The 54,239-nt window shown below is 38.7% G+C and overlaps 2 protein-coding genes and 1 pseudogene across 5 annotated transcripts in view; 2 read left to right on the forward strand and 1 right to left on the reverse strand.

The window, feature by feature from the left end:
• Positions 1-10,910: 10,910 nt before the first annotated feature.
• Positions 10,911-12,331, forward strand: LOC105987586 (annotated as a pseudogene).
• An 11,220-nt stretch (positions 12,332-23,551) lies between these two features.
• Poli (polymerase (DNA directed) iota) lies at positions 23,552-41,341 on the forward strand. 4 transcript variants are annotated; one of them, XM_013018947.1, is made up of 11 exons: positions 23,552-23,663; positions 25,402-25,527; positions 26,291-26,455; positions 27,661-27,813; positions 30,192-30,428; positions 32,139-32,317; positions 33,191-33,282; positions 35,912-36,042; positions 37,142-37,347; positions 39,450-39,551; positions 40,293-41,341. In XM_013018947.1, the coding sequence occupies exons 1-11, from the start codon at positions 23,570-23,572 to the stop codon at positions 41,097-41,099; spliced, it is 2,292 nt and encodes a 763-aa protein (XP_012874401.1). In that variant the 5' UTR covers positions 23,552-23,569; the 3' UTR covers positions 41,100-41,341. The 4 variants fall into 4 exon arrangements, with proteins under 4 accessions (XP_012874401.1, XP_012874402.1, XP_012874403.1 ...); XM_013018949.1 differs by having other exon boundaries at positions 23,574-23,675; XM_013018948.1 differs by lacking the exon at positions 39,450-39,551.
• An 8,317-nt stretch (positions 41,342-49,658) lies between these two features.
• Positions 49,659-54,239, reverse strand: part of Stard6 (StAR-related lipid transfer (START) domain containing 6) — a 32,930-nt gene continuing 28,349 nt past the window's right edge. Inside the window, 4 exon segments of the mRNA XM_013018958.1 lie at positions 49,659-50,028; positions 50,440-50,533; positions 52,553-52,670; positions 53,611-53,630. Of these exon segments, the coding sequence (XP_012874412.1) occupies positions 49,809-50,028; positions 50,440-50,533; positions 52,553-52,670; positions 53,611-53,630 (452 nt within the window). The 3' untranslated portion in view covers positions 49,659-49,808.

Raw genomic sequence — 54,239 nt, forward strand, 5'->3', positions numbered from 1 at the left:
GGTGGGGCTTGAACTTTGGGCCTGGGCATTGTCCCTGAGCTCTTCAGCTCAAGGCTATAGCTCTACCACTTGAGCCACAGAACCACTTCCATGTTTCTAAGCATTTGTACTCAAGGCTAGCACTCCACCAGTTGATGCATAGCTCTACTTCATGCTTTTTGGGTGATTAATTGGAAATAAGAGTTTCACATACTTTCCTTCCTGAGCTGGTTTTGAACCATGATCCTCAGATCTGTTTCCTGAGTAGCTAGAACTACAGGTGTGAGCTACCAGCACCTGGCTTGAATTCTTTTTTGGCTGTAATAAATAATCCTGAGGTGGATATAACATGAACATACACACACACACTCATATAAATGTCTTATTCCATTAATGTATTCATATCTCTTGAATATATTAGCATTTTTGGAGTGGTTCTGGGAACCAAACTCAGGCCTTCATACATGCAAAGCATACATTTTACCATTGAGCTCTGCTTCCATATCCTAAAGTATAATGACCTACTAGGTACATGCTCAAGAGTATATGAGACTTCTAATTGATTTCCATGTTTCATTTGACTTGACAAAGTTGTTTTTTTTTTAAGTTTAACCTTTCTTATATATGCAGTGCTTTGTTTTGTTTTGTTTTGTCGGTTGTGGGGCCTGAACTCTGGGCCTGGGTGCTGTCCCTCAGCTCTTCAGCACAAGGCTAGCACTATACCACTTGAGCTACAGCGCCACTTCCGGCTTTTTTTCTTTTTGCTTATGTGGTGCTGAGGAATCTAACCCAGGGCCTCATGCATACTAGGCAAGCACTCTACCCCTGAGCAGCCTTCCCAGCCCCATGAAGTGCTTTCATATGTGGTTTTAGGTTACAAATCTCTGATGACCAATGATGTAAAACATATTTTGAATGTGCTCAAGAGACCTCTGCATATCTTTCATGAAATATCTCTTCAGGTTTTTCCCATTTTCTTGCTAAGTTACCTGAATGTGTCTGGGGAAAGACTTGGTCTTCAAAAATAAACCTACTTCCTCATATTAGAAGTTTTGACCAAGTGGAGGTGTGACTCAAGTGGTAGAGTGACAGTCCTGAATAAAAAAGCCAAATGAGATCTCAAGGCTCTGAGTTCAAGCCCCAGTACTGGCAACCAAAAAAAAAAAAGTTTTGGCTAAGGAAACAGCCAGTCACTCTGATCTTTACCAAATCAAGATTAGATAAGAATTCCATCTATTCTACTTGATCTCATCACCTATTATCTTAAAGATCCTTGTGCTAAGTCTACTTCCTGTTACAGTGCCAAAATGCCTGAATTAAACAACTTAAAGGAAATACGTTTTTGGCTTTGATTTCCTAGGTTGCAGTCCACATTTGCTAGCCCCTGTTTCTTTGGGCCAGTGATACCACCATATGTCATGGTGGTGGCAGCATATGACAGAATAGCTGCTTACCTAATGGTATGTGAAAGAGAGAGAGAAAGAGCAAGCGAGTGAGCAAGAGAGTGAGAGAGACACAGAGAGAGAGAGAGAGAGAGAGAGAATCCCATACACCCTGAGGTTATGCCTTCAATGACCCAGGTTCCACCTCCTACTATCTCCCAGTCGTGGCACAGATCAGTGACTAAACCTTTAACACTTGAGCCTTTGGGGGACACTTCAGAATCCTGAACCACAGCAGTCTTTTATCTCTATATTTACATCTTCTCTCCCAGGGCATGTACCATTCAGTAATGATTTGGTCTTCTGTTTGGTGTTGTGTATTATTATATTCAATACTTGTGGTTGATACTATTGTTAGAAGCTTGAATGCCTGACTTGGTTTGGGAGCCTCTGAAAAACCATGGCAACCAAAGAATGTAAGTGTTTTGGTGTTTTATTTTGCATTGATGGTTTATCATTGTAGGCCAAGTAGGTCAACTTAAATGGAGTACTTTTCTTTAAATGGATCAACAAATAGGCAAGATATTACTGATAGAAATCTAAGGGAAACCAATTCACCTTCACATGCAACATTATTTATTTAAAATAAGGAGGCTCAAGACAAACATTTTCCTGGTCCATCTTTAGGGTATATTCTTTTTTTTTTTTTAATTGGGTCCAGTCATGGGGCCTGAACTCTGTGCCTGGGTGCTGTCCCTCAGCTCTTCAGCTCAAGGCTAGCGCTCTACCACTTAAGCCACAGTGCCACTTCTGGCTTTTTTCTTTTTGCTTATGTGGTGCTGAGGAATCGAACCCAGGGCCTCATGCATGCAAGGCAAGCGCTCTACCACTGAGCCACCTTCCCAGCCCCCTTTAGGGTATATTCTTTGGCATCAATAAACAGTGATAGCCCTTCACTTTCACTCTTGAAAAGTTGTCCCCAAGATGAGTTGCAAACATAATTTGATATTAAAATCCATAGTGTTTGATAAAAATAAAACAAATAAAAGGTGAGGGCCACATCTGGTTATATTTCTGTTTCCAGCTATTGTAATGGAATGTGTGTGTGTGTGTGTGTGTGTGTGTGTGTGTGTGTGTGTGTAAGGTGGGTTGTACTCTTACCTTCTTTCATGTTAATAGTGAAGAGGAATTCTGCTCCACTCTTCCAGAGACATTACATTTCCGTGTTTTTCTGTCTCTCTGATTCCACTCTGCTCTCCCCCAAGGCAGAACAGATATTTATTTAAATGATGAGAAGAGCAGAGCTTGACAATCAAAAGGCCAGTTGGGCCTAATGGCTCTAGATCTTGGCCTTTAGAATCCTTCCTTCCCTAGGGCATTGTGGGCTCAACCCCTGTTTCCAAGTTCTAGTCAGTTAACTGGCAGGTGTGTTCACATTCACAGGCCCCAACAAGCCTCTGTTCTCTGAGACGCAGCTTCTTACCAGCTATTGAGTGAAAAAGTCAGGGTAGCTATATAGGGTTATTTATATTCAGTTCTGTGCTGGAGACAGAGAAGTGGTCTCAGGAGAAAAATTTCTTTTTCTCTCCTACCTAAACTTCTTGATGGCTAATAAAGTTGAGAATGGAAACATCTACTTCTTGAATCTATTTTGCTGTTCCTAGAAACAGGAAGGTCATTTGAGCCAGAGACTTTGAGATTTAAAAAAAATATATCATAAACCATGATTGGCTTAAGTAAACACAAGCTTCCAATTCTGTTTCCTGCTCGGAAGCATTGTTCAGCTCAGAAGAAACATGAGACACAATCCATGGTCCACCCAGAGTTCTGTTGTTTTGTTCTACCCGCTCTGGATATGCCTTCCAAACGCGGCTCCCTCCTCTCCCCTTCAATACTTACGTTTTAAGATGCCTTGTGAAAAGCACAGGGTATTAGGCAAGCTTTTGTTGAGACCTACAAAAAAAAAAAATGACAGGAACATAATGGAACCGTAAATTCAAGGCAGGAAGGGCTGGTTCAAAAGCATAGCATAGAATTGCAATTTGAGATAAGACATTGCTAACTTGAGAACTGACCACAGCAATGTCTCCTGAATAATTGATAAAGATGACTCAGGACAGGATGATCTGCTGGATCACTCTTTAATCCCAACGGATTGCTTTTTTTTCAAAAGCTGATTACTTTTACTTTTATTTACTGAACGCTTTTATGGTGTGCAAATTTTTTTTCTGTCTCTTAAATCTGGATATCTTCTGGCTTGTGATTTTAACACTCTAGTTTTGCAAGCACAGTACTCCAGGAATCAATGAAAGATGGTCATTTTTATACTTGGAGAAAAGATGACTAATTTTTAAAATAATTTAAATAATAAAACAATAAAGAATTTAAATATTTAGGAGCATTCAAGTTATATTATTTCATAAAACTTGTTTCATCCATATAAAGGACATCTATGATCACCTAAAACTGACTTTATCTCATGTTTAAAATTTCATGATTAGTCAGAGGCACAAAGTAAGGTAATGCTGTCTGGAAATTCAAATTTTAATTTAAAGTTTAATTTAAATTTGCTTCCTGCAAAGTAATCTATAATCTGGCCTTCAAACCTTCATTCAGAACAATGAGATATCTCAGGTTTATTCAATTATGAAGGTTTTAGAAGGGCTAGAAATTTTGGAGGCCTGTTCAGTTGGGCTATTCTAATAATTGCCCTGAACATCATAGATTTCAGGCCTCTTTCACATCCACACCCAGTCATACTTCCTCAGGCAATTCACTCAAGTAAAAATTTTGAATTAATTAAGGTACAGAGGATTGATCTGAGTATCAGAACAGTTAAAACCCCTTTAGAAATTTGTAAGTTTCAATCCATGACAATCTTTTTGCTTCTGATATTCCACCGGTAATTGCTTTGAATGGATAGACTCAACCCAATGTCCCGGATGGCGTTTATCCAACAACCCCCATTAGACACCAATCAGTTCACTGCCTATTTCATCAGGAAGCATCATCTTCAGCAATTGCAAATGTTAACTTTCGTATTAATATTGATTTGGGCTTTAGGTAGGAGTACTTCACGATTCTCCCATTGTACTGCTTTTCCAGCTTATGATTAGCTGAAAATTATTCATCTAATTGTTAGATTTTCAACATTCATTGAAAAATGACAAGATGATTGGCTGGTTTCCTTGGACATTAATTGATGCTGAAAGGGACACTAGAAATTTGAGATAGATCCTGGTTTTCAGTAGCTTTACAAAATCTGCACCTCAGTTGGCAAGAATGAATTTCTGTCATCGTTGGAATAATATGGAAAGCAGAGTAGGAGTTTGGCTAGGCACTGGTGACAAGGGACCCCTCTCATGGGGGTTCTACATTCCTTACCCCGGCCTCAAGCAGTCCCATATGTAGGTTCCTACACTTCATATTACCATGGCCAAGAGCAGTAGCACGTTTGGGCCCCTGGTCATCATATCATGGCCTGAAGACTCACATATGAGCAATAGACTGGACTCCAAAGGTGTGAAACTGGAACAGACTTCCAGTCAGATTGAGCCTGAGGGCTGTTTAATGGTCCTGAGGGTCTTAAAGCTATCTCCTGAACTCACCTTGTTCACCCTGCATTGCCCTTTTTTGGAAGTCCTCCTCTGTCTAGCAGGAGCAATGCTTATCTCTTTCTTCAGTAAATCTTTGCTGTTTTACTTCACCTTCTGTGTCTGTGGGCTCATTCTCCCAGACTGTAGAGACAAAAGATCTGAACCAGGTATTGGAGTTTTTCAGTATTAGTATCAAATGTAATTCTAAGCCAGCACGAATCCATGTGCAGGCTCTTTCAAGTGTATAACTCTTCTTTCTAAACTTGTATATTGGTTTAGACTCTGCACAGTTGGCTCTTGTACTTTTCACAACATAAAAATCATATATGGGGAGGAAAAGTTGAGCAACTGGAGAGGTAGACTCTCTAGGAAGAGGTTGCTGAGGTTGAAAAGGTACATGCCCAAGAATCAGGAAACTTGGCTTTGTAAAACAGAATAGTGGTTATGAACCCATTTAATCTTTCTGGGTTCTAGTTACTGCATCTGTAAAATAACCCAGTAGGACTGGATAATCTCTATCTCTATTATACCTTCCACACAAGGTACAGGGATAGCTACTGTTTCTAAATACTCTGATCTCTTTTTTCTTTTCTTTTCTTTTTTTTGTGGTCAGTCAAGGGTCTTGAACTTGAGGCCTAGGCACTGTCCTTGAGCCTTTTTTTTTTTTTTTTTTTGCTCAAGGCTAGCACTCTACCAGTTTGAGCCACAGAACCATTTCCAGATTTCTGGGGTTAAGTGAAGTTAAGAGTCTCATGGACTTTCCTGCCTAGATGGCTTTGAACCAGAATCCTCACATCTCAGCTTCCTAAGGATTACAGGCATGAGCCATGGTGCCTAGCTCAGAATACTCTTTTTTTTGGGGGGGGGGTCCAGTCGTGGGCCTGAACTCTGGGCCTGGGTGCTGTCCCTCAGCTCTTCAGCTCAAGGCTAGCGCTCTACTACTTGAGCCACAGCACCACTTCCAGCTTTTTGCTTTTTGCTTATGTGGTGCTGAGGAATCGAACCCAGGGCCTCAAGCATGCAAGGCAAGCGCTCTACCACTGAGCCATCTTCCCTGCCCGCTCAGAATATTCTTATAAGAGACATGTTTGTGAGAGGACATTACAAATACCAGATCTCTAATTTTGTCCAGGAGCACTACCAAACACAGGTATGAGAAAGATTTTCTTGCTACAGCTAAAACACACCTTAGAATTGGCCTATTTATTTACGAAAAAGCATAAACTTAAATTTATTTTCCCATTTAATTAAAACATTCCAATTGTAATTGTAACAGCCAACCTTTTTTATTGTTCCCTAAGTGCACCTTCAAAGTTTAAAATATAATCTTCATTTTCATTTGTCATGTACTAACATGTGCAGTGCATCTTGAAGCGTATAATTATTGAAATTATCTTGATGCAGTAAGACAGGCTCTACCTAATTCTCTTCAGATTCCTCAGGTTCAATGATAAATGCTAGGGACAAAAAAAAAAGAAAAGGAAAATTCAAAGCCTTTTTATGAAGCCTCTCCAAAATTTTTGTTCAAGAAATAATCATTTTAATTTTTCACTGTAAGCCTGCCCCTCGCCTCAACAATTCTTAAATGCTATGAAAGCTTTGCAGGCAACGGCCAGTGAAACAAATAAGACATTCCAAAATCATCTCAGGGAGAATTTTTAAAAGTATATTATAGTTCCCTGCCTACAGCAGTGTACAAAAGGATAAAGTAATTTAGGGTGAAATCCTCAGATGTACCTTTTGCAGCAGTCTGACTTCTAGTCTATGTATTTGTTTATTTATGAATGCCAGTGAAGAATTTCAAGTGCACTCAATGGACTTAAATCAACAGTAATTGGGAAGAATAGACAGTAGAGCTCCAGCAGAATCACAATATCGGGGCAAGAATCACAGTGAAAAGGAAAAGAGCTAGCATTTCCTGAACACTTAGTCGGTGATGAGGTCAATGCTTTTCTAACTTCAATGTACTTGTGTATGAATCATCAGGCAACCATTTTAGCAAGCACATTCCAATTGACCAGTTCTGGGAAAAGACCTGAAATTCTGCATTTTTCTGTAACGGATGCTTGCTCATTTCCAGACCACATTTTGTAAAGGCAGAGTCTAGATTCTCCATATCTAATCCTTACAATGAATTTGAAAATTAGGTAATTTTTTACTAGCTTTTGAAACAGGCACTGAATGATGGCTTAAGTAATTTGTCAGTGGGGAAATCTTAACATTGTCTAAAGGTAAAATAGTCATTCCAGTATCCTAATAACACCTCATAGGAGTAACAGATAGTTTATTTATTTACCTTTATTTATTTTAATTAGAGGCAAGAATGTCTCAAATATGGCCATGTGGCATTTATCTGAAATTCAGTCTTAGGCTAGTATAGCACTTGCCTAGCATGTATGAGGCCCTAGGTTGGATTCCTAGTACTGCAAATCTAATTAATTAATTAATTAATTCAGAGTCTCAGTTCCTACCATAATCTATTCCATCATAATTTCTAGTGAAGTATGTAGGCAAAGGTTATTTTTAACTGATACCTAGCTTCTCATGATCAAGAACATTCAAGTAAAAATAATCATAAACAGAATGGTGAGAAAAAAGACAAGGGGGGAACCAATTCAACAGCGATACCCACAAGACAATATGTTGGAAATGATCTGTACAACTGTGGGGGAGGGAAAGTAGGAGAAAAATGAGGGAAGGAGTAACAAGTTTAACAAGAAATGTACTTATTACCTTACTTATGTAACTGTAACCCCTCTGTACCTCATCTTGACTATATATATATATATATCAAGATATGGTGTCGTTTTTGGAAACTCAAATAGGTAATGATGGAGTTTTGTGCTTCTTTTTTTTTTCTCTTGCATTTGAGAGCTTTGGAGGAACCATTGTCAGCCCAGGCAACAAGATGTTCAAACTCTGTAATACACTTCAACTTCACAAAGGAAAGTTGTGAGGTATGCAGAATGAAACTTGTTGGTTTCATGATGCAAGGGATAGGTTTAAACCTGTATCTCGTAACAGGCTGCTGAAGTGCAGTATCTAATTATGCCCATTTTAATTGTAAGGTGAAAGCAACAATAGCCATAACATTTCCTTTCACTCTTATCAGGTCAGTGATCTTCGTCTGTGGAATAAAAACTCAACTCGAAAATATTTCCCATATACAAAGTGCATAATTAAAAACTTTATTAGAAATGCTCAATAAGATCAGAGTAAAGGCAATTACTTAGCTCTGCTGTTAGAACATTTATGGACATACCCATACATTTCAGTGCAGTTCTGAACAGTAAATAAATAAAGAAGTAGATTTTTTAAAAGTAAACATGAAGTTACTTATTTTAGATCATCAATATTTTTTTCTGGATCTGGAAGCCAAATTTAACATACTGGAATAGTAATAATAGAAGACTCTCTAGGGTTCTAATATAGAAACTTTATTGGCTTAATATATGTTGTTATTACCAGAACAATAATGAATTAACAATCAGAGCACCTTGGATTTTCTTATATATGTTTATAATTTGAATAAAGTATAATTACATATGACTTTTCTATGAAAATATCACATTTCATATTAAAACGAATTTTGTTTCAAATACATTAATAGCTTTATTTGCTAAAACTAAGTAGAATTGGTTGCAGGGTAGGGAAAGGACTATAAATAGATATTTAGAGGTAGGCCAATTTGAGTTTGAAACATTTATCTGACCAATTGCTTAACTTTTCTCATTTGCTCATCTGTTAGGATATAAAATATCTCTCTTTGGGGTTACATATTAGACTATAGATAGGGCCTGTGGGACATAATACAGAGTATAATTTCTGAACTATCCAAAGGACTTCCTTTTAATTATTGTCGTTTGCAAATTAATCTCAAAAACAGAATGAATCTCTCATTGCCATACGTGTGTGCGTGTGTGTTTTTCCCATATACTTATTTTCTTCATTGGATAAAATGGTCACATGAAGCTGGGTACCAGTGGCTCAATGAATGTAATCCTAGCTACTTTGGAAGTTGAGCTCTGAGGATTGAGGTTTGCAGACAGCCTTGGACAGGAATGTCTGTAAGATTCTTGTCTCAATTAACCAGCAGAAAGATGGGCATGGGGCTGAGGCTTCAGGGGTAGAGCCCTAGGCTTGAGCAAAAGAGCAAAGGGACAGAGTCCAGGCCTTGAGTTCAAACCCTAGTACACACACACACACACACACACACACACACACACCCCTACACTCACGCATGCAAACATGCACACAAGGTGGTCAGATGATATCCACATTTAACTTATTCAAATTCAACTATATGTACTTGACAAGTAAGGAAAAAGGAGGAGGAAAACAAATCCTCCAATTTAAATAAGCTAGTAATCTGGCACAATATTGCACTTAGTGAGCAAACATGGCCATGCATGTTAATGAGAAACATGAGTCTTCAGTGGGCCTCAAAGTTTGAACCTATTTGTGTGCAGAATGTGAGTTCATGAATTTGAATATGTTCTTTTGTACAAAATACTCATAAAGTACAAGCCAACCACTGTACTTCGTTTGCTGTTCAACTGAAGAAAATAATGTTTGCAAGCTGGAGGGAAAATTGGCTCTATTGGAAGCGTTGAGAAATTCTGCCTTGCTCTGAAGAAACAACTTCCTGAGGAATTTTTTGAGGCAATCAAAAAGATCTTTTCCTTTTGAAATAGTTTCAGACTTTACACCATTAACGAAAACCTCGGACAAGTAATTCAGAATGTTGTTCTCTACTCTTTATTCAATCTCCCCTAAGGTTAAAAATTTAAACAACCATGGTGTAATTATCAAAACCAGGAAATAACATTGGTACGAAATTATTATTAACCTGAATACTTCCTCATTCACTCATTATTCTCCAAATGGACTTTTTTCAGTCTCAGGATCAGATCCAAGATCAAACCTTACATGTATTTACATTTTCTTAAGCTCCTTTAACTTTGGAATATTTCTTTAATCTTTATATTGTGTAAACTTTAACTTATGATTCCACGAAAGTGAAAAAAAAGTAATCCAACTCAAAATATTTTCAATATTAATTTCCAGCTATTTCTCTGTAAATCTAAACCAAAAATATTTTCTACTGTGGATTGTTGGTTAATTTGTATCATACAAGTGAATGGCAGAGGGCATCATCTAATAGAATTTAACTGCCTAGTAACAAAGAGAAAAACTAGCCTTGTTTCTACTTTCTAGAAGGAATCATTTCACATAGTGGTAGAGAAATTTATTGGTACTTATTTATTTATTCTGGCACTTCCATTGGATAAGTGACAGCAATCCTGATTTCAAGTAATTATTAGCATGACTTATTTATTTATTTATATTATTATTATTATTATTTTATTTTTTGGCTAGTCCAGGGACCTGAACTCTGGGCCTGGGCGCTGTCCCTGAGCTCTTCAACAGCAAGGTGAGCACTCTACCACTTGGGCCACAGTGCCACTGCCAGCTTTTTCTGCTTATGTGGTTCTGAGGAATTGTACCCAGGGCCTCATGCGTACAAGGCAAGCACTCTACCACTGAGCCACCTTCCCAGCCCCTACCATGACTTTTTTAAAATAGCCTTTCGGCCTGTATGCACAAGAAAGGAGATTAAGTTTGTAACAAGTGAGAATCGTTTCATGTAGAAAACTCTCTTTCCAACAGGTGATTTCATCAGTAGTAATTGTTCTGTGACACCATGTTCAAAAAAATTCTTCAGCTATAAACTTTGGTGTGCATGAACTGCAGTGGTAAGATTTTGAAGTATGGTAACAGAAGTGAGAACAAATAGCTGACAAGTTAAAATTTTTAACATAACCCCAAAAATGTCAATTCATGTGTATGATGGGTCCTATAAAAAGGCAGAATTTGGTCCTCCGCCCGCACAGTGCTCGCTGGAGTCCTCGAACCCTCCTCCCAGAACCCTCCAGCCCCAAAACCTCCCCGACCCCAGCTTTCTGTTCTTTGAAAACACTGAGAATCATGTCGCTGCACCAGTTCTTACTAGAGCCCATCACCTGTCCTGCCTGGAACAGGGACCGAACCCAGATCGTTCGCCCCAATAATCATGAGGTGCACATCGACAAGAACGGGAGTCAGTGGGTGAAGGCTCAGGAGCTGAAGGAGCATCGTGGATGGGCACATCACAGACATTGATTGACTGGGCTCCAAAGAGCGACCGCATCATCGTTGTCACTTGTGGGGGGGGAGGGGGGGCAGACAGCCATGCCTATGTCTGGAGCCAGAAAGACGGTATGTGGAAGTCCACGCTGGTGATCCCTAGGATTCATCGTGCAGCCACGTTTGTGAAGTGGTCACCCTTCCAGAACCAATGTGCTGTGGGCAGTAGACCCCAAGTCATTACCATTTGTTACTTCGAGTCTGAAAATGACTGGGGAGTGAGCAAGCACTTGAAGAAGCCAACCCGCTCCACCGTCCTAAGCCTGGACTGCCATCCCAACAACATCTTGCTGGCTGCAGGGTCGTGCAACTTCAAATGCAGAGGGTTTTCTGCCTGCATTAAAGAAGCAGAGCATGGGGTTGGGAAGGTGGCTCAGTGGTAGAGTGCTTGCCTGGCATGCATGAGGCCCTGGGTTTGATTCCTCAGCACCATATAAGCAGAAAAGGCCAGCAGTGGCACTATGGCTCAAGTGGTAGAGTGCTAGCCTTGAGCTGAAGAGCTAAGGGACAGTGCCCAGACCCAGAATTCAGGCCCCATGACTGACAAAAAAAAAATTGAAAGATGGTTTATTTAGATTCTGGTTTTGTGATTTTTCCAAATGTAAACTTATTTTGGAATAAATTCATAGTTACAGAAAAGTAAAAAGCCAGAAGCCAATAGCTTATTCCTATTACCCTAGTTACTCAGAAGGCTGAGATCTGAGTATCACTTTTGAGTCTATCTCTATTTAACCAGAAAGAAGCTGGACTGGAGGCATGGCTCATGTGGTAAAGCATCAGATGTGATTGGTAAAGTTAAGAAAGTAAGGCCCTAAATTCAAGCCCCAGTAGTGGTTCAAAAAAAAAAAGGAAAGAAAAAGAAAAAAAGGAGAAAAGTTGAAAATGCCATAGAGTTTTCTTAAAGCCCTTTACCAATTTCCCAATTTTTAACATCTTATATTACCATGGCTCCTCATTTAAAACAATGAAACAAACATTGACACAATATTGATGGTTTTTCTATAAGTGTGATTTTGTTTTAAAGTTGACTGAGTTTTACATTGACATTCTGTTTTCCTCAGAATCCAATCTGCAATGTTATGTTGATTTAATTGTTGCATCTCCTTCCTTTCTTGTCTTTCATGATCTTTTGACTCTTGATGAATATTGGTTGGTTTGTAGGAAGTCTCTCAATTTGGGTTTGCCTAATGTTTCTGGTGACTTCACCAATGTTAGGAATTTTTTGCTACAATGCATGGAAGTGATGCTGTCTCCTTCGGAGTGCTTTCTATCAGAGTTATGTAGTATTCACAAGACCATCAGTGGCTACAGTTTCACCACTGTAAATTTATTATTCCTCCCTCCCTTTACATTGTGTGTTCTTTGGCAGTAAGTTGCTATATCTAGCCCACCAGCAAAAAGGGGCAGATTAAGCCAGACACTGGTGGTTCATACCTGTGATCCTAGCTACTCGTGAGGCTGAGAGCTAAAGATTGCAGCATGAAGCCAGCCCAGGCAGAAAAATGCAAGGGACTCTTATTGCTAGTTAACTAGCAAACTGCTCAAAGTGAAGGTATGGTTCAAGCAGTAGACCATCACCCTTAAAAAAAGCCAAGCAAGAGCATGAGACTCAAGAGTTCAAGCCCCAGTACCTGTACCAAAAAGGGTAGGGGAGGGATTAAGCTTATTTCCTAAATCCATTATTTAGATACACACAGTTTCAAACTCTTCTGTATGGAACATTTGCTTAGAGAGGTCTTTTAAAATCTAACAGATTTCCAGGTGTGCAACAACTTTTTCATTGATGTTGAAATAATATTGTTTCTTTACTGCACACATATTTTTGGTGGCTTCTAGTAAAGTATAAAACCCACAAAGCCCCCACCTTAAAATAATTTATATTTTAACAGGAGAGATTTTTAAATAAGTAAATAAGATAATCACATATTAGAATAAGAGTTGAAAATGAAACTCGGTAATATATGCGAGAATGTGGTTACTCGGAGAGACCAGGATTTTGGTAAGGTTGGCCTGAACTGTTGACCTTTAAAAATTTGTAAAAGGAGAGAGAGAGGGAGAGAGAGAGAAAGAGAGAGAGAGAGAGAGAGAGAGAGAGAAAGAGAGAGGGAGAGAGAGAGAGAAACAACTTCGTGAAACTATTGTATTGTCTGGAGGCAGGAAATGGTCCTCTAATGGTTAATTCACGTGTCAACTGTGTCAGCTTGAGAAGGCCATGGGAACCTAGATTATTTGGTTAAACATTCTGAGCAAGCCTTTGAAGCGGTTTCTCATGAGATTAATATGTGAATCAGCAGACTAAGTAAAGCAGATTGCCTTCTCTGATATGAGTGTGCATGACATCCAATCCATTGAAGACTTGAAGAGAACAAAAAGGGCTAAGGAAGGCCTTATGTTCTCCCTCACTTTGATCTGGGGAAAATTGTCTGGACTTTTTGGATTGGATTAGAACTGAAACCATCCATTCTCCTGGTTCTCATACTTTCTGGTTCAGAATAGACTCTCCTGGCTCTGCAGCTTGGTGACTCTAACAGATGAATACGTAGGCCCAGAACAGAATAGAGCTTAATGTGGAATGGTATGGCTTAAATGGAAATTACTCATGCCCTGAAATTTGTTTCCCCAGGGTAGTGGTGTAGACTTGTGTGTGTATATGGGTGGGGGGAGGGGGGTCCTGGGACTTGAAAACAGGGCCTGGGTACTGTATCTGAGTTTCTTTTGCTCATGGCTAGTGCTCACCACTTGACTTCTAGTTTATTGATTGTTTATTAGAGATAAGAGTCTTGGGGCTGGGAAGGTGGCTCAGTGGTAGAACGCTTGCCTTGCATACATGAGGCCCTGGGTTCAATTCCTCAGCACCACATAAGCAGAAAGAAAAAAAAAGAGTCTCATGGACTTTCTTTCCCTAGGCTGGCTTTGAATTATGGTCCTCAGATCTCAGACTCCTGAACAGCTAGGATTACAGGCATGAACCACAAGCATCAGGCTACTGGTGCGGATTTTTTTTTTGTCAGCTGTGGGGCCAGGACTCTGGGCCTGGGCACTGTCCCTCAGCTGTTCAGCTCAAGGGTAGTGCTCTACCACTTGAGCCACTGTGCCACTTCAGACTTTTTCTGCTTATGTTGTGCGAAGGAATCGAACCCAGGGCCTCATGTGTGCAAGGCAATCACTCTACCACTGAGCCACCTTCCCGGCCCCTGGTGTGGACTTTTAAGATGTGGGGCATAACAGGATGCCCTTGTTCAGTGTGGGCATGCTCTTGGGAGAAGAAGGGAATATTTCTCACATGACCCTGATTAGTTCTCATGAGAAGTTGTTACAAAAGCCTGGCTTCACCAAGACTTTGACTTCCTGTCTGGCAGTGTGCACACTCATATCAGAGAAGGCATTTCATCTTACCACGAACTCTTTGGTTTCTTTTTTTTTGGGGGGGGGGAGTTTAGTCATGGGGCCTGAACTCTGGGCCTGGGCGCTGTTCCTTAGCTCTTCAGCTCAAGGCTAGCACTCTACCACTTGAGCCACAGCGCCACTTCCAGCTTTTTTTCTTTTTGTTTATGTGGTGCTGAGGAATCAAACCCAGAGCCTCATACATGCAAGGCAAGTGCTCTACCACTGAGCCACCTTCCCAGCCCACTCTCTCATTTCTTTCCACATGATCTCACCATGGCCACCTGCCACAGGGTGGTGCAGCTCTGGGAGAGGGGACACACCGAGGCTGGTGCTGTGGTGTTGAGGCTTCCAGCTTCCAAATGTGTGAACTACACAAACTTTTTTTTTTGATTCAAAAGCATTCTGCCCCATGTGTTTTGTGATAGCAATAAAAAAGGGATGAATATGGGAAAGATAAATGCCCATTACAAATAGAAAAGAGGCCAGATGCCTGTGGCTCACACCTGTGGTTCTAGCTACTCAGAAGGTTGGTATCTAAGAATTAAAAGTTCAAAGCCAGCAAGAGCAGAAAATCTGTAACACACACTCTCTCCAATTAACTATCAAAATACCAGATTGGAGGCATGGCTGAAGCAGTAGAGCATCAGCTATAAGCAGAAAAAGCCTAGTGAAAGAGGCCTGGAGTTCAAACCCTAGTGCATACATAAAGAAGACGAAAGAGGAGGAAGAGGAGGAGGAGAAGGAAGAAGAGGAGAAAGAGGAAGAAGAAGAAAGGAGGAGGAAGAGGGCCCTGTGAGGGTTTTGAGAGACATGCAAGAAGATGTTTGAATTTTATTCCGTAGACTATAAAAATCCTCCAAAGGCTCTTAGCAGGAAAGTAAAAATTATATATTACATTATTAAAAGATCATAGCCCGCTCTGGGGTACATAAATTGTGATATATATTAGATGACAGTTTGTATGGTTTGCAAGGGAAGATGTCAACAGAGACATAGTGAAGCAGGACTTGAGAGACTATTTGGAGGCCTCATGCATCACAGTGTTTACATATACTTATTAATGTCAAAATAAAAAGCTAACATTCATATAGAACTTTAGAAGACTAAGTTTTTTCCTAGAAAAGCATGGGATAAAACTTGAAAAATGGACAGAGATATAATATCAAGAATATATGGCAGCATTAGTAGTAATAGAAAAAAATTAGAACTAGAACAACAATACAGCCATCAGAAAGAAGGCTGTTAGGAATAAGGGTGTGGCTCAGTGGCAGAGTACTAGCCTTGCCTGGGTAAAGTACTGTGTTCAGTCTACAGCACTGGGGAAAAAAGCCAGTCAATTATTGTGCTCTGATAAAAGAAATGTTCAATATACAGTAAGTGAAAAAGCCTAGGGCCCAATAATAGGTTGTGGTGCACCTCGTATAAATTAAGAGATGGCTGCATTGTGTTCACCTATACTAGTATAAATAAAAACCAGACAATATTTATCAAATTCAGAGCTAGGGGCTGGGGGCTCATATCTGTAATCCTAGTTACTCAGGAGGCTGAGATCTGAGGATTGTAGTTCAAAGCTAGCCTGGGCAAGATAGTCCATAAGACTCTTATTTCCAATTAACCACCAAAAAACTGGGAGTGAAGGTGTGGCTCAAAGTAGTAGAGTGCTAGCCTTGAGTAAAAAGAGTGCAGGGACAACGCCCAGGCTCTGAGTTCAAGCCCTAGGACTAATAAAAATTTTTTTTAAATCAAATTCTGTCCATTGTGGTCACTTCAAGTATAGAAGAAATTATGCAAGATTTTCACTTTATAATGATACATTTTTCCTTTTTAATTCCTTATAAGATGGGTAGAAGAAAAATCTGTCTTTAAGCAGAGGACAAGCAGAATCTTTAAGATCAGTATGAACTCAAGTGAAAGTTTTGAATCAACTTTAGGAAATAAGTCTGGTAAATATAATTTTTCCTTTATGTAAAGTTTATATTCATCTCAAGCCAATTAAGTTAAAAATTACATAATGGGCCCAATCTCAAAACACACACATATATACACACATGCACACATGTATACACATATACACATATGCATTCACATATGTATATACACACATGTATACACACAATCTATGAATTAAAGCATGAAGTTTGGGGCTGGGAAGGTGGCTCAGTGGTAGAGTGCTTGCCGTGCATGCACGAGGCCCTGGGTTTGATTACTCAGCACCACAAAGCAGAAAAAGCCAGAAGTGGCGCTGTGGCTCAAGTGGTAGAGTGCTAGCTTTGAGCTGAAGAGCTGAGAGACGTGCCTCGGTCTAGAGTTCAGACCCCATGTCTGGCAAAATAAAAATAAAAATAAAACAAAGTTTTGCTTTGTGCAAAAATTTAATGTGTAGTATCTTTTATCATCTTGAGTATGAATTATTATTGTCTACTTTCCCTTTTCTCCTTAGCTCTTTTTTTATATTTGCCAAATTTTCTGTGATAATTACATTACTTCTGCAATCAGGAAAAAGTTATCTTTAAAAGGATGTTTCATTATAGCTGAATGCCTATCAAATTAACACAGCATACCTGCTGCATGTCAATCTCCTTGCACTTTCTATATGACAACAGTTTTCTTTCTCTCAATGACTAATCCTTGCTGATTTTATTTACCAGTCAGGAGCAAAGATTTGTATCCTGGTCATATTGGTTCCTTCTTCTCTTGATCCAAAATGACAAAGCTAGGTTCATAAGGCATATAGCCTGGTAAGCAACATTAAGTCTATCATTACTAATATGACTATGCACTTTTTTTTAACATAGTTTGACAAACCTCAAAGAAATATCCAATCAAGAGAGGCTGACTTAAAAAAAAAAAAACACCTTGACTCATAACGTCTCATGGTGTCAGACCTGTGGTATATAGCAATTATACTCAAGTTTTGTAAAGAAAGCTTGAGGTGGGTGCAGTGTGGCTCATGACTGTAATCCTAGCTACTCAGGATCACAGTTCAAAGCCAGCCAGGGCAGGAGAGTCTGTGAGAATCTTATCTCCAATTAATCACCAAAACGCCAAAGTAGAACTGTGGCACAATGGTAGAGTGCTAGTCTTAAGCAAAAACAACTACAACAAAATAAAAAAAAACCAACCCCCCCCCAAAAAATCTAAGAGATTGAGTCCAAACCCTAAATTCAAGCTGTGGAACCAAGGAAAAAAAAAGCTTAAAACTGTAGCTGTAGTGTACAATGGGATGGAGAAAAGGGCAAGGCAGAGAGAGAGGAAGAAAAACAAAGTTTTCCTTATAACTCCAGTGCTCTATGCAAAGGAGACCCTTGGCTGAAAGTTATTAAGCATAAATACGACATGCACATTGTACAACAACCAGGATAGTGTAATTACAGTTTGCATCCAATCATTCAAAACCTTTTGTGTTGTCTGGTTTGGGCTTCATAGCCTTCTAGATTATTTCTGACTCACTGTCATTCACTTTCACCCTAGGGGCAACCCACAAACTCTTATGAAAAAGCAGACCTTTTTTTTCCTAATTCTTTTCTAGCCCCCAAATCTGTTTGTAAGCCAAAGAATGTAAATTCTCACAGTGAGAAGCAGCTAAATAATACCGTTTCACTTCTTTATATCCTTCTTTTTGGAAAAAAAAAATATCCTACTAAAATACTCAGGAGGTTGAGAGCTGAGGATTGTGGTTTGAAGCCAGCCCAGGCAGGAGAGCCCATCAGGCTCTTATCTCCAATAAACTGCCCACAAAACGCTGGAAGTAGAGCTGTACCTCAAGTGCTAGAGTGCTAGCCTTGAGCAAAATGAAGCTAAGAAACAGCGCCCAAGCCCTGAGTTCAAGACCTAGCCCTCTCCCATCCCCTTCCCTGACACACACAAAAGAAAAATGTCCAGTTCATAATTAAAAGTACACTACTGAAGGCTACTTCTTAATTATCTCTGGAGAGCTTAATCTGCAGAGGGTAGCAAAGAGCAAGATCGTATAGAACTGCAAGGTACCAACTGTGGTCCAACTGGCACTGGGCTGAATAATTTTTTGCTCATACAGTGGGTGGCACACACCTGTAATCCTAGCTAGTCAGGAGGCTGAGGTCTGAGCATCCCAGTTGGAAGTCAATCTAGGCAGACAAATCTGAAAGGCTCTTATCACCAATTAACCAGTAAAAAGCTAGAAGTGGAGGTGTGGCTCAAGTTGTAGAGTACCAGTCTTGAGTGAAAAAGCAGAGTGAGAGCATGAGGTTTTGTACTGAAGCCCAGTACGGGCGTGTGCGTGCACATGCGCACGCACACACACACACATACACACACACACACATTCTTTGTGGGCTCTGCTGTGTGCAGTACAATGTTCAGCAACATCACTAAATATTTACAGCACTGAGCTGATGCATCCAGATGTGAGCATCCAAAACCATCTCTAGACATGCTCAGACACCCCCCCCCAACTCCCCAGGGACAGTCCTCCTTGGGTGAGAATTACTGTATTAGGCTAAAAGCCTCATACAACCAATCCCTTTGTGCCTTTGTCAATTCAATTTAATTATGTTTGAATCTATATTCAATCTCTACCTACTTACCCACCCACCAACATAAACTGCCGACACTCATAAATGCCTCACATTGTTTATGTCAAAGCCTTTGAATACTGTCTAGGGTTGGTTCTTCCTCACAACCATATGTGGCTAATTTGGCTAGGAGGAGAGAAGTAGTCACTAACACCTATGTCCACACCTCACGGAAATGAAGGCTCATGTTAATTATTTCCATGTCTGTAAGTTCATGGTGTCATAACTTCTATTGCTCTGAAATGTCCTCAGCTTTTTTTTTTTTTAAAGAGACATGATCTTGTTATGCTTTCCATACCTGCCTCATATCCCTGGGCTAGAAACCATGTAGCTGGCAATAGGTCTGTGCCGCTACATCCGCATAGCCCATCTTCTTTTTCTAGTAGCCCTGCTTTGCAACTCCTTGTCCCAGTAACTATTGTTTCAATCATAATTTTACTTAATTAGTCTCATTTACCCAGTCTTGCAGTTGTTTTTCACATTTGGCACTTAGATATACAATGATGATCCAAGCTCAAGATATTTATTCCCTGCAATTATCCTAGATTAGAATTTATTAATTAAAACCGGGGCAGGGGGAAGGACTTGTAGAAAAAAAAAAGAGCAGAAAATAACTTTCTCTAAAATACTCCACAGCAGACCAATACATGACAACTATATAACATTTACTTTGATGACTACTAATCTAATTAAGGGTGCTTACTTTCCCTACTGCAAGTCCTTGGATGATTGAAGCATCAAGGAAAATGGCCACAGGGAGTTGATTTTCTTCTATCCAGTAACATTATTAATGAATTCTTCCCTGTAGAAAACTCTGAAAATAAGCAGAGCACTTAGTTTTTTTTTCTAAGCTGTTTCATCTTTGGTAAAATGAGAATGATAATGCCTGTCTGTCTTGAGCTAGTGCACAGAATGTAATGTTCCATTTCAGGCTTTTAGCTCTGTGCCCAACAGATAGGTGTTTTATAAGTGCCATTTTCTACGCAGCAACTCATCTGTGTTCCTGTTACTGATACACATACATAAAAAAACTGTATGGTTCATTGCAGAATGAAAATGTGAACTTTCTTGTTTAAATATTACTAAGAATTTTAAGGTAACAGCCAGAATATTAAATCAAGCATGGGGCTCTTCTTGTTTTTAGAGCTCTATGTGACTGCTGAGGTACATACTCATGAAGCCAGCCCTGCTTGCTCCCATAGCATTTCCAAGGCTCTACTTGTATATCTTTTCTCTAAATTGAAAACCATACTTCAAATTGGACAGGTGAGGGAAATAAATACAATTGATTACAAGGGATTTGATTGTATGGGTTCCTTTTCAATGCAAACTCACATTTACTCAAGCAACATGTTGAGCCTAGGATTCATAATAAACCTGGGGCTTTCATCTGCCAGAGAATTTCAGTGGTTTGCATCATCCTCAACCTAGAAGAAAAAAAAAAACCTAAGCAAACAACGGCAAAAATGCTGTTTGAAAATGATGGGACATTTGAGTTATAATGTGAGAATTCAGTGGCCAAAGGGTAATTTCAGTTCTAGTGCTTTCTACATGCCAAACCACATTCACAGAGTAAACAGCAAGGATCTAAACAAGGGATGCAGATCCTAATAGCAATTTTAGGGACATGTTCCACATGTCTAAGAGTTAAATACAAAAAGAAGAAGATTTGGTCTCTGAGCCACTGAGCCAACCTCTGGTTCTCATTCTTCCTCCTTTATGGATCCATCAGAATGTTCTTCAAAGAGTTTCTCATATCCCAACTGGTAACAAACAGAATCATATAAAGAGCAAAAACCCAAACCAAAACAACAATAAGCCCCCCCCAACTAAACTCCAAACAAAAAATATTCTGTGTGTATATACATGTTAATATAAACATCTATACACACATATAAATAAACTGTTCACTTCAAACAAGAATTCTGCTTGAAGGAAATAGGAAGTTTATTCTGAGCAATGACAAGTAACTGTGACCTGGGAATAGTGCTTCAAGTTACCCTGAATGACATGCTCCAAAGCAAAAGAGGCTACATGGACTTTTATAGCCAAAGAACAAAGGAAGTCATAAATCAATGCATTCAGCAAGTACATTGGTGGGAAGCAAGCTGGGTAAAAAGGGGAAATCTTTCCTACAGGTTTCAGATGTCAGCTGAGAGCTTTTGAGTGTGGAAGCTAGTGGTGTGCTAAATTTAACAACAGATTCAGAGAAGTTTACCTAACAGGAGAATGATAGGTCAAACACTAATGTTAAAAGTAAGTGGGCCCGGGGCTGGGGAAGATGGCTCAGTGGTAGAGTGCTTGCCTTGCATGCCTGAGGCCCTGGGTTCAATTCCTCAGCACCATAAAAGCAAAAAGGAAAAAGCTGGAAGTGGTGCTGTAGTTCAAGTGGTAGAGCACTATCCTTGAGCTGAAGAGCTGAGGGACAGCGCCCAAGCCCAGAGTTCAGGCCCCATGACCGGACCCAAAAAATAAAAAATAAGTGGGCCAATGGGGCCAGTGGCTCAGGCCTGTAATCCCAACAGCTATTGTAATCCTAGCTGCTCAGCAGGCTCAGATCTGAGCCCTCTGGATTTGAAGCCAGCCTGGGGTAGGAAAGTCTGTAAATTTGTTATCCCAATGAGCTCCCTTCCCATAGCTTAACACGTGCCTCCCCCTCTCCACAGCTTAGCATGCTCCCTTCCTAGGCAACACTAGGCCCATGTAGTAAAGGCAGTAAATAATAAGCCTCCAACCTACTTTACCTTGGGATGGCACTTCTCTGGGGGCAGCCACCACCATATAAGGCAACAAGAGCCCCTTAGAGTGACTTTCAGGTCTGGGCAGCTGCAGGACCCCTTATCTACTATTTGGCCAGCAGCCATCAACCCTAGTCTGTCATAATGAAGCCTTTGGCCCACATGTCCACAACAGGGTCTCTGCCTTCTAGTTCCTTCTAGGAACTCCTAGGTTATATAGGTCACCTCAGACAATAGCCGACGCTTCTTCTCACTTCTCCCTTGTGAGAAGGGGTCTTGCTTGCCCCTTTTCTGGCAATAAACCTGTCTTTGTTCTCTGTACCTGGATATCTGTGTGGTTTTCTGTCCAAGTCCAAATAATCTGACACAATTAATCAGCAAAAAGCCAGAAGTGGAACTGTGGCCTAAGTTGAAGAATGCTAGCTTCAAGCAAAAGAGCCAAGCCAACAGTTCAAACCATAAGTACAGGAATAAAAAGAAAAAAAAAGTCTTAAATTAGCTCTGCCCTTCAACTGCAGTGTGACTGGGTTAGTATCTTACCTGACCATTTGCAGTGACTTCCTGGGATTGGCTATATGCTCCCCTGCTGTTGCTCTAGGCTGTTGCTACTTTTACTTTTCCCTAGTGAACTGAAACCTGTATGTTTTTTGTGTTTGGGATGATCTGAGGATTAGTAGTTAGTAATTAAGATTGGGGAAATAAAAGAATTTGTTACACATGGCGTAGGTTATCAAATGATCTCAGTAGTACTTGGCCAATTAATACCATCACAATGGACATGGCTTGCTGGTTTGTTGTTTTTCAATAAATTCTGGCATTGTGAAAGACACAAGCATTCAACTGAAAAAAATTTCTTCTATTGGAATCAATACACAGGCTACCCTCGTGTAAGCACTAAAACTTACTGAGCATCTACTATTCTCTAGGTGCTTTATGTACACACTTACTCTGAAGACAATAAAATACCAATTTACCTATACTTATGCATATCATATATCTAGCTAAAATGTGTACTGTATACATTCCGATACATTTGAATATAGCTACATATCTAATCATATATATTGCACACACATGAAACAGTGCAGCAACTAAGGCTCAGAGCAGTTCTCTGCAAGATGCTGAGTCTTTGAGTGATCTTGAGCAATTTTGAGGCCCAACTTGGTGCAAACTTTTAAAGTAAAACAAGCAAAACTCAAGAAGCCTTAACATGCTTGTGCTATGAATCTACAGGGCCACCTGGCTTTTACTTACTATAATCTGCAACTTTTCTCTATCTCTAGCCCCATCCAGGTCAGGGGTTTAGTTCATTTGGTTAATATTCTCCTGGTTTGGAGAACAAAACAAAGGTTAAAAAAAAAAAGCAAAACTCGTGGCGCGGGCCTTACACCAAAGCCCGCCAGAACCAGCACTAAGCAAAAGCTGTTTGGGATCTCGCGCTCTCCCTCGGTGCTGGAGACAGCCAGCACGCCGACCGACACGCTTTCCAGGCCTGCGCGTCACTCGGGGAAGCAGGACGGTCGGCCAGAAAGTCGCAAACGTGAGGACCTCAGCGGCAGGGGGTGGGTGGGGTGGGGAATTGGTCGGCCTCCCGGTTTCCATGGCGACCGAGCGGAAGCGGCCGGAAGCTGCGCTGCGGTTGGCCACAAGGGCAGACGCCGAGGGCGGAGCCTCTCGGGGGCGGAGCCTCCCGGGGGGTGGAGCCTGAGTAACCAAGCAGCCGCGACGAGGAAGCGGAAGAGGCGGCCATGGAGCTGGCGGACGCGGAGGCGGCGGGCCCCTCGCCGGAGGCTCCCGCGCCGGCCGAGTGTGCGCCGGCGGAACCGGGCGGCCTCCCTGGGTGTAAATGAGAAGGTTGGGGCGGGGTTGGGCGGGCGGACGCCCGGGGGCGGCGGCCGTTGGGGCGCGGTTGTCCCCGCCACCCCCCACCTCCCGCGGTCTTCCCGGCCCCGCCGGCGGTGCGGCCTCGCGGTTCCTCCGCTAGTGCCGGCCGGGGATGGACTCACCCTGTCGGACGGGGTGGGGCGCCCCCGCCCTGCGGAGGAGAGGGCGGCGGAAGGGAGGTGCACCTGTTCCCGCCCTCCCCCGTGGGAGGCCGGACAAGGCCCCACCTTCACCCTGCGGCCTCCGGGGGCCGGGGGCTGGCCTCGACCCCGGGGGTAGGGAAGGGAAGGATGGCCTGGAACCCAGCACTGGGCTGCTGTGTCGCCTCTGCCCTGACTCACTTCCAGTCTCGGATCCCAATCTTGACCGCCCCCTCCAGGATCTATCATTCTCTACTCTTTTTTTTTGGGGGGGGTGGGGGGGTAAATCAGAAAATGAAATTGGTACCTTAATATTTACCTTCTGCCAATTTTGCCACTGATGGTTTTTTTTTTTCAGCTCCAGTCTCCGTGTCGCATTTATTTTACCTTGTTATTTTTTAAATTGTAGTTAAGAGCAAGACTTACCTCTCATCTCTTTCTCCACCCATGACATAAACCAGGATTTGTGTTCTCTGTCGATTGGTGCTTCAGGGTCTGAAGGCATGCCACCTAAGTGCCCCACCAGTGAGCTACACCTCGTGCCCTTAAAATATTGCAACGCTAGTATTTATTGGTAGCACTCTTGTAGACCCTGGGGACTCTTGCTTTCATGTGAGAGCTGAAACAGTTCACTGGAACCCCTAGGTTGTCTTAATAAGTTGTATTTCCAACTATTTATTTAAATGGAGAGACAGAGTACCTTGGAATAATTTTCATGGTGGTTAGAACTCAACATTGTTTTAAGTTTTCCTGCCACTTCTGATTTATTATCAAACTGCTTTAGAGTATTCTGTTCTGGGGTTGGGAAGGTGGCTCAGTGGTAGAGCACTTGCCTTGCATGCATGAGGCCCTGGGTTGGATTCCTCATCACCACATAAGCAAAAAGAAAAAAGCCGGAAGTGGTGCTGTGACTCAAGTGGTAGAGCACTAGCCTTGAGCTGAAGAGCTGAGGGACAGCGCCCAGGCCCAGAGTTCAGGCCCCACGACCGGACATCCCCCCCCCCAAAAAAAAATAGAGTATTCTGTTCTACCTCATCCAATTTTAATTAAGATTTTCCCCATTATTAATGCTGGGAAAAATATAATGCACAAAGCAACACTAATTATGTAAACAAGACTTAAGAATGTATAGCTGTTGGAGTTTGATAATTTTAGATGCTTTGGTGTATTTAAAGATTTGACCCATAATGGTGAAAAATTCTTAAATCCTCTTCCTCCTGTTCTCCCTTCCTTCTTTCCTTCCTGTGGCACCTGTCCTACGGATTTTATGGAGGCTTCTTATTCCTACGCACTATCCCTTTCAAGGCTAGTTAGCACTTTACTACTTGAACCACATCGCCAATTTCCATCTTTTTGGTGGTTAATTGGAGATAAGAGGCTTAGGGACTTTCCTGCCCAGTCTGGTTCCAAAGTGGGATCCTCAAATCTCAGCCTCTGAATAGCTAGGATTATAGGAGTGAACCACTGATGCTCAGCCAGAGAAAATATTTTAAAAAAGGGTTGGTCAAAGATGATAAGCAGCCTGAGTCTCTATGCTTTTGTTTCTTATTGTGCAGTAGTTCACGATCAATTGGTGCCAACACAAAGTTCCTCATCCAGAGTCATAGTACACGTGGATCTTGATTGCTTTTATGCACAAGTAGAAATGATCTCACATCCAGAATTGAAGGGGAAGCCTTTAGGTAATTCTTCACATTCGATAATATTTGTCTGTAGGATTATAGAGTTTGCTCCTCATGATTCTCCCTTCATTCTGATTTCTTAACCATATTAAAGCTGTTCTTAAGGTACTGCAGAAACATGATTACTTCATTGCCAAGTGTGTAAACCCTAAAAATTATTGTAGCTTGGCATTTGGACCATTGCTTATATGCAGACCATTGCTTATATGCAAACCATTGCTTATATGCATTGGCAATTTATGTGGAAAATGAGTTTCTCAAGTGGCAACTGGTATTTAATTGTACCTATTATCAACTGTTTTATTTTTTGGTAAACCATTACTGGAATTATATATGGCAGTATAGATTTGTAGGATTTTTTGTTGTCTGATTTCTCTTTAATCACTAAAAATCCTATGAAATACAATGATTATATTAGTTTTGGTTAAATTTGAGAAATAATAGTTTAATTTTTAGATGAATAATTGAGTCTCTAATTTATTGTTTGTTAGTGTTTTCTTATTAAATAATTTCTGCCCTAAGTAGATAAAACAGCTAAAGACTGAAAATAGGATATGGAAACTAACATGAGAATCTTTTAATTAATAATAGGTTATTATTATCATCTAGTCCAAAACCTGATTTTTGGTAGAATTTTGATAGAGTTCAAATCTTCTGAGACAATTTTTTTCTTTTCATTACAGCTATAACATGGGATTAGTAGATTATATTTTAAATATTCAATTTTGCTTAAATTTCTCATAGAAATATTTATTTCGTGTAGGAGTTCAGCAGAAATACTTGGTGGTTACTTGCAACTATGAAGCTAGGGAGCTTGGAGTTAAGAAACTTATGAATGTCAGAGATGCAAAAGAGAAGTGCCCACAGCTGATATTAGTCAATGGAGAAGACTTGACCCGTTACAGAGAAATGTCTTACAAAGTTACAGGTACAAATTATGAACAATATATTTTTTAACAGTTTTTATGTAAGATGTCTGTTTACTGCATAAATCAGTAAAATGCTTAAATCAAGTTCTATTTTCCTAAAAGGTTTTTATTTTGGATCTAGTCCACTTAAAAACATGATATAAGAAAGTTACTTTCTGGGGGCTGGGAAGGTGGCTCAGTGGTAGAGCGCTTCCCTTGCATGCCTGAGGCCATGGGTTCGATTCCTCAGCACCACATAAGCAAAAAGAAAAAAGCTGGAAGTGGCGCTGTGGCTCAAGTGGTAGAGCGCTAGTCTTGAGCTGAAGAGCTGAGGGACAGTGCCCAGGCCTAGAGTTCAGGCCCACGACTGGACACCCCCCCCCAAAAAAAAAAAAAAAAGAAAAAGTCACTTACTCTTAATGTGATAAGAATGATTCTGTCATGACTATTATTTAGTAACAAAAAAGAAAATGAGTATAAGGAAGACATTAAAGCTTTAAGTTTGTTATGAAGAATATGTTGTTTTCTAATGAACTAATAATAGTTGGGAGAGTTGTCTGTAATGTTAATAATAATTGAAATCTGATTTCTTAAAACGTTATGATGTTATGTGTGCACGGAAAATAACAGTGTAGTTAAATTCTCCCATGCTAGTTCGTGTTTGAACCTTAGTGGCGTAGGGAACAGAAAAAATGGAAATGCTGTGCCCTGGTATACTGCAAATATATAGAGTTTAGAAAAATGTACAAATCAGCTTTCTATTAACTTTTTATTATTTTTACTTGTTTTCAATTTTCATATGAAAAGGTTTAGGTGTATATAATACACAGAAAGCTCTTATAACTTAGGAAAATAAACTAAGCATGCCATGGCTGCTTTCCTAAGAAGGCTATAATTTATTCTTTGGCCTCATCTTCAAGATTATATATAATTAACTATAAGCATTGATATTTATTGTATTCTATATAAGAAATTATAAGCATGGATGATTGAGCTAAAAATATGGCTATGAGTAACTTCCCCAGGAATGTCATTTGGGGGCTTGTTTTCTTGGTATGTAGTCAGTGTGGTACAGAAAAAAGAAAACTTCCCAGTGAATGAGAGCTTTTAAAAATGATTATGAAGTAATGAATATATCTATATCTATTAACAATGTATTTGATGATTGTTAAACATTAAGTTAAATTTGCACTTACATCTATGCTTCTCTATTATTTGAATTTAGAATTGTTGGAAGAATTTAGTCCCATTGTTGAGAGACTTGGATTTGATGAGAATTTTGTGGATCTAACAGAAATGGTTGAGAAGAGACTCCAGCAGCTTCAAAGTAATGAGCTTTCTGCAGTGACAGTGTCTGGTCATGTATACAATAATCAACGTGAGTGCATTCATTCACAGTCCTTCTCCTTAGTAAGTTAGTACACCTAGGTTAATGTTAGGGACTCCTTTATATCATTCTGAAAGATTTCTGACTTGGAGGAGGTCATCTAAGATAACTAAAATGAATGACTTGTTCCCATTCCATGCTAAGCATGAAGGATTTTGATGAATTGTAGCTGTCCAGTTTTCATCTCTCTAATATACTGTTTCTTCTCAATTGTTTTTCTTTTCTGTGTGTGTGTGTGTGTGTGTGTGTGTGTGTGTTTGGTTTTTTTGTTTTGTTTTTGTTTTTTTGGTAAGTTATGGGGCTTGAACTCGACCTGGGCACTGTCCTTTTTTGCTCAAGATTATTGCTCTACCACTTTGAGTCATAGCTATACTTCTGGTTTTTTGGTGGCTGATTGGCGATCAGAGTCTCACAGGCTCTTCTGCCCAGGCTGGCTTTGAACCACAGCCCTCAGATCTCAGCTTTTTGAGTAGCTAGCATTAAAGGCATGAGCCACCAGCACCTGGCTTTCATCTCAACCATAAAGTCCTCTTTAGGTTAACCTTACATTCCAGGAATTGGTTTGTTACTACATTTTTTAGATTGACTTTTAATTCTTCTACACCATCTCTAAGCAAACATTGAAGTGGATTTTGAGGTTTTGCCATTGATGAATCTTTTCCTTGGATCCCTCTGTTCCTGAGGCATTGAGACCTTCAAGTTGTCTCTCCCTTTCTAAGTTAGCACTCACAGAATCTTGTCCAGGTCTTTCACAGACCTGCTTGCTATGTGTCTTTTCCAACTTTCTAGTTAACAGTTTAGATCACCACTACCTATTATTAGCAAGAAAGCAACATGGCTCATTTCCTTCACTAAGATGTGAGTGAAAGCTGGGTTGGTGATTCATGCCTGTACTCCCAGCAATTTGGGAGACTGAGATCAGGAGGGTCACCATTTGAGCCAGGTAGTGCAAAACAGTGTGCAAGACCCATTTCAACAAATAAAAATCTAGGTGCAGTGGCATGTCCCTTTCAGTCCAGTTATGTAGGATGCACAAATAGCTTATTTGAAAAAAATGATAGTAAAAAGGACTAGAAACATGATTCAAATGGTAGAAATGTCTGCCTAGCAAAGACAAAGCCTTTGGACGAAATGCCAGTACTTACAAGAAAAAACAACAACAACAAACTGATGGTGTTTCTAGAGATAGTGGCATTTGAAAACAAGCAGTATCGAGTGAGTATCTAAATAGGTTTTCAGGTGTAGTGAATCCCGTGTCATACAAAAAAAGAAAACAAGCTGCTTTGCGTTTGTGTAACAGTTATAATACCCTTTTGGTAGTAGGACTAGATAGATATGTACTTCTTTTCATCTCTATTTATAGGACTGTCTCTACTGTAGTTTTCCACAAAAGAAAAAAGGTAGAGCTACCATTTCTAGGAGACATGAAGCTTTTCATGTGTCTTATTATCTGTGCTCTCTTATTACTTACAAAGGCTAAATACCAACAAGGTTCAAAATATATTTCTTTATAATTCAAAGCAAACCTAATGTATTGGTTAGAACATATCTCTCTACAGAGAGCTATATTTTATATTCTAAATAGAAAATATAATTTTTCCTATTTCACACTAGGTTTTTTTTTTCAAGCCTATAGAAAAATTGGTAGAATTGTATAATGAATACATTTAAGTTCTTTCTTACAGATAAATCATATGTCAGTTTATCTTGCTTTGTAGAAAGGATGATTTGGAAGTCATTTGTAAACATCATTAAACTCCATCTGTAAATCCTTCTTGCTTAAGTCCTAAGGATAAAGGATGTAATTTTCATGCCAAATTTGTTTCTGTATTCAGTTTCATAAAAGATCTCTTAAACAGGTAAAAAATTGTTTTCAGCAGCACATATTGGTGATGTGTAAAGTTTAGATTTAGATCTTTGAAGCTATCATGTTAGTTTTAAGAAATTACTTTTTAAATTTAATGAATTTATTTTTTTTATGATGGTACTTGAACTCAGGTCCTGGGAGCTCACACATGGCTTTTTTTTGGTTAGCTTTTCTTACTGTAATACTTGTATGTGTATTTATAGGTAAGTGCAAATAGAAGTTACTGTCTGTAGGAATTATTAGATCAGTTTTCATAATCTATAATATTTAACCACTTTCAGCATACACTTATTATCATAGCTCCTTGGAATTCACTTGTGTTTGTTAAATTTATGGGATCCTATGAAGAATCAAAGGAATAATTCAAGCACAGCAGAGTAGTGTTAGTGGTAGGGGGAGGGGTTGGGTATAAACTAAGCTCTGACTCTTTAAAAATTGTTTTGTAAAGAAGAAAATTAAAATATTTTGTTGTGACTTTAAACAACATTGTCTGCTTTTGTAGCTGTGAACTTCCATAATGTCATGCATATGAGACTACTTGTTGGATCCCAAGTAGCAGCAGAGATGCGGGAAGCCATGCATAATCAGCTGGGGCTCACAGGTTGTGCTGGAGTCGCTTCTAATAAACTATTGGCAAAATTAGTTTCTGGTGTCTTTAAACCAAATCAACAAACAGTCTTATTACCTGAAAGTTGTCAAGATCTCATAAATAGTTTGAACCACATAAAGGAAATGCCTGGTAAGACAAATGTATATGAAAGATATCTATTGCCTTTGTTTTATTTCATTCATCTTGAAAGTTATTAATACAATGTCATTAATTCCTAGAGGTATGTACTTGGCTCTTAGAGAAAACGATAACAAAATCTAGTCTGTGGGAAGGGATACATGAAAGTACTTTTCTGTATCAGTTTGTGAATGTTACAATCTTGAAACATATGGTCTTTCATTTCCAGTCCTTGGCTCATAGTCTTATACTGTACATTGAATCTAGAGAAGAAAGTCACATTTTGTTAAGTCTCTGGGAACCTTCAGAGTAAAATAAATAAAATAGTAGGGTTACAAATGGCTTGTCAAAGCCTCTAGGTCAACTTCTCTGATTTAAAGAGGAAATGGATTTTTTTGAGCTCATTCCCCTGTTCACATCTTGGTGCAGATTTTTGCCATTATACATCAAGTGCCTGTGTTTTATAGACATAATCATTAATGAATATGTTACACTTCATTTCTGTAGCATTGTTGGAAAGTCTGATGTAATAATTCTGTGGAAATCAATTTTCTAAGACAACAAATTTAGCTAGTAGATGTCATAGTTTCCCATTTTTGACCAATATTTGTTTGATTCTAAATTGTATTATATCTGCTTTCTTCAATATCATTTTGAAGTTTTATTGTTTTCATTCTGAAGAACAAAGTCAAGTTGTAAGAAACGGAGGACTGTATGCTAATACAAACTCATATTTGAATTTATTTTTTGAGTTACCACTTATTATTACAAGCTTCTTTTCTCTTTATTACCAATTGTTGGTCTTCCTGTTTATGCTATAAAAATCTGTTGCCCCACTTTAAACCTCCTCTCCCCCAAGTTGTTGCCTAGTTTTCTGATTTTACTGTACAAGGTAACCAGATAATTATAGAATTAACTTTTTCTCTTTTAACTGAATAAGAAGGCATTAAATAGTCTGAGTATTTCTCCTGTAACTTAAGTATTATCAAGTATTAGTGCGAGAACAGAACAAAAAATCTTTAGTTTTTTTTGCTTTCTTGTTCCTAGTTGTATTCTGGATTGTAAGTATTGCTAGATAGGACTGGTGAATAAACACATAGTGTGCATAGAGATCAGATTTGCAGTTTTAATCACTGCAGTGGCAGTCTTTGTGTATACTAATAGGAACTGATTCACATATATCACCTGAATTGATTAACTGTATTTCACCCTTAAAATAACAATAAACTAAATGTTAAAAAAGAATTGATTTGTGAGTTCTTGCATAGTATTGTGTGATAGATGTTAAAAGTTTTATTTTGGGCTGGGAAGGTGGCTCAGTGGTAGAGTGCTTGCCTTGCATGCATGGGGCCCTGGGTTCGATTCCTCAGCACCACATAAGGAGAAAAAAAAAAAAGCTGGAAGTGGTGCTATGGCTCAAGTGGTAGAGTGCTAGCCTTGAGCAGAAGAGCGAGGGACAGTGCCCAGGTCCAGAGTTCAGGCCCTATGACCGGACCCCCCCAAAAAAAAAAGAAGTAAAAGATTTTTTTGAAAAAATTACTTTTACTATGGTAGAATTTACTGACTATCTCTCCTTATTATAATATAATGTTGTCAGAACTTGAAAGAAATCTGTATAACTCAAGGGCCATGAGTGGAAGAAAAATATACTAATTTGCAAAGGTATTAACTTAGGGCTTAAAATAGGCCTATTTTAAGTTTATTTTTGTTGTTGTTCTTTAGGTATTGGCTATAAAACTGCAAAACGTCTTGAAGTTCTGGGAATCAACAGTGTGCGTGATCTCCAAAGCTTTTCTTTCAAAATATTAGAAAAGGAATTGGGAATTTCAGTTGCTCAGCGTATCCAGAAGCTCAGTTTTGGGGAGGATAACTCTCCTGTCATGCCCTCAGGACCACCTCAGGTACATGGCTGTCAGTTATTTTAATTAAGTACTGATTATTACAAGACTTGAGATAAGGATTTCTAGTTTTATTATCATGTTCTTATTACTTTAGTTTGCTTTTCACTTAGTACATAATCCTTTTCCTATGAGAAGGCTGATTTATTAGATTAATACATATTCTTAAATTCAGATTGAGTGTTAATACTTTGAAATCTCAATTAGTCATTTTGATTGACTACAGCTTACATCCTGTAAAACATATAAGCACATATATAAACATATATAAATGCAGTTTTTTATTTCATTTTTTTTGTTGGTTGTGGGGCCTGAACTCTGAGCCTGGGTGCTGTCCTTCAGCTCTTCAGCTCAAGGCTAATGCTCTACCACTTGAGCCACACCGCCACTTCTGGCTTTTTCTGCTTATGTGGTGCTGAGGAATCAAACCCAGGACCTCATACATGCCAGGCAAGCACTTTACCACTGAGCCAGCTTCCCAGCCCAATGTGTTAGTCTTTTAAGAATGTTTTCAGAATAGTCCAATAGTTGGGAAAGTTGTAATCATTTAGTTAACACTATTATTTTTTCATACATAACAAGTTCTTTACTATGTGCTTTATATATACCTTAGTCCATTTCATCTTTACAGTTCACCTTTGAGTTAGGCAGAACCTTACTGCAGTCATGCAGTGAAACTTGTAGTTGGTACTAGAGCTGTGTAACTTTTTGCACTTTCAGTGTACTTCTAGTAGAGGACAGTAACTTCTACAAAAAAAAGTTAAGTGAGCAGCACAAGAGGCAAGTTATTTAACAAGGAATATGTTGGATATTTCTTTGACATATATATTGTATGTATTTCCTCAAGTTTACATATATCTTATATATCTTTTGTAGTCCTTTAGTGAAGAAGATTCATTTAAAAAATGTTCATCAGAAGTAGAAGCTAAAAAAAAGATTGAAGAACTTCTTGCTAGCCTTTTGAACAGGTGATTGCCAGTCCATTCTGCTAACTTGTCCTGTATATTCCTTCTGTGTGCAAGAAGAAGACTACTCTATCCTGTCTTGGATCTTAAAGATTACAGGAAACAATGTTCCCTAGTACAGATAGATGTTGCATTTCTCATCATTATAAACTATTATGAACAGTAATATTTGCTCTTATTTAATCCACCTTCTTTTACTAGTCTTAAGTAATATGCAGTTGTATTTGTGGCTCCTAACCTAGTTACCTAAAGGGATTTTATGGATACTTCTTATTCCTACGCTTGTTCTAATCCTTAGGTGAGAAGGAAATAGGTTAAATTTTTCTTGGCAAGTGCAAAATGTTTGCTTGCAACCTAATAGTTGCTTTGTAGTAAGACGGAAAAATACAGAGAGAAATAATACTGTCACAATTCTAAAACTTGTTACATGGGAACAGCTGAATTTGTCATGTTTAAGAAGAGAAAGCTAATAAAACAGTAATGGTTGAGGAAGGCAGTGAAACCTTACATCTTTACCTCAGACTATGGAAAAGAAAATGGGAACCTGGTAATGGTGGCTCATGCCTATAATCCTAGCTACTCAGGAGGCTGAGAAGTGATGATTATGGTTTGAAGCCAGCCTGGACAGGAAATTATCTCCAGTTAACCACTTACAAGCCAGAAGTGAAGGTGTGTCTGAAGTAGTAGAGTGCTAGCCTTGAGCCAAAAAAGCTCAAGTTCAAACCACAGGACCAGCATACAGACACAAAAAAGGAATTGGAGTCAAAGGAAGACACAGAAAATAGAGTGTGTAAGGGATTATAAGTTTGTATAGGGATTCTGGTCCTTGTATATATTTCATATTACTTTGTAGAAAAGTATTTATCTCTTTTCATTTTCTCTCTTGTTAGAAATTTCTCTAGTTGGAGTGACAGATGTTTAATAGCTTAGTTTAGGTGTGCTTCAGCACTAAATGTAGAAAGGCTAACTATCTAACCGTTTGGGGATGATTCTAAGTCTCAGAAAATGGATTAAGTTTCCTCCAATTTTGCAATAACATACATCTTGCCTCATGTCTGGAGCTGACTTGCAGCTCATCTTGTTGCATGCAACTGAGGCTGCCTTGTGTGCACCAGCTACATCAGGATGACTCAGGCTGGGATGGGGAGTGTGCTTGTGAAACTGGGTCATGCACTCTTATTCAGTTGGATATTAGAGCACTCTGAAATGAAAAGACTGTGTGTGTGTGTGGGGGGGGGAGTTGGTGATGATTCTGTAGTTGTTAAAGAAATGTCAAACTATATAATTTTAATCCATTCTCTAGGCAATAGTTTAAAATTGCTTAGGATTAACCTCTTTCTAATGCAACACAGTTGCATATCTTACTCTGAATTGTGTAATTACTTAAAAGAACAAGTGTAACTAGAAGATAATCAAGTCATTTGTTTGCAGGAGCTACTAAAAATATTTATTACCTTGGTTGAACATCAATCAAGAAAATTGTGATATAGCAGGAAGAGAGACAAAATTATTTACTCAAATTTAGAATTTTTGTTGAGTATTAAAATGTATATTTTTCGTTTGTTTATGGTATGATTTTTAATGAATTGATGTAAAAAATGAAAGAGGAAAATATTATCCCTTAATTACACTTACTTTTCTAGTAATTACATTTTCTTCTTTTTTCTTTTTTCCTTGGTGCCAGTCCTTGGTCTTGAATTCAGGGTCTGGGCTGTCCCTGAGCTTCTTTTCAAAGATAGCACCCTACCACTTGAGCCACAGCTCCACTTCTGGCTTGTTGGGTAGTTTATTGAAGAACAGAGTCTCATGGGCCTTCCTGCCTTGGCTAGCTTAGAACCTTGATCCTCAGATCTCAGCCTCCTGAGTAGCTAGTATTATATGCATGAACTGCCACTTTCTTTTTCATTAAAACTTTCTTTTTCATTAAAACTTTTAACATCACAACCAAGACCATTTAGATGGAATTTTGTTTAAATGCATGATTGTCTTCCTAAATGTAAGCAATTGATCTTTTATAGTATAGCTCCGATATGCAGTAATGTTAACACTAATCACTTATTCTTTCAAGTCTATTCAGAGAGTTTCCATGAGCAAAAGTTATTTTGCACAAAAACTTGTGAAACTTTTTCTCTTGTAAATTTTAAGTTATTTCCTCTTGTCAGATGGGATGGTCTTTTAATATGTTGCTTTCATTTACATTTTAGATTGGATTTAAAGCAGCTTGTCTTATGATTCTATTTCTGTTCTGTTTCAGATCTTAGATTTGAAATGTCAGAGGTTTAGTGCATAGCTTCGTTAGATATTTCAGGCACCTTGGAACTTTCTTGTTTACTGTTGTCTACTGTATCGTAATTGTTTACTCCAATACCATTCAGTAAATGTGGTCTTATACTATTTTGTTGAAAATGAACTTTACAACTTCTTGGGGGGGAAGGAGGAGTTGGGCAGGTGGGGATAGAAGGGATGTAGGGGAAAAACAAAGGAGGGGGTAACAGTGCTTAATAGTGAATACACTCAATTACTCATTACCTTACTCATGTAACTATAACCCCTTTGTTCAGTATCTTTACAATAAAAATATATTAAAAAGTATTTAATACTTTCTCTAATTTTCATTTCTTCATATTTTTAGGGTATGCCAAGATGGAAGGAGGCCCCATACAATACGATTAGTAATCCGTCGATATTCACCCGAGAAGCACTACAGTCGTGAGAGTCGTCAGTGTCCCATTCCATCCCATGTCATTCAGAAGTTAGGGACAGGTATCACTAGTTTCCTAAGAATGTATTTGTCACATTGAACTCTGAAGCATTTAATACTTTTATCCTATCAAATGTCTTCACTAGAATTATTATTTTTTTTAAATTGAGGCAAGATCTCATCATGTAGCCCAGGCTGGCCTGGAACTTGCTCTGTAGCTCAGGCTGTAGGTCATTATTCTTGCCCCCACTTCCTGAGTGCTAGGAATAGGAACATTTGCCATCTTTCTTAATTATTGAAACTAATTATATAGTGTATATTTAGTAAGTAAGGAAAAGATGCCCAGTGATTTCAATTTAGTATTTTAAATTTCCTTTTTTGTTTTGGCTGTACTTGGTATGAATTCAGGGCCTTCCTTGCAGTTGCTGGGCAGGTCCTCTACCATTGAGCCAAATCTATAGCCCTTTTTGCTTTTATTACTTTTTAGATTTGGTCCCCCTCTCCCAGGTGGCCTGACCATGTTCCTTCTATTTATGCTTCCTATGTAGCTGGGATGACAAGTATCCATCATTATATCCACTTTTTTAAGTAGTTTTAAAAATTAGTATCTGTGGTAGTTTTTGAGGTTTGAGTCTATCTTTTGGGAAGTATAGTGTAGCAGAACAGCTCTCCTTGTGGTGGTAAGGAAGTGGACGCTGGGCTTTATCCTCGTATTTCTTTTATGCTTTCTGTGCCCTCAGCCTATGGGGTGATGCTGTCCACGTTTAGGATGGATGTTCTCAATCTTCTCTGGAAATATCCGCAGAGACACACCCTGAGGTGTGCTTTACTAATCTTCTAGATGCTTCTCAATCCAATTAAGTTGTTAGTCAAGATTAATCATCATGTCTTATATTAATTGTATAAAATAATGGGTTTTATTGTGTCATTTTTTACATAAGCATATAACATCTTGATCATGTTTACCTCTATTGTGCTCTTGTTTCTGGTCTTCCCACTGTGGTCTTGTTTTTTTCTGATAATAATCCCCCATTGACTCTTTGATCTTTTGAAAAGTGTAAGTTAGGACTTCTGGTTCTTATTCTAAGCAATATAACTTGTATTAAGCTCAGTATTAATTGTGATATAACATGCTTAGATATTCTTGAATATTTCACTCAGGAAATTATGACGTGATGACTCCAATGGTTGATATACTGATGAAACTTTTTCGAAATATGGTGAATGTGAAGATGCCATTTCACCTTACTCTTCTAAGTGTATGCTTCTGCAACCTAAAAGCCCAAAATACTGCTAAGAAAGGGCTTATTGATTATTATCTAACACCTTCATTATCAACAACTTCACACTCTGGCAAGCGCAGCTTTGTAAGTATTCTCTGTTTATTATTCAATTTTGTAAGAACAGAATTTATAGAATATAGTTATGTATTACATCTACATTTGGATTTAACTGATATTAGACATTCTTTCGGTGATACTGTTTGGATGACTTACTTGTTTATAGTGACTATTAGAGAATGGTTGCTAGCCTTAAATAATATATTGTAAACTAAGAAGAAACCATAAACATCACTAAGTAAAAGAGAAAGCTGTTACAGAGCTTCTGTTTTGGAAGTGCTACTAACCCATTTCAGATAGAGGATTATGATAGATTAGCTCATAGATGAAAACATTCCCAGAAACTGGAAATGGAATCTGTTTTTGTCTGTCAGTCTATTCATAACTAGTACTTTCTTCATTTTTGTTGTTGTTGTTGTTGGTCATGGGGCTTGAATTCTGGGCCTGGGTGCTATCCATAAGCTCTTTTGCTCAAGGCTAATGCTATACCACTTTGAACCACAGTTTGACTTCCGGTTTTCTGGTAGTTAATTAGAGATAAGAGTATCCTGGACTTTCCTGCTTTGACTGGCTTTGTACTGCAATCCTTAGAGCTCAGCCTCCTGAGTAGCTAGGATTAAGGTATTGGCTACCAGTGCTCTGTGTTTTTCATAATTAAGGTATTAAAATTTTCTTAGTTTTGAAATTACATTGACTTTTGGTAGCAATATTGATAGATTTTGCTATTGATTTGACACTTTTTTTTTATTGTAAAGATACTATACAGAGGGTTACAGTTACATGAGTGAGGTAATGAGTACACTTCCTCTTGAACATTGTTACCCCCTCCATTGTTTTCCCCCTACCATCCCCTCCCTCCCTCCCTTCCCCGAGGTTCTTTTTTTTTGATTGTGATTGATTACATAATTTCCGGAAATTCACAGTATTGTGGAATAATGATGCTCATTTAAAGTCACAAGTTCATTCTAACTTTCCTGGAGCAAGTTGTCTATCAGAGTCTGTAATATATAACGGTGCTCACATGTTATATACCATATATGTGATCAGCAAGCATGGGGATATTTAGTAGTGGTTCAACCAGATGAGTGGGAGTTCTTTGTTTCTTAAGTCCTGTTAGTTTTGTCATATCACCTAACATTTTGGATTTAGCATCCACTTTTGATTTGACACCTTTAAAAATTAACTGTTGTTGGCTCACTCCTATAGCCCTAGCTATTCAAGAGGCTGAGATCTGAGAATAAAGGTTCAGAGACTCTTATCTAAGACTAATTAGCAAAAATGGTAGAAGTGGAGGTGAGGCTCAAGGGGTAGAGCACCAGTAATGAGCAAAAAAACTGAGAGCACAAGGCCCAGAGTTTAAGCTACAGTTCTGGCATCAAAATAGACAAAAAAAAACTGTGTCAGTAGAGCAGGGTCTAGTCACATTTTTATATGACTAATATACAGTGTTGTAGCAAGTATGGGATGCTTTAAACAATGTCTACAATTTAAGCTGGGTGTAGTGGCTCACGCCTGTAATCCTAGCAAGTCAGGAGGCTGAGATTTGAGGATCGCAGTTCAATGCCAGTGGGCAAGAAAGTCCGTGAGACTCCTATCTCCAGTTAACCACCAGAAAACCAGGAAGTGGCACTGTGGCTTAAGTAGTAGAGTGCCAGCCTTGAGCTGAAGAGCTCAGAGACCCCTCCCAGGCCCAGAGGTCAAGCCCCACAACTGACCAAAAAGAAAAAGGAAAAAAAAGTCTACAATTTAAAATCCTTATTTTTTAATCAGTATAAGGTTAGCAGTGTTTTTACTTCTACTTAAATGAGAACAGAATGCTATGAAAATGATAAATTAGTTCTCTATTTTATTTTGTAATCCTTTTATTCAGTGTATTAACCCAAAGCTAAAAAAGTATTTACTTTCCACATCTTAATTAATCTGTAGGATGGGAATTAAGGTTCTCTAATTTACAGTGAGAGTAGAGAAATAGATACAATGAAGTAACTTTGCCTCTCTGGTACACAGTAGTTGTTCTTTTTTTACATTCTTTGTTTTATTTTAGTCAAGGTCTTGTTAAATTGACGTAACTGCTCTGGAAAGTGCTGTGTAGGCCAGGCTGGTTGCAGATCTGTAATTGTCTTCTTCAGCACTCAACCTCAAGTGCTGGGATTACAGGGCTGCCACAACTGGAGGTTAATACCTGGGAAGTTACTGTTGCATCCAAGTTTATGGAAACTATGTTGGACTGTGTATGTACTTTATTTTTGGCTGTCTGGGGCTTGAATTTAGGATATTGAGCTTGCCATCAAGCCTCTACACCTTACTTGAGGTCGATAGACAAAGTCTTGCATTTTTGCCCAGTTCAGCCCGGAGCTTGTATCCTTCTGCCTGTGTCAAATGAATAACTGAAAGCACAGGCACTGATCACCATCCCTTGCTTGTTTTGAGACAAGATCTTGCTTTCTCTACAGGTTGTCCTTGAGTTGTATTCTTCCTGTTTGCTTCTGGAATAACTGAGATTGTAGGCATGGACTACCATGTCAGCATGTATATATTTTATGGCTTTTAAAACTGAAATTGAAGCTAAAAGCTGTAGAAATTTTGTGTGAATTTGAATAGAAAATTTTGATTTTTTTTTTTTTGTTGTTGTTGTGGGGCCTGGGCGCTGTCCCTCAGTTCTTCAGCTCAAGGCTAGCGTTCTACTGCTTGAGCCTCAGTGCCACTTCTGGCTTTTTCTGTTTATGTGGTGCAGAGGAATGGAACCCAGGGCCTCATGCATGCAAGGCAAGCGCTCTACCACTGAGCCACTTTCCCAGTCCCGTGTGACAAATTTTGATAGGTTAATTATCTCTGAAGGTTTGACTACAAAAGATTCAATGTGCTGAATTGGTTTGAAATATTTTGTCAGTGAAACTATAGGCTTCTCTGCAGCAGCAGGGATATTTTACAAGACATCAGATAACTGAACTAATCTGCTCTTCTGATTATAGAAAATGAAAGACACTCATATAGAAGATTTTTTCAAAGACAAAGAAACAAACTCAAATTTTCTACCAAGTGGAAGAATTGAAAGTACAGGAACTGGGGAATCTCCATTGGACACTACAAATGTTTCTAATGAAAAAGATGTTAATGAAGTTCCACTCTGTTTACTTCCTGAGGAGGTTGACCAAGAAGTTTTTAAGCAGCTTCCTGCAGATATTCAAGACGAAATACTTTCTGGAAAATCTAGAGAAAAATTTCAAGAGAAAGGAAGTTTGAGTTGTCCACTACATGCTTCCAGAGGAGTATTATCTTTCTTTTCTACAAAGCAAATGAAAGATATTCCATTAACTTCTAGAGATAATTTATCCAGTAGCAAGCAGGTATCTTCTACATATCCTTGTGAACCAGGAACCTCAAGTTCAAGTAACAGTAATTCCTGTTATTCATCTAGCCAAAAAGATTACTCATACTATATAGATAATCGATTAAAAGATGAACGAACAAGTCAAGGACCTAAAGAATCTCAAGGATTTCACTTTTCCAAAATAAACACTACTGTATCTGTTTTCCATTCATTTCCAAATTTGCAGAGTGAGCAGCTTTTCTCCAAAAACCGCAGTACAAGCAGCCATAAGCAAACAACAACAGCCTCTCCTCAAGCAGGACTTCAAGAAAAAGGAGAGCAAGAGTCTGCTGCAGAGAAAGTTACTTTTCCACCTGAAGTTGATCCTCAAGTTTTCTATGAACTACCAGAAGAGGTCCAGAAAGAATTGTTGGCTGAGTGGAAGAGAGCTGCATCAGATTCCACATAGTGCATAAAGCACAGCCAGAACAGGGGCTTAAAATTTTAAGCAACGGAGTTATCATTGTTCTCAGATTAGTAGGATTTGCAGCTCCTCTTAATTAAACACTGATATTCAATAATGTAGAGATCCAGTGGTCATAAGAGGTACATTCTGATACAAAGCATAAAAATATAACAATAATGTAAAAATATTATCTTCTAATTTCTACAACTATTTTACTTTCCAATAAAAGGAATCTGTCAACATGAGTACATTTTTTGTAAATTAGGGATGAGGGGACAGGATGTATATACTTGGATATAAAACCTATCAAATCAGGGCTGGGAAGGTGGCTCAGTGGTAGAGCGCTTGCCTTGCATGCATGAGGCCCTGGGTTCAATTCCTCAGCACCACATAAACAAGAAGAAAAAAAGCTGGAAGTGGCGCTGTGGCTCAGGCAGTAGAGTGCTAGCCTTGAGCTGAAGAGCTGAGGGACAGCGCCCAGGCCCAGAGCTCAGGCCCCACGACCGGACCAAAAAAAAAAAACCTATCAAATCAACACTATGCTATAGTTGAAGACAGTTTTGTGTGTAAAATAAGGAATTTTTCTAGGATTTCACTATTAGGAGATAGCCAAATAGGATATCTGTCAACTAACTTATTACAAGCAAAAATGTTTTGCCCAAAGTACTACTTATGATTGAATAAATTGCCTTAATGTTTTTGAGAAGGTCTTACTTGCAGTCCAGGCTGACTTGTAGCTCACAGCCCTCCTTTGTCCTAAATGCGGGGTTGTTGGCATGTGCCACTACGCCCAGCTAGTAAGTTGACTTTTAAAACAGCAGAACAATACATAATGCATTGGTGTTTCTTCAGACATTTAGGTCTACTACAATGTTCAGCATATAGGGGACATTGAACAAAAAATGCAGGGTGGGGAATTAGGAGTGGGAGGTCCCCATACAGGGTCATTAAGGGAAAGAGGGACATCAGGAACGCAAAGTGATGGAGCAGGGATGAAATCCATTTCTTTTCATCCCATTTTTGTAGGGTCTAGAAGCAAGGCAATTAGACTTTTTTTTTCAGCTCTTATATTGGACTTAGCTAAGAATGTCAAACCAACAAGAAATAGGCCATTACAAAATTAGAGGGTCACCCCTTTCTCCCTTTTATACTGCTTTGCTTTTCCCTGCCAGGTTAAAAATTGGACGTAAGGTCAAGGACATCCTATAGTTTGTAGAATGCAGCACAAAGGTTGACCTGATTTTTGTGTTTTTAAATCTATGTTGATATATATAAAATTACTAAAATTTTAAAGAATTTTCATAGTATAAAGTTGGACTATTAAAAATGTGTATACCAAACATAGTGTATAATATAAATTGAAGCAGAAATAATTGGGATTTTATAAGAAGTTTGTGTGTGTGTGTGTGTGTGTATATGTGTGTATGTGTGTATGTCTGTCCTCGGGCTTGAATTTGGCCTGGGTGCTTTGCCTGAACTTCAGTGGTCAAGGCTAGCATCCTACCACTTGACCAAAACTCCACTTGCAGCTATATATATATATATATATATATATATATAAATTGGATGAGTCTCATGGGCTTTCCTGCCCAAAACTCCACTTGCAGCTATATATATATATATATATATATATATATATATATATACATATAAATTGGATGAGTCTCATGGGCTTTCCTGCCCAGGCTGGCTTCAAACTGTGATCCTTAGATCTCAGCCTCTGAGTAGTTAGGTACCGGCCTGATGCAGTGGCACTCAGCTATAGTATTCTTTAGCCTTAGCTAAACTATACTGTTGTAGTTCAGTGTCTTCACATTTCTGATGTAACACCTTAGTGAAAATAATGTGGGCACATGTACTCCCAGTATCTGTTTATTACTAAGGTATTGTCAAATTTGTTATTTGGCTCTGAGTGGGTCAAATACTTCAGTGACGTCTGTGGCATTCCATAAGATTGCCAGGACATTTTATGACTGTGTAAGCTGCCATCATACCAAGTACTAATGATTGCAGTGTTAAGTGTGATGCACATTTAGATTTATTAACATCTGAATATTCATTTCCATATGTTGATAATCATCTTAAATGTTACCTCAAAAATCTCATGAGCTTTCTGTTGTTAGACTAAATGTGATTATTGTAAAAAAAAAAAAACTGATGACTGAAACCCATTTTATACACAAAACCTTTAACAGCTTTCAAATTATTGAGGCTGACAATACCAATATTGAGTGTGCAAAATGCACTTTATAGTAGAATACTCTTCCAGTCTCACAAAAATATGGTTGGTTGGAGCATTGTTTAGTAATAGGTAACTTAACAAAAGAAGGTAAGGGCTGTACAACAGAATATATGTGTAGACTTTGAGACAGCATAGGGCTGAGAAAATTGAAACAATGTTGAAACTGCTTTAGGAAGCTATTAGGAAACATTTGGTAAAATAGTTGCCTGAAAGTCTCTGGAAAGCAAAAGTACCAATACTAAACCAATAAATGCTTGGTTGGGGGCTGTTTTCTGGCAAAATGTAGAAAGCGCCACCTGGTGGCATTTAACTGAATGGAATTGGTCTTGGGAAGAAAGTATCTGTCGCTATTGACTGCCAAGCAGTTAAAGGTGATATAATCAGGAAAACAAAATGGTTGTCTTTTCTCACACTCTACTCAACTAGAAAAACTCTCAAAAACATGGCCACATCTCAGATACTAAGTCAAGGCTCTGTCAGATACTTGGTAATTCCTCTTAGACCAAAGAACAAAAAAGGCCTTGAAGCATGTTCGTACCAAGTTTAGATGTGGTTTTGGGTGTGTAGTGGGCAAGAATCAAATACAGAAAACATTTTTTTTGTCGGTCCTGGGGCTTGAACTCTGGGCCTGGGTGCCGTCCCTCAGCTCTTCAGCTCAAGGCTAGCGCTCTACCACTTGAGCCACAGTGCCACTTCCAGTTTTCTGGTGGTTTATTGGAGATAAGAGTCTCACAGACTTTTCCTGCCTGGGCTGGCTTTGAACCGCGATACTCAGATCTCAGCCTCCTGAGTAGCTAGGATTACAGGCATGAGCCACCGGCGCCCAGCTTTACAGAAAAAGTTTTAAAGAGAGTGGCATAGCAAAAATACCCAAGTGGGGGCTAGGAACATAGTTCAGGGGTGCAGCAGTTGCCTACTACCCATGAGACCCTTGGTTCCATCCCCTAGCACCCATTTAAAAAAAAATCGAAGTGATCAAACTAAATCGATCGAACTAAATGTTTCTGGACCCCTAGCTTCTCTGAATGTTTGGTTTGGGGGCTCCCTTGTTTCTAGGAGAAAAGGTAATAAGCACAACCTGGTGGCATTTAACTGAATAGAATATAAGTATTGCTGTTACTGATTGAATAGAATTAAAGTATTGGAAAGTTTTTTTTTTACTGTTATTGAAAGTTCTTCAGCTTCTAACAATGATAATTTCTTTGGAAGAGGAGAACATTTCAGTGCAACCAAAAGCTATCAACTGCAAAACAGACTAACTTCCAGAGAACAGACTTGGGATCTAATCATGGAACATTTTCAAGGAACTGTACCTGGTCCTGACTCATATCATGAACTCATAGACACTGTGATTATATGTTTTCATTTTGAAGACATGTGATCATGGCCAGAATTGCATTGATGGTCTCAATCTGTTTTGTGTCTATACCCTTTTGTACCATGTAACTCCATAGTTTTTCTTAAATGTTCATTCTATTTCTGTGGGTATCCATAGTGAGTCATGGGACTGCCTGCCAATGGGATGCCAGATTTGAAACACACACACACACACACACACACACACATTCTCTTTTTCTTTGCTTTCTTCAGAAAAGCATACCTAGGCCAGGCTGCTGGGAAAAGATCATTTCTAAGCCCAGCTAAGTGAACCCAATCATTTCAGTGAATTACAGACATGCAAGTGAGCGCAGTTGATCCCACCTAAGTCACACACAGAAGTTATATATATATATATATATATATATATATATATATATATATATATATATATATGGTTAAGGGCTTAAAGTGTTGAGATTGTTACATATAATTATTTTGGCAATCATTATGATAGTGATCAATTATCTTCATCATTTGGCTCAGATGATAGAACACTTGCCTAGCATGAGCAAGCCCTAAGTTCAAAAAAGGTGTTAGAATGTGAGTAAATTTGACCATGTGGTTCTTAAGCCCTTGGAATGAGTTTGTGGGAAGAATTTAGCAAAGTTTAGAGGAAGCCAAGAATGCTGTTATTCTGGTTACAGTGCAAAGGACCTGAAGGCCAATAGGAATATACTCTTTGATTCTCTATTTGGACATGTGTTTGAGGTCTTATGTATTAACTATGGCAAAGAATTTGTCTACATTTTGTCTGTGTCCTGAGACTGGTAGACTAATTTATCGAATGAGAGTCCTGTTTAAGCAAGCCATGCCATAGGGCTGTTGGAGGCTGCTGCCACCATGGTCCAAGTGGGTCTCACGATAGTTAAAGTTGGCAACAGACCTTTGCTTTCATCCACTTGAGGTTGGTTTTATAAGCATGAAGAATACAAGAGTTGTAGGTTATAGTTGCTCCTTTCTAGAATTCAAAGGTCAGGCAATGTGTTATAAGGGTTGGTATTCCTGGACAGTGATCCTGAAATGTCTGGGAGAGGCTGTGAGGGTGGATACTCTCAGGGAGTCTGACAGATCAGGGAAATAGAAAATCTGAGCAAGAAAGCTGTAAGCAGTGAGGAGACAACTCAGGAGAGAGGCCCTATGAGCTGCACCAGCAAGGCCATGGAGGCAGGTTGCACATACTCTTTGGAGATCACATGACAACACCATGTGCTCCAGATTCTTGACCTGGAACTACAAGATTTAATGTTTTTTGGCTTGTTTTGATTCCATTTCTCCTTTTGTTGCCCCTATTTTTTCTCATTTTTGAAACAAGTGTACACTTTGTGCTGTTGTGGTTTTTTTTTTTTTTTTGGGTCCGGTCGTGGGGCCTGAACTCTGGGCCTGGGCGCTGTCCTTCAGCTCTTCAGCTCAAGGCTAGCGCTCTACCACTTGAGCCACAGCGCCACTTCCGGCTTTTTTCTTATGTGGTGCTGAGGAATTGAACCCAGGGCCTCGTGCATGCAAGGCAAGTGCTCTACCACTGAGCCACCTTCCCAGCCCGTGCTGTTGTGTTTTTGAATGATGCAGCTTTATTTTTGGTTTTATAAAGCCTCAGAGATAAATTTGCCTTGAATCTGAGATTTTGGACTTAGTTTTTTGGATGGTGTTGGAAGGTTTAAGATTTTGGGCATCTGGTAGATGGAGGATATGTGTTTTGCATTGAGATGGCTGTGAGTCTTTGTGGGTCATTAGTGTAATGTTAACATCTGAATATGAAATGTCCACTACCAGGTCCATGTGTTAAAGGTGTGGGTCCTAGCTCCTAGTGCCATTTTTGAAGGTACTGGAAACAAGCTAGGCCTACCTGGAAGAAATAGAGGTTACTGGAGGAATATTACTGGGCACTAACTTTGCCCCTGGTCCCTTCTCTCTGCTTCCTGTCTGCCATGAGATTAACAGCCTCTTTTCCACATACTCTTGCCACCAGGATGTTTTACTTTACCATAGCAATGGTGCAAACTTACCATGGACTGAAATCTCAGAAACTATGAACCAAAATAAATCTTCCCTCCTCATTTGTTTCTCTCAGGTATTTGTTACAGTGGAAGGAAAAGTAGTCTAATAGGATAATACAGCTTTTTACCCAGTTTCTTTCAATGTGATCTTTGCATAACTATAGTATCTTAAGTAGGAAATCAGCATTGATAGAATTTATTCAGATTGTCACTTGTTTTTCCATCTCTCACCAGTGTTCTATGTATTACAGACAAGGCATGGACCAAGGTGATCATCAGTATCTTTTCTGCAACTCTTTCAGAGCTACTAACACTTTTCTAGCTACTACCTCTGTTTCTCCTATCATCTTCTTTTTCAAGATGGATAAATTTAATCTTCTGGGATGTTTGGCTTTTTTTTGTTGTTGGTCGTGGGGCTTGACTCTGGGCTTGGGCACTGTCCCTGCACTCTTCCACTCAAGGCGGTGAGCGCTTTACTGCTTGAGCCACAGCACCACTTCCAGTTTTCTAGTGCTTTATTGGAGATAAGAGTTTCATGGACTTTTCTACCCGGGCTGGCTTTGAACTCCTGAGTAGCTAGGATTACAGGAGTGAGCCACTGGCCCTCAGCGATGTTTGGGTTTTTAGTCAGCATGATCCCCTTGAGACCATGTTGGGGTTAAATTAATATTCTTTATTCTCAGTGCTCTATCATGTATAGTTTAGCACAGTTTTTTTTAGAATAAAACTGCTACTTATATTTGTGTATAGGTTTTGCACATTTTCATTTCTGTGAAGAGTGCAACTGCTGAAGAACAGTACTTAATAAGACACTGCTATACCTTTCCACGACGGTGGTACCATTTTTTCCCTCCTACCTGAATACAGACGACCCAGTTTTCTCTTTAGCCAATATTTAATGTTGCCATTTAAAAAATAGCAGGGAATGTGGCTTAGTGGTAGAGTGCTTGCCTAGCATGCATGAAGTCCTGGGTTCAATTCCCCAGCACAACGTACACAGAAAAAAGCCAGAAGTGGCGCTGTGGCTCAAGTGGTAGAGTGCTAGCCTTGAGCAAAAAGCCGAGGGACAGTGCCCAGGCCCTGAGTTCAGGCCCCAGAACTGGCAAAAAATAAATAGCCATTCTGATAAGGGCATTGATATCTCCTAATTTGTATTTGTATTTACCTAATGGCCAAAGATGTTGAAATTTGCTCCTGAGCTTATGTAACATATATCTTATTCGATGAAATGTCCCTAGCTTTTCTAACCAGTTTTTACATTGTTGGATTTTGAAAATACTTTATATATTTTTGATTCAAGCCATTTCTCAGAAATGTTTTGCAATTATTTTCTTCTAGTCTAACACTTGCCTTTTCATCCTCTTTACAGGAACTTTTCCATAGCATACATTTTTAATTTTGATAAACATTTTATCATTCTTTTAAAGAATCCTGTTGTTGGTATCATGTTTAAGAACTCTGTCTAGGAGCTGGGAAGGTAGCTCAGTGGTAGAGCACTTGTCTTGCATGCATGAGGCCCTGGGTTCTATTCCCCAGCACCACATAAGCAAAAAGAAAAAAAGCCGGAACTGGCGCTGTGGCTCAAGTGGTAGAGCACTAGCCTTGAACTGAAGACCTGAGGGACAGCGCCCAGGCCCAGAGTTCAGGCCCCACAACCGGACCCCAAAAAACAAAAACAAAAAAAAACCCAAAAGAACTCTGTCTAACCTGGGAGTCAGTGTTTCCCACCTGTAATCCTAGCTACTCAGGAGGCTGAGATATGAAGATCGTGGTTCAAAGCCAGCCAGGGCAGAAAAGTCCCTGAGACACCGGAAGTGGTGCTATGGCTCAAGCAATAGAGCACTCACCTTGAGCTAAAGAGTGCAGGGACAGCGCCCAAGCCCAGAGTTCAAGCCCCATGACTGACAAAAAAAAAAAAAAGACCTTTGTCTAGATGAAGGTTTTGACTTTCTAAAAGCTTTGCATTTATACTCAAGTTTCATTTGACTTGTTACATAAGGTGTAAGATTACCTCTGGATCACTTTAGCACTCTGACACAATTGGCTTCATTGAATTGTCTTTGAGCCTCTGACAAGAACAAATATGACTTGTTATGCTTATGAGGTTATTTTTACCATTTGAGTATCTTTTTCCTTCCTAAAGGACTGTGGATGCCGTTGAATTGTCCTTTTTAGCAGAGTGGCTCGCTGCTTGCTGGAGTGTAAAGGCCAGGTGGGTTCAAAGCAGAGCATTTGCTGCCACTCACTGCAGGGAGGTGAGGTGGCAGTTCAGCTTGCTCTCTGGCCTTACTGATACCTTCCCAACAATTAACTTGTATATCTGCTAGACAGGTAAATTGATACCCCATTGACAGCTTAAGCTTCCAGTGGGCCAGGATGACATCAGAGAAGAGAAATAGAAGTGTGATACTATGTAAATATCTTACCCCTTTGTCTTATCTTTTTGGTACCTAGGTAGGAATGTAGGCTCAGATCTAAATGTTAATGCTCATGTTTTATAGTAGAATGATTATTATTTTCTTTTGCTGAGTCTGGAACCTAGAGCCTTGTTAATAGTAGGCAACTGATCTATGGATCTACTGATCTACCACTGAGCTCTCTCCCTATCCCTTTTGTGTTTCTTTTTAATTTAAATGTTCATGTTTCCTACCATTTTCAAAGTAAGCAGTAAGTGAAGGAAAAGCTAACTTTTTTTGAGATCGTCAGGCTAGCCTCAAACTATGTAGACCATGCTTACCTCAAACCTGCGATCCTCCTGCCTCAGCCATGTGGGTGCTGGCATTTAGTTCTGCACCAATACACTTGGCCCCAAATTCTAATTTTTAATTAATGCTGGCCTCTGATTGAATTTGCTTTCTTATGAAATTATGCAGAAAATTTTGTGGGGAAAGCCTAAAAGATAAAAATGTATTAATAACACTTATTATTTAACATCATTATGGGAGATTAAAAATTATATTTAATGCTGTTCTCTTGTACAACATTGAAGTTCAGTTTCACAAGGTGTTGCCAGTAATTTGTACAAGAATATGGTTTAGAATAGTTGACAGTATTTGTGCACACAGACTTAGAAGCGGTTTGCATGGTCTGAAATCTTTATGATTTAATGGAAGAACGACCTTTCTTCCTCTGGAATGATGAATGACTATTGTAATGTTCATGGGCTGATGAAGGTCTGTATGATTTTATTCCATCCTTCGCATTGAGAACAAAGCTTACTAAGTTGGAAGGCATAGTTCTTTCGATTATTGATGGGGTTAATTTTCCTCTCATTTCTGTTTGCACATACATCACTAGTTTTGAATATGCTGGGTTTCTGTAGACAAAAGAAGTGTAAAGAAAATACAGAATCTTTAGATTTATCCAACGAATTTACCAGTTTATGTTGATATGTTCCATAGTGCTTATAATAAAATAGTTAATGAAGGGAAAAACTAAGACAGTGACTTGTTGTCACATCCTTTTAAAGAAAAATTTTAACCAAATTATTAAGTATTATTGTTATAAAATTAATATAAAGTTAAGTATAACAAAAGTATTAGACTATTCCTTAAAATCCTGAATTTTAAGTACCTTTATCTTTTTTATCACTTCCTTGACTTTTAAAATTATGTATATCCCCCATATATGCATATATAATACAGTTTTGTCCTTTTATATAAAAAATTATATTCCTGAGTTAATTACCACGGTTCATCTTTAATAAATAAATGCAAATAACACTTACTCTTTCAGAGGTGAACACACATAGCCACATGGATGATTGAAACCACGGATATAATTTGAAGATGGAGGATAATCTGGAAAATCCACACTATTAGCTAGAGCGGTGGAAAAATTTAAATGAAAACTAAATATGGAAATCCCTAGTCCCATAAGCATATTTTTTAAAAGTATGATATAGCATAGTTATTGGCATTAAATAACATTAGTTTTATAAACATTTATATTTATATGTACTAGTATTTTTAAAGATGCTATTGTCTTTTATATCAGAAAAATAGTATCATTTAATTACTTTCTCAGATTTGAAGCAAAAGAACAAATCAGAAAAAACTTCTATTAGGGTCATGGATTTACTGATTTTTTAAAATTAATCTTTTGCTTATATAATGTAATTGAAAAGGTTAGTTTCAAATGTCAAACTCTACTAATTCCATGGAGTTAAAATACAAAGTGTAATTAGAACTCAGTAGAACTTATTGTAATAATTATGCAGCATATCTATATTCCATGTAAATGCAGAGGGAAGTGATTTAATTATGATTACATTTATGGCAACTGCACATATTCTTTCTAAAAATACTTTTAAGATTGTTTATTTTGTATAAGGACATCCTGCTCTTGTCAAAGTAGATGGATTTTCCTATTCATTTTAACATAAGCAATCAGCTGGATGGGAAACACAATGGATATTCTAGCTTAGAAGACAAATGTAGTTGAATGAAATTTCCAGTTGTTATCTTAACAGAGCCAGTTTTGTTGGCATAATGTTATATAACAGAAGCAATGTTAAAATATTTTTCTCCTTTTAAAATATGGACGTTGTACTTACATTTCCTTAAAAAAATTGTGTAGTCCAAAGGCATGGTTTTTTGTGAAGCTTAGAGTAGTACAGTAGCACTTATATTGAAAATCAGAATGACTACAGAGTTTTAAATTCTGGTTAAGCATTAGCTATACAATTTAATTTGTTCACTCCTTAATTTCTATGGATTTTTGTTTCTTCATTAGTGAGATAATGCATACACAAAATGTAAAATATTTAGATCAATGTATGTTGTAGAGTAAGTTTATAAGACACTGAGAGGAAAACAATGAGTATTTATGGAGAATTTAGTCAATGGAAACTTCTTACAACAAATTCAGTAGTGATTTGTGCACTGGATGACTATTGGTTGATCCTAATCTCTGTTTCCGTTTTAGTTTCCTTCTGGCTACTAATGTAGAGTAGAAATGGTCTGCTTCCAAAATATGGAAAACACTAGATCTGATTCAGACAAGGCAGCATTTTGCATTGGACAGTAATACATTTTATGTGCTTTCATTTCTAAAGTGACACAAATATATATATATATACACATTATGAACTTCAGCTCTTGGTGATCTCTACAAAACAGAGTAAGAGAACCAACGCAATCTGGACTCTGAAACTTATAATACTTGGGTCATGTCAGAGTCACTGAAAACTAGTTGGGAAATAACACAACTTGATTATCCCTATACCTAAGAAGTTTACAGGACAGAAAATATGCAGATGTGCATGGTAAGAGTAAGTCAAATTCCTTTTATGATGTGTTTTCTTACACCAGAGCCAAAAGATCTGAATAAAAAATGACATATTTAAGTCAATAATGCAACCTAGCAAACTGTTAGGTTTGAGTTGAGTAAAACAATTACAAAGAGATACTAGGAATGTATCAGAACTTTACAGTTTCTAAAAGAAATAAAAGCACAAGTATGGAAAGGCCTATCTAGAGGGAACTGCTTCAAGAGTTTTATCAGTTACTCTGTATACCCATTCTAACAATGTATATCCTCAAATGAATGTCGTTTATTCAGATTACAAGAAATGTATACCTTGAGGTTTTAGCCTATAAACATCTATCTGTATTTTTTAGGGTTCATGCTGCAAAAAATCTAGATGAACAATCACCAAATATACAGATGATACCTCCTTACCTGATAAAATATCTATCATGTCAACATGTTACCCCTATTTTTTGGCTACATACAATAAAAACAAAGGAAAAAAATTATAGCTTCTTCCAAGCTATTGAAGGGAAAACTTTTATTGACTCATAGTATTTCTTAAACGCGGGCAAAACGTTTCAACTTACAACTGATAATGTCCATATTCCCATCATAGTGCTTGATGTGTATTAAGTCGATAAAGTCTCGGGGGGAAATTGAGCCCAAGGCAAAACTTTGTGTAATGGTATGACATATAAATGTTTCCTGCAACAAATCAAACCATAAAGATTGCAAAAATTATTTAGTGTATTGTTTCCCCCAAGGAATTTCATTGCACAAGACTGGCCTCTATTTGGAGGAGGCATATGATTTTAAAGCTTTGACTTTTTTTTTTGCATTCATAGGGCCTGAACTCTTGGGCCTGGTGCTGTCCCTCAGCTCTTCAGCTCAAGGCTAGCGCTCTACTACTTGAGCCACAGCACTACTTCTGGCTTTTTCTGCTTATGTGATGCTGAGGAATTGAACCCAGGACCTCATGCATGCAAGGCAAGCACTCTACCACTGAGCCACCTTCCTAGCCCAGCTTTGATGTTTTAAAACCACACCACCAAATAAGCTTTTATGCTCAATTTTAAATGAACATTGGAGTTACAACCAGTAATATAGAAAACTCTGGGAATAATCTTATACTCATTTACTTTTTCAATTTGTAAATAGTGAAAATGAAGCTTAGCAGACTAAACCATTTGACAGTCATGAGTGGTTTTACTCTTTTACTCTGCAGGAACAGAGTAGCTCTACTTAGCAAAAGGAGCAGTAGTTACTTCTTATATATATTCAGAAGATTTTAATTTCCTGCTGGCCTATGGAATTATTCAATTTTTCCATCACATCTTCTAACAGTACATGGGCTCACTTAACCTCACTTCACACTCTTGGTACTACAAAATCTGCATCCCACATCTTGATTCATCTGTTCCTATATCTTGTTCTATATGCCATTGTGTGTCCTCTTCCCCTGGTCTGTGATTAAGAATTAATAGACCACTGTGTCTCTCATTTGTCCATTGTTAGTATTAGGCTATCCCTATAAATCTACAGTGGAAATCCCTCCCTCACTCATGTAATGAACAAGAGGGAATTAAAATCTCCTGGAAAATAAAAGCTATACATAATAATAATAAGGTGAAGTGCTTTTTCTTACAGTAGAGATACTATGGAATACTGACAGGGAAGAACATAGATTTGGAATTTGAAATCAGGAAACTGGGTACAAATCCTGGTTAAATCACATGCTAGCTGCAGTACCCTTGGGAAAGACATGTAACTTGTTTACAAATGTTGTATTCTTCTCATTATAAATGACTCGTGCACATAGCAGATACTTGAACCACAGAATAATGATATGATTACTTTTGTGCAATGTTTAATAAAAAACTTTCATGTGTGGTGGATAATATTTCTCAAGCTGAATGTTAAAATCTAAAACAGTTCATGGATATGTGTTTGGGAACTTCTGGGCCTTTCTACAAGGGTTTGCTTGGCCATCCCACCACCTCTCTCTCCTTCTGGGCTTTTCAGCTCACTTTACTGATGGTAGGTAAAATTGTAACATGCCACACAAATGATAAAGTGACAGACATGCATGTGGAACATTTGCTTGTTTTGATGAGCTGAATGAAGGTCAAAGACTTAAAAACCCCAAACACTCAAGCAATCGCCTATTTATTTTTTTGTTTTTTTTAGGTCCGGTTGTGGGGCCTGAACTCTGGGCCTGGGTGCTGTCCCTCAGCTCTTCAGCTCAAGGCTAGCGCTCTACCACTTGAGCCACAG

The sequence above is a fragment of the Dipodomys ordii genome, unplaced genomic scaffold (assembly GCF_000151885.1).
Source record: "Dipodomys ordii isolate 6190 unplaced genomic scaffold, Dord_2.0 Scaffold43, whole genome shotgun sequence".
Lineage (NCBI taxonomy): Eukaryota > Metazoa > Chordata > Mammalia > Rodentia > Heteromyidae > Dipodomys > Dipodomys ordii.

Bases quoted from the DNA above. Each gene is read 5' to 3' on its own strand.
- Poli (XM_013018947.1), top strand. From the start codon at position 23,570: ATGGAGCTGGCGGACGCGGAGGCGGCGGGCCCCTCGCCGGAGGCTCCC. The intron at 30,429-32,138 runs GTAAGACAAATG...GTTGTTCTTTAG, and splicing joins CCACATAAAGGAAATGCCTG to GTATTGGCTATAAAACTGCA. The intron at 39,552-40,292 runs GTATGTACTTTA...TTCTGATTATAG, and splicing joins TGGAAACTATGTTGGACTGT to AAAATGAAAGACACTCATAT.